This window comes from Mirounga leonina, unplaced genomic scaffold (assembly GCF_011800145.1).
Source record: "Mirounga leonina isolate KUSES-001 unplaced genomic scaffold, KU_Mleo_1.0 Mir_168, whole genome shotgun sequence".
Lineage (NCBI taxonomy): Eukaryota > Metazoa > Chordata > Mammalia > Carnivora > Phocidae > Mirounga > Mirounga leonina.
The window spans coordinates 42,642,840-42,714,928 of record NW_023270426.1 but is presented as its reverse complement, the minus strand read 5'-3'; the positions used below and the strand labels follow the sequence as shown (position 1 = coordinate 42,714,928).

The window sequence follows — 72,089 nt, the reverse complement described above, 5'->3', positions numbered from 1 at the left end:
AAGTCATGCTCTCAGGAATCATAGGTCTGTACTCCCTGTTATCTAATACCTGAAAAGAGGCATTCTGTGTATTTTGTCTAATTCTGGAATTTATTGGTTATGGGGGAAGGGGTGCAAACACCATATAGTTACTATTCCTTCATGGATGGAAGCAAAATTCTTCCCCTTTTGGTTTTAAAGGTAAAGTAAATGGAAAAAAATTATTAAAAGGAAGAGAAAACTCCAGATAGTAAAAATAGTAACAGTTAATACTACTAGAGTGTATGGAAGCAGGCCACATTAAAAAACTATTGGTTGGTGTTTGAATCTGAACAATCTCTCAGAATGGCATTTTGGCAAAATGAAAAAGAACTTAAACATTTTGTTTTTGAACTAGCAATTCTTCTTTTAGGGATTTATCTAGAGGAAATAATCAGACATATATAAAAGTATTCATTACAGAATTAATTATAATAAATAAAAATTTTAACCTATAATAAGGAAAAAATTTAACCTATATGCCCAGCAGGATAGAATTGGTGAAATAAATTTGTTGGTGCATCCACATAATGACTTGCTATTTAACTACAAAAAATAATTTTGTGTAAATATAACTTAATGATATGGGAAAGTATTTTAACAACTTCATTAAGATGAAAAAATCAGATTACAAAAAGTTTTCTCAGCTTAATCACAATGATATTAATATATAATAAGTATGATATAGAGAATATAAAAATATTATCAGTAGCCATCCATGGTGATGTGATTATAGAAATGTTTCCTGCTTTGTGTTTTTTTGGGTTTACCAAATTTTCTACAACAAGCACAGACTTATTTAAAACATTTAAAAAATCATTATTTTAAAACGCTTCATTAGATTCATCCACAGTTACATGATAATTGGAAGCAGGATAAAAATGGCCCTAAAGGATACAATATGGTGTAGTGTAAAAGGGGACAAGCCATGAAATCTGACTTTGAATTCCATTCCACAATTTTTTAGGTGAAATGCTCTTGAACAAGTTTTATAGCTTCTTGGAATGTATATTGCCTTATCTGCAAAATGGGGATATAGATACCTCTTAGGGTTCCTATAAGTATTAAATGATATAATCTGAATAAACCTTCAGCCTGGCGAGGTTCTATGGATGGCAGTTAATGCATTATATTATGACTATTATTTCTTTTTTTTTTTAAGATTTTTTTTATTTATTTGAGAGAGAGAATGAGAGAGAGAGAACACATGAGAGGGGGGAGGGTCAGAGGGAGAAGCAGACTCCCCGCCGAGCAGGGAGCCCGATGCGGGACTCGATCCCAGGACTCCAGGATCATGACCTGAGCCAAAGGCAGTCGCTTAACCAACTGAGCCACCCAGGCGCCCCATGACTATTATTTCTAATACAACTATACTACTAACTAGTACTACTACTATTACCAATACAATTAGTAGGCTAAATGACCTTATGAGGATATGGGACTATTATAGGATTAAGAGAATACTGAAAATGGAGAAAGGACAAGAACCAAAGAAGAACTTTATGAATTTCTCTCTAGTTTTTCTTATTTTATGGTTTTTCTTATGACCAGCACTGTTAAAAAAAAAAAAAACTCAAATGGGGAATTATTTTCAAGATAATTAAGACACTTAATCTTTTCAAGATCCTTAAGATGGATAGAAATCACATCCCTGCTTAGTTTACGAAGAGTATCGGGGTTTTTTGGGTTTTGTTTTTTTTTTGTTTTTTTTTTTTTTAAACAGAGAATAACACTTTATGTAAGAAAATGTATTATAGGACTTTCTTTCAGGTATAATACTGAGAAGATATTTGATTACTTCATGGCTCAGGTTTTTTGTTTGTTTTGTTTTTACCTATCAATGAGTTTAACATTTTTGGTAGGCTTTTAAATGAAATATAAAAATGGATACCTTAAAAACATGTGAAGATCTGAACACCTTTCTCCACCTCATTGCTATCACCATGGGCCAAGCCACCATTGATTCTGGTTTCCCTGCTTCTGCCTTTGCCCCACTGAAACCTATTCTCTATATAGTAGCAGAACTGATACTTTTAAAACATTAGTGAATTTGAATCAGTAGGAGGCAATTCTAGGCCAAGAGAGCCACATGTACAAATACAAGGAGGTACAGAACTATAAGGTATAGTTGGGAAGCTCTAAGTTTGGCATTGCTAGAGCTTCATGTAAAATTTGGGGACCAAGAAAGGGAGAGAAGAGGCAGAAGTCAAGAGGTATCATATCCTGAAATTTCATACATGGTCGAGCAAGATTTATGTTTTAGGTGATAAAAATCCTAAAATGTAAAATAGGTTGTACCAAGATCAATTTTTTCCAAGGGGAACTGAGCAGGGCAAAGGCAAAGAAAGTTCTTGGGGTGCTTTGAGCTATTTATACTCATTTCCATAATTATCATGTATTTTTTATCAGAAACACAGAGGACACTTTCTTTCTTTTTTTTTTTTAAAGATTTTATTTATTTATTTGAGAGAGAGAATGAGATAGAGGGAGCATGAGAGGGGGGAGGGTCAGAGGGAGAAGCAGACTCCCTGCTGAGCAGGGAGCCCCATGTGGGACTCGATCCCGGGACTCCAGGATCATGACCTGAGCCGAAGGCAGTCGCTTAACCAACTGAGCCACCCAGGCGCCCCAGAGGACACTTTCTAATGTGGAATTAACATTTGTGGTTCTGCCTAGGTAAAGTGACAAATGATTATGTTCTTCCAACAATTAGCATACTGCTCAGAACAGAGTTTTTCATTTACCTTAATAATGCTACTTTGTATTTGTAATGGCAATATTTTATGAGAGTCTGTCTTATTACCTTAGTTATTGTGGTCCAGTTCCATAATTCCCATCTCATTTTACAGATGGGAAAAGAGAAGCAGAAAGTTTAACTCATCTATGAAGATATGCACAGAATATAAGAAATTTAAGCTATTCATTTCTTACCCATGGCATTTCAGATGCTTTCTGCCTCTTGATTGCCCCTTGCTTTGCTTAGATGGAAAAGCTAAATTTGCTAAGGCATTCTGAGCTTATTTGCTATGGACAAAGTTCTGTCTTGAATTTCTTAATTTTTTTGCATCTTCCCTCCTTTTTTTTTTTTAAGATTTATTTTTTTTAGAGAGAGCACAAGTAGGAGGGGCAGAGGGGGAGAGAGAGAGAGACTCTCAATCAGGCTCCACACTCAGCGTGGGCTCAACTGGGCTCAATCCCAGGACCCTTAGATCATGACCTGAGCCGAAACCAAGAGTCAGACACTTAATGGACTGTGCCACCGGCGCCCCTCCTTCCCTCTTTATTTCCTTTCTTTGCTCCTTCCTTTGTTCTTTTGTTCCTTTCTTCTTTAATTTCTTCCTTTGCTCCTTCTACCACTTATAATCAGAAAGTGTTGAAATCAGTTTATGAAGATACATGAAACATACAAAAGAGCATATATAGAAAGCAGAGATGAAAGAAGAAAATAAAGCAAGGGAGGGGTCATTAAATAGAACACATCTGTTGTTTTGGAACAGTGAAATAAGGCATTGGGGGGTAAAGTTGACATTGAAGGTGTTCCAAGAAATAAAAGTAGGGGCATGATTTTATGTCCACGTGGATTGTTGATAACGTAGTAATTGTGAACACAACTGGCACCTGGGTATGTTCTTAGCACGAAAATCAGGACTGGAGGCCACAATCTCCTGATTGTTAAATACTAACATCCTGCCCTGGACCACATAGAGTTGACAAAACTGTCACATCCAAATCCCTTGCCTAAGGGAAAAGAAAAGCTTGCAAGCTTAAGTGGTACCACCCAATGAGGGAATAAAGGAGACAAGGGCGGGTGGGATGAGTGGGGATGGAATGTACCCAGGAAAGGTGGGGCTCCCCAAGTGTCAGGGAAGGCCAGGAGGAGCATGGAATATGTTGATTGCAAGAATTTCAAGTTGTTCTTGGCAGCCCTAAGTGTCAAGAGGTCCCATGACAAGCCTGGGTTAAAGAGGCAAGGAATCATCTAGAATGCAGTCCTCTTTGGGACAGAATGGAATTTTTAGGAGGCTATGCAGGCCTGGGGTGTGTGAAGATTAGGAGGTGTGGCTTAAAGTGAGGGGGGGGAAGAATCTAACACATTAGTCAAATAACATTCAGCTTGGGAGCAGAGGTCTTCTATCAAGAAGTATTTACTGTCAGCAAGCTGTTGCATCAGAAGGCAGAACAGCATGAGTTGCAGAATTCTGGGGTATGTGGAATGCATGTTGCCTGAGTGAATGGTATGTGACAAGTATGCATTTAGGGCTGTGGCATACCATGAAGTGCACTGTGTCCTTGCTAGTTTGTGGTATGCCACAGGGCCACGAGCAGGTGGATGAGAGCCATGATTGCCTGCGTCCCTTGTCTGAAGCTTGCTGCGTACCATATCCCCTCAACACTTTTGTATGGGCAGCAACTTTTTGGTTGTCCTCTTTCATCACAGAATTTGTAAACTGACCGAAGATGTTGGTTTATGTGGACAAGGCACTGTCACTTGATTCTTAAGACAAGAACCAAAGGTTGATTAATAGGCAGCACAGCTGATGCTGCGACATGCTTCCCACCCCATGTGGGCCTTCCTCCTTGGCATGCAAATGATTTGGGTCTGAATTACTAGGGAGGGAACACAGAACTTCTTAAGGTTTGTAGAACCTGGAGCTACAAAATTCTACTCCTTTGAAAAGGAATAATGTGGCAAAATGTATGGACTCTGAAGTTGTCTGCTTGGGTTTAAATCCCTTTGTGATTTCAAGCTTCATATCCCTCACTTGAAGAATGGAGAAAAGAATAGAACTTTCTTTTTCATGCGGCTGTATTTTGGGAGCTAATACATGGAAAGTGTATTTGAAAAGTCCCTGGCCCGCATCAAATACTCCATAAATGATAGTTGGCATTGTTATACTTATGATCAAGATGCTCACACCAAAGGAAGGCCTGGCCCAAATGGTGAACTCCTAGAGCTAAGGTGCGAACTCTCCTGTGGCAGACTCCTGTTCCAGCCTTGTTCACTTCAGGCCTGAACTCTCTGCCCTTGCAGAGTTCTGTGTTACTCCTGGGAAAATAGGAATGGACACAGAGTTGTCCCTTGGGCCTGGAAAGAGTGAGTGGCTAGTGCTGGCAAAGGTCCCTGGGGCCAGAGGCCCAGCTCGTCTGTCTGAGGTGCTGAGTCATGAGCTGTGGTTGCAGGCCTGGCTGCACCACTGCATTTGGCATGGCATCTGGGGAGGATTAGGAGATTATGATCAGAACAAGACACAAAGGAATTGCAGCTGATGTTGATAAGTGTTTTGGAAGGTACTCAGAGGAAGGAAAAACACGAAGGCAGTCTGCAGAATCAAAGTGAGCGTGGGCAGAGAGAGCTGAATAGCTGAGAGTCGGGGGGCGGGTGGCATAAACCATGCAACTCAAACAGGACAAGGGCTTCCCTTTCTGTTATTGCTTCTTTGGGTGCTTAAAGGAAACTGCCGGAAAGACTTTGATTTTGACATTAGTCAAATAAAAACATTTAAAATGTAGAGCAAGGAATCACTCATACATTGCTGGTGGGCACCAGAATCAAGTTTCTTTAGGAATGTCTTGAAAGAAATGGCTTAGTGTTTCACCCTTCTATGGTTGCATTTCACAGATTCCTTCAATGACTTAAAGAAAGGTGTTATGGTAGGGCTTTCAGAGACCATGAGATGTAAGTAGGTGTATAGATGTGTAGAAAACTTTTCCAGAGTTCTTCCAATCACATTCCCTCTGTCAAAATCAGTGCTTTTCCTGGCCAGGACTCAGGCTTTCTAGGAGATGAGAGGTCAGATTAGAGCAAAATCCACTGTCCCTTAAGCCTGAGTGGAGCTAAGAGATGGCAGTAAGCTCTACCCCTGGCCATGTTTTATCTGCAAACAACCCATGGGTGATTATTCTTGGCTCACACTGCTTGTGGCCTCCAGGAGCTGTGCTGTTGGTGGTGTTTCTGCTCATAATGAGGAGAGGGGCTAAAAACAGGTCAGGGTCATTATCCAGTTCACTGATTTGTCCTCTTAAGCTCACATTTACCAGAAATCCAGTCTTTCTTCATAATGGCTATCACTTAGCCATCTCTGTATTCAGGCTTTCCTATTTGGGGAGCAACTGAGTTTGGTCTTGCCCTATGAAAGGGAGAACAATTCTGCATAGCTCTCCCTTGCAAAGCAGGAGTGCTCAAGATAGATTAGATGTGAAACTGTGGTCAAAAGGCAGGCTGGAGGGGCACCTGGGTGCCTTTGGCTCAGGTCATGATCCCAGGGTCCTGGGATCAAGCCCCGCATCACGATCCCTGCTCAGTGGGGAGCTTGCTTCTCCCTCTCCCACTCCCCCTGCTTGTGTTCCCTCTCTCGCTGTCTCTCTCTCTGTCAAATAAATAAATAAAATCTTAAAAAAAAAAAAAAGGCAGGCTGGGACCAGCGTGTAGAGTGGGTCCAGGGTCCTAGTATTCAGAAAACGTTGCCTTATTTTTTATCATTGGTAGGAAGACTTCTCATATTTCTTATTGACTCAAGATGTATTTGATATGGTTGCTTGGCCCTGAAGCCTGTCTGCCCCGACAACTGCAGAAGATCCAGAGATACACAGCCATCCATCAAATCTGATGGGACTGCCTCCTATAGCAGCTGTATTGTTTATGAAATGAATCACTTTCATAGCAAATCCAAAAGCAAACTTGTGCCGGATTTGACAGACACATCCCCCTTCATTCTCATTCCCTCCCTTCACATGCTTGCCCAGCTCCTGAGTAGCAGCCTAATTTTGCTAAGGTGGAAATGAGAAACACAAAGCAGGGTTATTTTTCTCAAAGAAATCATTACATCTGACTTCTAGGTTCAGAGTAGTTCAGCAAGCATGTGTCTTCTCTTTGCTCAGGAGGAGTCTGTGGGGGAGGAAAAATGAGTGGGCAGGAGTGGTGGTTGCCACATGTGTACCTGAGAAATAGGATCCCATTATTCTATTCTATTTAGTGGCCACATTGAAAGGTGTCTAAAATTCTTTCTACAGCATCCATTTCTCAGTAGCGATCAAACTTCCCACCTGTAGGAACAGTAACAGCAAAATGGAAGCCACTAAAGATGGAGTATTTGTTGGCTGTTTGACTCTGAGAAGGAACCATTGGCAAAGATTAATTTAAGAAGTGGCCAAGGTGTTGGGTGACAAAGTCACTCAATCTGGTTCAGCCTCATACATAGAAAAAATAGGCTTACAGATAGAATTTGAGAGACTCCAAAGGGTTCAGTCCTTAGCTCCTTTTTGCTAATAAAACTATTTTTGGAGTGGAGTCACACTTGATCATCTTAATACCATGTGACCAGTGGGCTGATGAGGTTATCAGATGCTGAGCTCTGAATAATCTGAGAGAACTTAGTATGTGAGATACTAGAAGGATGAGGGGTACCCAAAGGACAGGAAAGGCCCAGGTGATGATATTCAAGAGGATAGTTATTGAACACCTCATTTATTGCCAGCCACTGTGTTAAGCTCCAGGCTACACCACTGAACAAGACATAGTCCCTACCTTTAGGGGAGGTTGGTCTGATGAGAGACATAGACATCTACTCAGACAATTACATAAAATATGATAAACTCAATGAATAGAAGTGCTGTTTGGTGCTATTAAGGGATATTGCAAAGCCACCCTGAGAAAATAAAACCTATCACTTAAGGAGCCCGTGCAGTTCCTCAGGGCTCCTAAAGAAGTCAGACATGAACAACTCCTGGTACAGGAGGCAAGGGGACAGAAGATGCCACTAGGGGATCAGCACAGCTCCTAAGAGGAAAACACTTGTGAACAGTAAAAGATAAACAGGAAAAGACTTATTACTTGACTACATAAGTATTTAAACATTTCGCAGGGAAGAAATCATAAATAAAGCTGAAACCTGGAAACTTGGGGGGTGGGAAAAAAACACATTAAGTCCTACCTTATTGATGTAGCTGCTGAGGATGGAGGTTCCTCAAAACATTAAAAATAGAAATACCATATGATCCAGTAATTCCACTACTGGGTATTTACCCAAAGGAAATGAAAACAGTAATTTGAAAAGATATATACATCCCTATTTTTACTGCAGCAGTATTTACAATAGGCAAGCTATGGAAGTAACCCAAGTGTCCATCAATAGATAAATGGACAAAGAAGACATAGTGTGCGCACACGCGCGCGCACACACACACACACACACTGGAATATTACTTACCCATCAAAAAGGGTGAGATCTTGCCATTTGTAACAACATGGAGGGGTTAGAGGGTATTTTTTTTTTTAAAGATTTTATTTATTTGAGAGAGAGAGAATGAGAAAGAGAGAACACATGAGAGGGGATAGGGTCAGAGGACGAAGCAGACTCCCTGCCGAGCAGGGAGCCCGATGTGGGACTCGATCCAGGGACTCCGGGATCATGACCTGAGCCGAAGGCAGTTGCTTAACCAACTGAGCCACCCAGGCGCCTGGGTTAGAGGGTATTATGCTCAATGAACCAAGTCAGACAGAGATAAACAATTATTGTACAATTTCACTTACATGTGGGATCTAAAAAATCAAATGAATAAACAACAGAAATAAACAAACAGCAGAATCAGAGCTATAAATATAGAGAACAAACTGATGGTTGCCAGATTGGGGAGATGGGCAAAATGGGTGAAGGGGAGAGGGAGATACAGGCTTCCAGTTATGGAATGAATAGGTCATAGGAATAAAAGATACAGCATAGGGAATATAGTGGAATGGTATTATAAGAACATTATATGGTGAGAGATGGTAGTTACCCTTGTGGAGATCATAGCATAATATATAAAGCTGTCAAATCACTGGTATACACCTGAAACTAATGTAACATTATGTGTTAACTACTCAACATACACACACACACACACACATTCATGTGTAAAGAGCACTAACAAAAGAAGAAATAGGAGTGCCTCATAAACATTTAGATAGATGCTCAATATCACTCACAATGCAAATGCGAATGGAAACCAATGGAAGCAGGAGGGAGGCTGCTTTAGAAGTCTGCTGGATTATGGCCTTGCTAGGAAGGGGACATAGAGAAGAAATGCTGAATCAGCAAAAAGAGGCCTATGTAGCTCTAAGGGACCTTAGCTGAATACTCACTAGTTTATGGCTCAAATTCTAATTTCAGAGTTATTCTGGGAATAATAGTGTGAGTTTAGAGCAAGGAATGGAAACCCCATGACTGTTTGGAAAACTCAGTTTCCCTTTGTTTCTTGTCATCGTCACAGGAATGATCATGAGGGGATAGGGGTACAGTTCTTTGACTGTGACAGGTGATCCAGGGCGTTCTTTAGCAGGGTGTTTCTACAACATCTGTGTTGTGATTGAACACTACAGTGGAGGGTCTTGAAGATTGGAATGCATGAATTTGGAGAAGATTATATCCCTAGAATATGCTACCCAGCCTGGCTTTCCAAGCCCTACAAAAAAGTGACCATATCCAGTCTGCAGAGAAAGTTGAGGTATTTTTATTTTATTGTGATTTTAGGCTGTTAAGAGGCCAGCTATAGTTGCAGTCACTTCCACTATCACTGTTATCCCCCAAAATCTGTATGTTGAAGTCCTAATCTCCAGTACCTCAAAATGTGGCCCTATTTGGAGATATGGTCTTTACAGACATAATCAAGTTAAAAATGAATTCATTAGGGTGGGCCCTAATCCAATGACTGGTGTCCTTATAAAAAGGGGAAATTTGGAGACAGACATACGGGGAGAATGCCATGTGAACATGAAGACAGGCATCTGCAAGCCCAAGAGGGAGGCCTGGAACATGTCCTTTCATAACCCACAGTAGGAACCAACTCTGCTGATACCTTGATTTTGGCCTTCTAGCCTCCAGAACTGTGAGACAATACATTTCTGTTGTTTAAGCTACCTAGTCTTTGTTATTTTGTTAGGTCAGCCCTAGGAGACTAATCCAATCCCCATATTCAGTCATATTCTTCCATATGCCTGCATCTAGAGTACAATAATTTTTAAATTTTAAATGAAAAAAAGTATATTCTATGAAACTGTTTTCAGGTATGAAGTGCAATGGAGAAATGGTGAGGAGGAAGAGGGACTTCTGGCGATTTAACAAGTGTTTGTTGTGTAAGCATCCCTCTATATGCCAGGCACCGTCTTGTATGTCAGAGATGATAGTGAATAAGACAACATGGCTCCTGCCTTCCTGGAGCCTGTAGTGTAGCAGGAACCACCCTGAACCTAGACAGTTCTGAGAGTGTGACAAATGTTTCCTATGACCATGGTATGCAGAACCTCCTGTGGGAACAGATGCTACTCTTAGGATCCAGAAACACTTCTCTGATTTGGAAGTGACTTCTGACCTGAAACCTGAATAATAGGTAGGAATTAGCTGGTGAAAGGGGTGGAAGATAAAGGAAAGACAGCAAGGGCAATGAGAGCAATGTTTCTAGGTGGAGGCAAAAGCCTCTGTGCTTCACATATAAAGAGGGGAGAAGACTTGTCTTCCATTTTGGTGCTGAGGAAATGGCCCCAGAGTCATGAGGAGAGAGGGTAGAGATGTGTGAGTGGGAAAAAAGTTCTCAGCTGCAGTCCCTGTGTGGGCAGCATGCAGGTGTGGAGGTGACCTCGATTTGGATAGGTCACCTAGAATGCTAAATGCGAGAGGAATAAATTGGCTGCCTTCAGCAGCCCCTCAGGCATGCTATGTAGTCTTCCTGACCCATTGGCCTAGTGTTCTCATGCAACACTTTCACAGCCTGATCTGGAAGCTTCTAAAAATGTTTTTTTTTTTTTTTTTTTTTTTTACAGAGCTTGACTTTGTGAGAGGACCAACCAACAAAGAAAGTCCCACTTAGCTGATGGGAGAATTGTTGAGGCTTGTCCTCTGATGGGAGAGGCCACTCCTTTCTCTTCCAATCCCTTCCAAGTTCTCTTCCAATCCCTTCCAAGAACCATAAAACTGAAAGAGCCTTTTATGTTTCTGATAAATGGTTTGGCAAACATTTTGAGTTTCGGAATTATATCCTACCTGACTCTCCTTCCACTAATCCCCCACCCCTACACCCCCATCAGAATAAGTTGTGTCTCCGGGCAACACAGCCTGAGGAATGAATGGTGTCTCAGGAAAGTTAATTGTTCTCGTGGTGCCTTCTGGATCTTCATCCTGGTTTTGCCATTTAGCAGTTCTGTGATTTAAAAAAGTCACCTCTAATCCCTGAATCTCAGTTTCTGAGATAATAAACCAGTTGGATGAGAAAGGCTGCTAATAGGATCCCTCCCAACCTGAACGTTAGGGTTCTATTATTCTTTCTATATCCAAAAGCAATTTAATTCATCCCCACTCAACCTAACTGTGGCCCAGTCATTGTCAGAGGTCAGGGGAAGCCGTCTTTGGCAGTGTTGGGCAGTCCTACAGCTCCCGTGTTGTCTTTAGTAAGTGTAGTGAAGAGTGGGTAAACATGAACCAGCAGAAACCCCATTTCCCACTCGGCTCTCTCATCTGCCATCATCAACGATGTCGACCTTCCCCCTCCACCTCCCTCCCACCCTCTTCCACCCACAAATTCCTCCAAAAACTTCTGCCTAGAGGGGAATTCAAGACTTATTTCTTTAATGGTCAGAATTGTGCTAGGTCAAGACTTTTAACTGTGTATTTAATTAGTCATCTGTATGCATGTAACTTAAAGGCGTTCAGCTGTGCCTTTTTTATAGGATTAATAAAGCGGGTTGTAAATCACCTATGCAGCCTATAAAAGTATTTATAGCAGCTTTTCTCTCCCTTTGCCATTACAGAAGCTCTGTTTGAACTAGCTGAGGTTTGCATGGGGAGAGTTCTACCCAGTTCTAGGAGGAAAGCGTTAACAGTCCCTTCCTGGCAAACCACAACTCCATCATTAGGCAATGCGAAATGTGCTGAAATGTTAAGCTCCAGCAAGGACGTTCCAAGGCGTTATTGCCAACAGCAAGCCTTCTGTGTTAATGAAAATCAAAATACAAAAAGCCAGTCAACTGCAAGCACAAAACTTAAGCCGAACTTGAGAAATAGGACCAGAGCTGGAATGCCATGGCTTCTTGACTTCTATAAACCTTAACAGGATTTGGCAAGCCCTTCTCCAAGCTCATACATTTGCACTGGCCAAACACCTTTTGGAACCACCTCGGCCAATTCCACAGTATCACTGAGTCTGTAAAGGAACAAACCACCTTTTGTCTGATAGACATGCAGAGCTTTTGTGGGTAAAATAAACAGTTACCAGAACTGCTTCTTTGTGTCAGGAAGAGTTTCATTTCTCACATCCTTCTCTCCAGCCTACCAAAACAAAGTTCCCAGGTCTTAAAAGAGAATTAGATCCATGTCATGTTCCCAGTATCATTGCTCTTCAAGTCCTGCCCCGCTGGAATTCTTCGTCTAGCTGAATGCGATAGGACTTAAGCATTGATTGGGACGCTGTCACAGAGGTTGACAATTAGTTAAACGTAGACATACCTTGGTTATCATTTCAGGGCTAACCCTGGAAAGAAGAGGCCATAGATTTTGCTTTTGCAGACACATGTTCTGAAACCTCACAAGACATATTTCTTCTTTAGAAGAATCCTGACTGTCTCATGATCAGCACCCTCTCCAAAGGAAAAAAAAAAAGAACCAAATTGTTAAAGAGGTCACAGCAGCCTACGAAGAATCATCTGGCTTAGGGTTTGGGCACTGAAGGCAAAGGACAGGCTGCCTTCTCAGGACTGGGGGCTTCCATAAATGGGTGGTAGTTTTCATATTTCCCTGGCCATCAGAGGGTAGGGTGCTTGATCACTTTGGTGGCTCCTAGGGCTAATCAACCTGGGGTGGGGGGTGGCAGCTGAACCTTTGCTTGCAATCCTATGGAGTAACTTGTGTATTTGTGTTCATTCAGGAAGAGAGTGTAAGGGAGCATGTGTACTAAGGGAGTAGAGTGGCAGTGGGTTCTTCTTCCTGAAAATTGGCCCTAAGAGTTGGAGCTATGGCAATTTGGTTCACCAACTCTGTGAAATTTGTCCAGCCTTGGAGTTTGGCTTGAGGTTCTTCAAATCTCAAAAGCTTTGTCTCTTCTAGTTTGTTAGCTTTTTTTTTTTTTCTCCTTCCCTTCCTTCTCTTTTCCCCACTTCCTTCCTTCCTTCTTTTCCTTCTGTTTGGAAAAGGTCTTTGGGGAAAATATGGGTGATTGCTCTAATATGTAACTTAAGAATAGGAGATTCGGGACTGATTCTTATTAAGGTGGGATATCTTCTACAAAGAAAAAGTATAGAAGATAACTAGCATTCTCTTTGACTATGGCTCAGATAGTTTGAACTTGCTTCTAGTTAAAGGATCACTGTATGCTTCCAGAAAAGACATCCTCCTCTTTATTTATTTATTTTTTAAAAAGCTGTTCTTTCTCTGAGTTGATAAGGATTAGAAAATATTTGAAGTTGAGATTGAGAGTTTTGCTTTACAATTTTCTTTCATTGTATTTACTTTGTTGTGAGTGACTTAACTTTACTGAGGTTTACATATCATGAAATTCACTCATTTTAAGTATATCATTCAGTGATATATTTTTGTAGCTTTACTAAATGGCATAACAGCACAATAATCATTTTTAAAACATCTTCATCACTACAATGAGATCTCTCGTATCCATTTACAATTAATCCTGTTTCTAACCCTAGCTACAAGCACCATTAATCTACTTTCTGTTTCTGTAGATTTGCCTTTTCTGCACATTTCATATACATAGAATTATTCAGTATGTAATCTTTTGTGTCTGTCTTCTTTCACTCAAAATAATGGTTTTGAGATTTATTAATGTTGTAGCATGTTTCAATGTTTCATTCCTTTTTATTGCTGAGACTATTCCATTGTTGTAAAACCACCTTTTGTTTACTCACCAATTTATGGACATTTGGGTTATGTTCACTTTTAGGTGATTATGAAAAATATTTACCATGAACGTTTGAGTACAAATCTTTGTGTGGACATATGTTGTCCTTTCTCTTGGTTCATACATAGGTCTGGAATTGCTGGGTCATACGGTAAATTTATGTTTAACTTTTAAGAAACTGTCAAACATTTTTCTGAAGCATCTATACCATTTTATATTCCCACCAGCACTGTGTGAGGGTTTCTATTTCTTCACAGCCTGGACAACATTTTCTATTATCTGTCTTTTTTGACAGCCATTCTAGTGGGTATAATATGATATCTCAGTGTGGTTTTGATTTGCATTTTTCTAGTGACTAATGATGTGGACCATCTTATTTTGTGCTTATTAGCCATTCAATATCTTTTCTGGTGAAATGTTTATTTATATCTCTGGTCCATTTTTAATTGAGTTCTTTGTGTTTTTATTATTGAATTTTAAGAGGGTTTTTTTTGTATATTCTGGATGCAAGTGCTTTACCAGTTATGTAATTTACAAAAATATTTTCTCCCATTCTGAGGCTTAGTTTCATTGTCTTGATGTCTTTTGAGGCACAGAAGTATTGAATTTTGATGAAATCTAATTTATCATTTTCTTTCTTTTTTTTATATTATGCTTTTAGTGTTGTATCTAAGAAGTCTTTGCTAATCCAGGTTCCTGAAGATTTTCTCCTGTTTTCTTCTAAATGTTTGATATTTCAGCTTTTACATTTAGGTCTCTGATCCATCTTAAGTTAACTTTTGTGTATAATGTGAGGTCTGAGTTCACCCTTTTATGTGGATATACAATTTTCCTAGCATTGTGTATTTTTTTTTAAAGATTTTATTTATTTGACAGAGAGAGACACAGCGAGAGAGGGAACACAAGCAGGGGGAGTGGGAGAGGGAGAAGCAGGCTTCCCGCTGAGCAGGGAGCCCGATGCGGGGCTCCATCCCAGGACCCTGGGATCATGACCTGAGCCGAAGGCAGATGCTTAACGACTGAGCCACCCAGGCGCCCCGTCCTAGCATCGTGTATTAAAAAGACGATTCTTTCCCACTGAATTTCCTTGACACCACTGTCAAAAATCAATTGACTATAAATATAAGGACTTATTTCTCTCAATTCATTTGTATCTTTATATGTATCCTTATGCCAGTGGTTAGTACTGATTTAGATTATTCTGAAATTCTGATTGTCTAAAGAGAATCACTGTAATTGGGCATAAGACATTGAACTGATTTTTTTTTTAAACAACTCCTCCCACAGACAGAAATGGGAGAAATGAGGTGCTCTAAGAAATGGTTTGTATGAAAGGAGAACCCAGAACCAGAGCTATCTGTGCGACTGAAATGATTCTCATGCAGAGAAGATCCACTGTATCAAATGAAAGCCGAAAGCAAATACAAGACTTGAATTAAGTAAGGAAGCTCTCCAGACAGGGGGACAGGGGGACAGGGGATGAGACAGCTGAGCCAGGTGGTCAGTTAGGGAAAATACTTCTCTCTCCCTTTTGCCCAAACTCTTCAAAGAATGGAGACATGGAGCAATTTAGTAAGAACCTCTGTTAATTTTTTAATGGAGATATCTCTACAAAACTATGATTTATGAAAAAAGAAAGATCTCCTCATTTTCCTAAGAAAAAGAAAATAGGCAAAAACAAAGCCACCTTGATAGAGAAGAGTTGAGGGGGGGAGACTCTAGCTTCTAGTTTTCCTTTCTTCTCACTGTTTCCATCCTTTTCCCAGCTTCTCATATGTCAGGGATCTGCTACTGTTCTAGGCACAGACAGAACCAGCTTCTGTGATCTTTCTTAAAATGGATATATCATCACAAATACTGTTGAAAGTGGCAACAATATAGCAAGTCTGGTTTATTATTATTATGCTTATAACTTAGAACAACATGCAAGGGACAAGGAAGGCATTTGTACATGATTGAAATCCATTGATAGATGTTTCTGAGAAGTCTCCTTTACTGAATCATGAGTTATTGAAATTGCTTCCTGAAAGGGCTCACTGTTTCCTAAGCTCCTCATAGACCAATGGGAGAAGTTCATTGAAGCAACAGAAGCTGACAATATATAATAAAAGGGCTTTTCCTAGAATCATGTTGAGAAGATGTGGCCATAGCTCTTCATGTGCGTTGTCTAGAGCAACCTGGGATCCTTGAGACTTAGACAGTAGGCCTGAGCTAGAATTAGTTTGGAGGCCTTCTGTATTTATAGGTGAAATGAGTTCCACATCACCTGATACTATGGGCCAAGTTTCTTCCTTGACCCACTAGGTTAGGTGAAAATAATAGGACCTCCACGATCAAGAACACTTTACAATGTATGTGGGCCAATACATTATAGGCACCTAGAGATATTCAATAATGTTGATTCTCTGTCATGCCAATCACTCTCCACCCTCCACTCCCTGAAGAAGGAGGCTTTCAGAGAGCTAGGTATTGGACAGGTAAGTTTTGATGAGTAACAAAGGAGACAGAAAGGCCTTAAGCAAGGCATAGGTGAGCACTTGCCACTGAAGCAAAAGCTTTGGATCTAAACGTGTGAAAATGAATTGATGCTTCAAAATGTTAAACCCATATGGATTTTATATTAAATTTCCTTCTAAATAATCAAGCTTATAATCACTATTACCTAAAATGCAGAACAAGAATTGGATGGAACTCAGCTGAATAGCGCTACCCTGAGCCCAACTCACAGGCAAATCAAACAATAAGCCCCTATTTTCCTGTGTATCACCCCACTAAGGCAAGCACTGAGGACAGGCAGAAACCCCAAACCCAGGGCTGGCCTAGGACACAAAGTCAGGAAAATGATGTCTCCAAACCTCTTTACCCTGCTTTAGGCACCGCCCCCCCCCTTTTGTTTTTCCCTCTTCCCTGTTGGCCTCAGAGCCCTGCAGTGGCCCCTCATCAGGCCTGGTCTCCTCCTAGATCTGTTCACTTAGGAAACGCCTTCACCATCCCACTCCTTCCTCAGAACACACCTGCCCACGTGCCCTCCACGAAGAAGGCAGCAAATCCATTCCCAGGGATTGCTATGGAGTGACTGTGTTAAGGCATCTAGAAATGATCTTACTTGACAGAAGCTAGTTGGAGAGAGACTTACTTAGAGGCTAACAGAAGCTTCCAAAATAGACTGCTTTGTAGCCGGGAACCCACTCTACCCTCCCTACCTACTGTTTGTGTCTTCTTCCTCTTTTCTCAGAAGTCCAGAGAAGCCAGGCCCGTCCAGGCCATGTGCATGGGGTGGGGGTCGGGGGACAGTGGCAATGCCTTCTGAGTTTTGTTCTGGATAATTAACCTCAATTATTGCAGGAAGACTCTTGTCTAATTGTGAACAAATCATCCCAGGCTGGCCTCAGATGCTCTGGTTAGTCCCTGCCGTTCCACAGGGGCTCTGTTGCCAGCCCTGGACACATAGACACTGACAGCAGTTGCCACAGGCTGCACTCAGTAGCTCGGACACTTTGTTCTGACCACGCTGGGCTCTCGGCTTGGCTTCCTTTCCACAGAAGCTGTGAAGTTCCCATTGTGTTGGGGCTGGCTGAGGCTCCAGAGAGTCATGCAGGGATGAGAGTCGGTTGGAGCATAGGCCGCCTACGGGTCTAGGGCAGAAGACAAGCTGCTGTCAAAGCCCCAGGCCTGATGTGGCTTCCCAGCCCTTTCTTTATTCTAGGAACCCAGGAAAGGGCTCACAGAAGGAGCTGTTGGTGTGCAAAGTGTACGGAGGAGCACTCTGGGGATGCAGGGCATGGGAGAAGGGGTAGATGGGCAGTGATGGGAGAGGAGAAGGAAACCCGAGTAGACCTGGCTTTGGCTGTGAGCCAAGCTCATTACCAGCAGTCTTGGGGAAAAAACATTTAGTAACTGTCATGAAAGGGCTCAAACCATTTTTTTTTTAAATAGTGGATTTTCTTTTCTTCCTTATAAAAATATCCATGCTCACTATAACAAACATGGATAAGACAAAAATCACCACTAGAAAAACAAAAATCATTCAAATAGGGATAACTGTTGTTAATGTGTTAACATTTTGGTATAAATTCATCTGGTTTTTTCTTATATGTAAAGAAATTGTATATTATGTATGTATACATATTTTTAACCAAAGGAGGAATCACATTCTATTATACCCTGTGTTTTTTTTTCACTCAGTGTTACATATTTTTTTTCACTCAGTGTTACATATTTTTCTGCAAAATGATTTCAATAGCTGAATATTATTCCATTTCTTTTCATGTACTGTAATTTACTCAATCAAACCCCTATAGTTAGACATTTAGGTTGTGTCTAAATTTTTTCTTTTTTTAAAAAAAAGATTTTATTTATCTATTGGGGGTGGAGGGGAGAGCACAGAGGGAGTGTGAGAGGGAGAAACAGACTCCCCGCCGAGCAGAGAGCTTGAGTGGGGCTCGATCCAAGGACCCTGAGACCAGGATCTGTCTGAGCCGATCCAGATCTGGACCCTGAGACCAGGATCTGGCTTAACCGACTGAGTCACCTAGGCACTCTAATTTTTTTTTTTTTAAGTAGGTTCCGTGCCCAGCACGGAGCCCAGTGTGGGTCTTGAGCTCATAACCCTGAGATCAAAACCTGAGCTGAGATCAAGAGTTGGATGCTTAACTGACTGAGCCACCTAGGCGCCCCTAGGTTGTCTCTAATTTTAACATAAGTCTTTGCTTACTTTCATAATTATATCTTTAAAATATATTTCTAGAAGTGGAATATGCATGTTAAATTTTTTATACATACTGCAATATTTCCCTCCAGTAAGATTGTTCTAAATTATATTTGCATCAGTAGTATATGAAATGTATTTTTTACAGTCTAACACTGGATAGACTGTATCTTTGTTAATCTTCATCAAATTGAAAAGCATGAAGTTCTATCTCATGACTTTAATTTGAATCTTTTTGCCTATTAGTGTGATCTGATAGGGGGAGGGAGGGGAGAGCACAGTATTTTTTTCATGTATTTAGTGATGAAATATATAGATACATTTCACCAATAAATGGGGTCTTCCTATTTTTTTTTTTAAGATTTTATTTATTTATTTGACAGAGAGAGACATAGCGAGAGAGGGAACACAAGCAGGGGGAGTAGGAGAGGGAGAAGCAGCCTTCCCCGTGATGCGGGGCTTGATCCCAGGGTCCTGGGATCAGGACCTGAGCCGAAGGCAGACGCTTAATGACTGAGCCACCCAGGCGCCCCGGGTCTTCCTATTTTTAATTGCTCTATTAGAGCTATTTATATATTGGGATATCTTCTGTTTATTTTAAATGATGCAAATACTTTGCTAATTGGTCATTTCTCTTTAATTTTAGTTTATAATAATTATTATTTTTTTAAGATTTTTATTTATTTATTTGAAAGAGAATGAGAGAGAGAGCACATGAGAGGGGGGAGGGTCAGAGGGAGAAGCAGACCCCCTGCTGAGCAGGGAGCCCGATGCGGGACTCGATCCCTGGACTCCAGGATCATGACCTGAGCCGAAGGCAGTCGCTTAACCAACTGAGCCACCCAGGCACCCAGTTTATAATTATTTAAATGTCATATAATCAAATGTATTAATCTTTTTCCTTTAGAGTGTCTTGATGCTATTATGTATACCTGATGCTACTTAGGAAGATTGTTTCCACTGTAGGATTTAATATTCATCTTTCCCCCCACTGGTATTGAGAAATAATTTTTTAATTTCACAAGTAACTCTTTAATCTATTTGTAATTTAAGGCTCCATGGCATAAGGTAGGAAATCTAATTTTCTTTCCCAAACTCTTTTCCCAACTCCATTTATTGAATAATAGAGTCATCCTTCATTTATACAAAATGCCATCTTGTTGGGATAGGAAATACTTATACGTGAACTCTGTTGCTGGGTACTTTATATTATTTCCCTGGTCTGTCTGCACAGTTCTGAAGCAATACCACTCTACTTTAGTGATCATAGATTTATGCAGCCCTTCTATTTATTTGTCAAGTTTTCTTTTTTCTTCCAATATCAGTTTATTAGTTTTTCCTGCTTCTTTAATGAGTCCTTTTCCTCTTTATTTCGGTATTTTGGCTTTCTTTATAATGTCTTCAATAAATTTTTAGTACACTTGTTTTTCTTTAAAAATGCATTTAATGTTACAAATATGCTTCTGATTACATTGATCTCGTACTTCAGATTGTAAAATATAATGTTCTCATTATTACTATTTTCTAAGTATTCTTTAATCATAGTTTTGGTTTTTCTCTGTCCCAAGAGTAATTTTTAAAAGCATGTTTGAATAATCAAGTAATGGCTTAAAGGTTTTATACTTTTTTTTTTAAAGAATTTATTTATTTATTTGCGGGGGAGGGCGGGGAGAGAGCACAAGCAGGGGGAGCGGCAGGCAGAGGGATAAGCAGGCTCCCCGCTGAGCAAGGAGCCCAATGTGGGGCTTGATCCCAGGACCCTGAGATCATGATCTGAGCCGAAGGCAGCTGCTTACTTAACCATCTGAGCCACCTAGGAGCCCCGGTTTTACACTTTTATTATTAAAATAAAGTATAAAATATCTTATTTAGGAAACTAGTGCTATTTTCTCTGTGATCCAAAGTATGTCAATTATGGGGAAAAATATGGGGAAAATATTATCAGTTTATATGGTCGAGAAGTCAATATATAGAAAATGAGACAGTCATACCAATTCTATTTCTCCAATTCTCTTTCTCCTTCTTTACTTTTTTTGCCCCTTGATGTATCAGAAACAAAGAGGATTTTGTTAAAGTCTTTCCCTATTATTGTGCTTCTGTAAATTCTTTCAGAAGTTCTAGGTTCACAAGTGTTACGTATTTTGATGTTGTGTTATTCTGTTAGTAAGATGTTAATGTTAATCAGACAAATTGATGAACCACCTGGTAAGATACAAGGAGAGCATCAATTCTGTGTTACTTCTGCCCAAAACATCTAATTTAATCTAATCATGAGGAAATAGCAGACAAACCCAAATTGAGGAATTTTCTATACATAATTGGCCTATAATATTTTCAAAGGGGTTAAAGTTACAAAAGTCAAGGAAAGACTGTAGAGTTGCTCTGAATTTTTGGGGACTAAAAGACATGACAACTAAATCTAAGTATGATTCTGGACTGGATGCTTTTGTCATAAAGAATATTTTGGGGACAGTTGGTAAAACTTGAATGGGGTCTGTGAATTAGATACTAGTAATGTATCAGTGTGAATGTCTGGATTTTGATTCTTATATTGTAGTTATGTAGGAAAATATCTTCTTTCATAAGAGTCACACACTAGAGTATTTGGGGGTTATGGTGCATCATGTCAGCCACTTACTCCCAAAAAGTTCAAGGAAAAAGTTTTTGAGAAGCTTTTCTTTAAGTTTGAAATTGTTTAAAAAGAAAAAGATTAACTCAAGTGTATTCTGAGACATCTGGACCTCCTCCTACTAAGTCTTGTTGTACAATTTGTCTTCATGGTCATTGATACCAATTAATATCACTACAACGTGATAGTTTTTAACTCTGAATGTGTTAGTAAACATATCTGAGTGCTCCGTGTCCAGAGGGGTCCCAGCTAGTGACCTGAGCAGGGAAGTGCAGAACTGGGGAGAAGGGGGAGAAAGTGAACAGCAAGGGCTCATGACAGAACTTGCTGGAGATGCTCAGAGCAAGGTGGTATTGAGTGCCATAAAAAGGTAGTTGGAGGCAAGAGTCTGATTCATGGTGGAATGAAATGAGCTCTGCTGAAAGTGGTGGCCCTTTTGCCTAAATTACTTTTTAGGAAGACTAAATGATGCCCTTGGTGATCTCCAGGCATCTCTGTCTCTGACAATCTTTGAGGAGGAGATGGTAAGGCAGATCATTATCAGGAGACTTGAATTCTTCTCTTGCCCTGCCACAAACTAGCTGTGACACAGGGACAGTCACTTAGGCTCACAGTGACTCAGTTTTCTATTTTGTAAATGGAGAGAGTTAGATTTTATGGTTCTTCCCAAGTTCAAAATTATAATTTTGCACATCAGTGAAAATGAACATTTTAATAATTCAAAGAAAAGTGAGATCCATTTGGGCTGGAGCAGATAGAAAAGCCTCATGAAGTGGCTTGGAGTGGTGTGGGGCCTTCATTGTGGGGCAGGATATAAATCTTTGGGCAAGAGGAGAGAGAGCACTGGAGAAAACCTGTGCCTTGGGAGCAGACTTTCAGAAAAGCAGAGAGGTGGGGAGAGAGGTAGAGTACATGGAGAAGAGCAAGGAGGCAGCAGGACTGGCTTCGGGCACGGTTACTCATCTTTCATCCACATGAACTCTGGCTGCGAAGATCCTGGCACAAGTTTCTGCTTTGAAGGTTGTTGTGTGGATGAAATGCATGAATGTTTTCAGTACCATTAGGAAATGATCAGCTGTTAAAAGTAGACCAAATCTACCTTCTTACACTGGAATAATTAATGTAGTGTTTTAAGGGGGGGTATTATCTTCTCCCCGACCCCTTAAACTAGTGGGCAGAATTAAGGAGAGCAAAGGCAACTGGAAAGAAAGACCTATAAAAATTAATTTAGTGTTTTCTTAGGAAATTGGGCCTTGTGGGTGGTTTATTACTTTTCCCCCCTCTCTCCAAGAAAGGGTCTGGGTCAGGTACATGCAGAAGAACAGAAGGCAAAAGAAATGCATCTTGCAAACTGTGGAATGACCCACGGGACCTCTGTAGACCACATACTTCTCACTTCAGTGACCCCAATACCAAAGAACCACAGTCAGCCACGCTCACACCCTCTCTGTAGAGACAACCATTTGTCAGTAGTAGATGGGAAACTGCCAAGGGGTAACCAGATCCGGCTGGGATGGCGAGGCCACAGGTTGGGACAATGGACCTAGCAGGTTCCTGACTCTCTCTCTCGGTGGTGGGGCGAGACCTCTCGGTTCTCTGCCCTTGAGTGACCACGCAGGAGGAACCTGTCCCGCGGGGCAAACGTTAGGCTTGGTTGGGCACCGTGGCTAGGAAATTCTTCATTTGTCCAAAGGAAATCACGGTGTGGGCAGACTATTTTGTGAAAAGCAGACACATGCAGCCCGAGGAGAGAAGAGCCTGTACCCAATGGCTAAGTGGAGTGTGGAGCCCTGGCAAGGAAGAGGAGAAAAGCAGGCCTGGGCTGAGGGCCATGGGCGGCCTGCCTGGTGGGAGCCCCATTATTCCACCCCCCTCCTGCTCTCTGTGGCTGGGAACACAAAGAGAAAGAGGGTGGGGTGGGAGGGCTTGGCCCTTTTCCTGCAGAGGTCGGTCCACTGGCCTCAAATGATTATTGCCTTTAATGAATTGCAGCTTGTAAAAGGCTTTGAAGCTAGAAGGCAGAGCCTGAGTGCTGAGGATTCTTTTTCTTAAATCATTTTATTCTATGGCTCAAAAAACAAAATCGCTCTTGAGCGGAGAGCAACAGTCAAGGCTGCCAACCTCCACTCGTGCTAACTTTTTTCTTTTTTTTCCCTTCAAACTGCAGTTAAAAGGTGAAGACTACAAAATGTGGAAAAACCAAAGCACAAGAAGACAACGGGTTTGACATTTAGGCAGGAGGTAGGGGACCATGTTAAAGGGGCCGCCACTGGAGCAATAACAGTTAGCCCCATTAGCTCGTGCATAACCCATAAATGTAAGGAGCACATAAACGGTGAGAGTGAATCACTGTGGTGCCCCTGGGAGAAGATCTCAGTGCTGGAACCATCTCGCAAAACGGACATAAAAAGATCATACGGTGTGTGTCTTTCAGTGGCAATTAACCTCAATTACTATCCTACAGTCCATAAAAACAGCTGCACCAGATAGGTTCCATGTGGGATCTGTGTCTGAGTCCGGGCTGTCCACACCAGTTATCCTATAGATGGTGATTGCGTTTGGGGCCTTTTCAGGCATGATATAAATCCTCTCCTGCGTTGTTGGCTCCTAACTATAAAAGAAAGAGTAGCAGGTGTGTCTTCCCAACCAACCCTTTATAGCCTGGGCATTGTGACAGCATCTTGCTGGCTTGCACCTCAGTAATGAGCTAGAGAAAAGCAAAGAAGGGAAGGCAACTGAATTCGCCAGGGTTCTTTCAGGCACCTTGAGGAAAAAAGTTCAGCCCAGCTTTTCAATTCATATAGTTCCTTTCTCTGAAGAATACTTTGCTGGTATTATCACTTTAAGCTGTCTGTGTAGCTTTATTTTGAAATTATTACAGGTATTTCGTATTGGTATTTTCCCTCATTAACAGCAAATCAGTATTTCTATAAACATCAGAATAATTGCATGCCTCTTCCTTGGAAACATTTTTAAAATTCTGTCTCTTCTCCCGTGTCTTGTTCCTCTGCTCGCTCGCCCCCCTTCCCGTGCCCTCCCCATGTCTTTGTTATGGTATATTCATATATTCATGGGCTAGCATTTGTTGCCCATTCCCCTTTTCTACTTGTTAGTCATACTCTAATCTTCCCTGAAACTTTGTTAGTATCTCTTAATACTTCTTTTTTTTAAAAGATTTTATTTATTTATTTGACAGAGAGAGAGCACACAAGCGGGGGAAACAGCAGAGGGAGAGAGAGAAGCAGGCTTCCCACTGAGCAGGGAGCCCGATGTGGGGCTGGATCTGAGGACACTGGGATCCTGACCTGAGCCGAAGGCAGACGCTTAACGACTGAGCCACCCAGGCGCCCCAGTGTCTCTTAATACTTCTCAAATCTGTCTTTATTTTAAAATTTTTCTTGTTAATGGTTTTTAAGTGTTGATATATAATGATTTATATAAGAAATACATGTTTGGGGCACCTGGGTGGCTCAGTCGTTAAGCGTTTGCCTTCGGCTCAGGTCATGATCCCAGAGTCCTGGAATCGAGCCCCGCATCGGGCTCCCTGCTCGGCGGGAGGCCTGCTTCTCCCTCTCCCACTCCCCCTGCTTGTGTTCCCTCTCTCGCTGTGTCTCTCTCTGTCAAAGAAAAAATCTTTTTTTTAATTTTTTTTTTTTTTTTTAAAGATTTTATTTATTTCTTAGAGAGAGGTAGAGGCACAGCGAGAGAGGGAACACAAGCAGGGGGAGTAGGAAAGAGAGAAGCAGGCTTCCCGCCGAGCAGGGAGCCCGATGTGGGGCTCGATCCCAGGACCCTGAGATCATGACCGGAGCTGAAGGCAGTCGCTTAACCAACTGAGCCACCCAGGCGCCCCAATAAATAAAATCTTTAAAAAAAAAAAAAAAGAAATACATGTTTGGTCTTCCTCCCCATTCCTGGCCCAGAGCTCCAAAATCCCTTGGAATTTTCTGAGAAGCTATCAATTGATCAAGGTGTCTTTTATTATGTTAATGAGAGAACCTTAGGAAAGCTCCAGGTAACCCAAGTGTCGGGGCCTGGTTGCCAGGGGAACCAACCCTTATTAGAGGGTTGGAAGTTCAGCCCCACCCTCTGACCTTGGGTGGAGGGACCGGAGACTGAATTCAGTTACCAATGGCCGGTGATTTAACCAGTCCTGCCGGGGTAATGAAGCCTCCACAAAACCCCGAAAAGAACGGGATTTCGGAGAGCTTCCGGGTTGATGAACCAGAATGCATCCCTGTGCCAGGCCCAAACTCCGTGAAGACAAATCTCCTGCCTTGGAACCTCGCCCTCTGTATCTTCATCTGGCTGTTGATTCATATCCTGTGATTTCCTTTGTAATAGACTGACAATCTAGTAAGTAAACTGATTTCCTGAGTTCTGTGAGCAGCTCTAGCAAATTAATTGAACCCAAGGAGGGGGTTGTGGGAACTTCTCATTTGTAGTCAGTCTGTCAGAAGCAGAGGTAACAACCTTGACTTTTATTTGGCATCTGAACTGGGGAGAAGTGGGGTGCAGTCTCATGGGTCTGGGCCCTTAACCTGTGGAATCTAATGCTAGCTCTAGGCAGATAATAACAGAGTTGAGTTAAATTTGTGGGACATCTGGTCAGCGTCCACAGAGAATTGAGTTAATTGCTTGGTGGTATGTCGAAAATAAAACACATTGGAAATGGTGTCAGAATTGGAAGTGTCCTGGTTCTGTGATCCATGTAAATGGCTTTGATATTTTTCCAATTTATGCTCTTTATTATTTTCCTTGCTAGATTGCTTATCTTTGTTCTTCACTTGGCTATCCTTTACGATATCCTTTTTCAAGAAAGCCGTATAATATAGAAGAAAGGCAAGTCTAAGTTCCAGCCTTGGCTCAGTTTGATCTTGGGCAAATTACACAACTTCTTAGCCTCAGCTTTCTTGACTATGAAATGGGAATAATAAAGCCAAGCTCCCAGAGCTATTATGAGGACTAAATTGAATAGCATGGGTGGAACCGCTATATTGTGTCCACAAATGTTGGTTCTCCTTGCCATTTCAGGCAAATGGTGTCCATTTTATAAACTCTTAGTAAGGAAATAACTTCTGATAAGTCTTTCAGTATAGACAGGGGAAACTTCAAGTGTTGTCTCCCATGATTGTGTGGCTTTTTGGTATAAAAACATAAAACCTTAGCCCATAGGTAAAGTAGGCTTTTGTCATATCAAGCTTCCTTTTTGAGGAGCACACCTGCTTCACAATAGCTCCATGAGCTATGGAGGTATGATAACCCCTGTTTTATAGAGGTTCAGGAGTGTTACAGAAGTCCCCTTCATCACTGGAGGGAATTATGTAATTGTTCATTCTGAAAGTCTTCATGTTCCCAAGTAAATGCGAGAGAGGAAAAGGGTGGCTGTTTCAGGTCCAGGGCACGGATATTGTTGGGGAAAGAGAAGTGTGGGAAGAGGGTCACGTTAGAGCCTTGCCCGGCGTGGCCAAAGTATTCGCTGTGATGTTACGTATTTCCTTTTATGGCACCACATCAAATTCGCTATTGAAGCAACCAGTGGTTAGCTAATACACGAGAAAACAGTGAGCCATGATAATGCAAGAAAGAACAATACTCGTGCAAGAAAAAGAATGTGAGACAGCAGGACATACCCTCAGACAGAAAAGCTGCAACTCACAGAGAACACGGTAGTGAGGTTGCAGCTGTTGTGGTGCCTCGGTAGCTCAGTTCACCGTGGGCTTCAGAATGGTAGGGCCTGGTTAGCTTAAGTCATAGAATACGCGGGGCGCCTGCGTGGCTCAGGTCATGGTCTCATGGGTGGTGGGATCGAGCCCTGCGTGGGTCTCCATGCTCAGCGGGGAGTCTGCTCTAGATTCTCCCCCTCCCCCCGACGCGCTTTTGCTCTCGGTCTCAAATAAATAAATCTTAAAAAAAAAAAAAAGACAAAGAAAATGGAAACTACTTGAAATCATGAGAACTTGAGAACTAACGCCAAGAGCTGGGATGGTAGAGAAGAGAGTGTCATTCCCATAGAATCAATTCCTGCGCATGTGAAAGAGGCATTCACTTCAAAGGGGATAGCGACAAGTCTTGAGGATGGGTGTCTTGGGCCACTCTAGAGAGTTTTATTTGAACTGAGAAATTGTTAGAAGAGAAGTAGGGGTCTCTGATTTCCTACTTTTTCCTATTTCTCTGCCTGGGCTTGGGTACACCAGCCATTGTTCTCAGATTCTCTCTTAGGAAGTAGAGAAGAGAACAGAAGTCCTAGAATGACATTCTGTAGTTGAGGTTCTTCCTTGAATAGAGCTTTTAGAATAAGACTGTTGATCATCAGAGTGAGATATTAGAGTAGTGGTTCTCAAAGTGTGAACCCCCCAGCCTACTGAAACAGAAATTCTGGGGTTAGGCTCAGCATTCTGGTTTGACAAACCCACTGGATGATTCTGATTTGTGCTGATGTTTGGGAACTGTTGGATGAGAGCACAGGCTTTAAGAATGCAGACTCTGTTACCTGGGTTCTAATCTCAATTCTACATTTTACTACTTGTGGGATGTCTAAGGGCTGTTACAAGGATTAGATAAGACAGTGTCTGTTGACACGGTTTTAACAGGATCAGAATCCTAGCTGGCGCTCAGTTGGTACCCGTAGCCTTGGGTGGGATGAGGAGGGGGTTGTGAGTTTGCTTGTTGAGAGGCTTGCCAAGGGAACTAATTATTTTTGCGTATTAAGCCTCTTTACCTCGTTCAGCGTAGTGGGTTCTGAATGACTTTGCCGTCCTTGTGTTCCACTATTATCTAAGAAGCGTGGAGAATGTTTTTTTTGAGTGCGTTGCTAGTGAGTCGAATGGCTGCACCAGTAGTGAAAACAGGCTGGCTGAGGCCAGAGCTGCATCTTAACTTTGTTTTTTGGAAGCTGGGTGGAGGGAGCAGGAGTTACCCAGTTTTTTTCCCCTTTGGCAACACTGTTCTTCCTGAACCCTGAGGAATAATGAAGAGAGAAAAATGAACATTTTTGTGGTTCAGCTGACATTAAAACAGGAAAAAGCACATCACTGGAATTAGAATGTCCTATTCATTCGTCACTTTTTCTTCAATTAAAATGTCTCTGCAAGCAGGAAAAAGAACAAGCCCCCGATGACCTCATAATTCATTATTTCTAAGGAATATACTTAATTCCCAGCGGAGATAAATCTGAAATCGATTTTCCATTTCTGTCGGCCATTGACTGGCGGCCTCTCAGGTCCTTGTGAAGGAGAGTATGTACTTTTTGTGGGGTTGGCAGGGGCTGCTGGGGAGAGGGGATTGGTAACCTTGAAGGCAGCTGCTGAAGATCCATTTTCCTTCGTGAGCCATTCTGAGCCTTTTAGAGACTGAAGAGGAGGAACTTGGGCAGGCATTTTCATTGCAAGGCTTTGCTAACTGTAGTCAGGGCCACTCTTAAAACTGAGATCCCCTTTCCAGACCATTAGAAAAGAATGTGAAAGGCACAAAGTGCTGATAAGGGGCAGGAGGGAGGGACAATAGAGCCTTCATTGATAGGACCACGGTTGTTAGAAAGAGGGTATGGTCTGATGCTTTCTATAACATCCTTTGCCTCCACATCCCCAAGACCTCTGAGCTTGAGGTTAACTAGAGCTGTAATTGAACTTTGAACTCTCTGAGCACCCCCCTCCCCTTCCCCAATGCCAGGAGTATACCTTTCCTTACACAAAGGGGATGGCTCAGCATTCATCTCTGTGGTTAGACCAGGAAACATTTCTGGGCATGGTTCACATATCTTGTGCTATGACAAGCTGGGCCAACATTGGACCCCCCCCATGTGGGTAACACCATTCCCTTTACCTCCCTGCAAAGTCAACAGACTAGAATATAGATCATCACAGAATTCAGCAGTGACAAATTCACCTCCAAGGTCAGTGAAATGTCGGCTAGTTTTTCAAACGGTGTTTTCATGTTGAATTTACACTTACCAGCTGTGCAAACACAAGATGATAGGAACAGAAGTCACAAATGAGCCACACCTCAGAAAATGTATACTAAATTTAACACTTTGTAACTTGATTCCACATAAATACACTCACATTCCTTTTTACAGCATTAATTAATTGAAATAATGCTCCAGGCAAAAACCAAATTAATTCTGGGATTGACATGATGGAAAGTAGCTGATAAGCAAATCTGTATTTCCTTAGCTATCATAACAACCTTAACAAATTGCATTTAAATAGCAAGTTTACATATAACACTGTAACTAGAGCCATTGTTTAGCAGCGGTTCTTCATTGGAATGATAGAATAATTTCTGGGGACCTGGCCAAGAGAGTGTTCCCCACAGATTCTAGGGTCAAGCTTATGTTCCTGTAGTAGGCTGAATAATAGTCCCCAAAGATATTAGGTCTTAATCCCTGGAACACATGAACATTAATTTATATGGCAAAATCTTTGCAGCTGTGATTTAGTTCAAGGCTCTTGAGATGGGGAGATTGACTGGATTAGCAGAGCGGGATCCCAGTGTAATCACATGTATCCTAATAAGAGTGATGCAGAGGAGAAGGCTGTGTGAAGCCAGAGCAGAGAGGTTTGAGGATGCTGACCTTGAAGAGTGAAGTCATGTGGCCACAGGCCAAGGGGTGCTGTAGCCCCAGAAGCAGGAAGAAGCAGGGAGCAGATTTTCTCTGAGAGCCTCCCTCATGCCAACGTGATTTCAGCCTAGCGATAGGGACTTTGGACTTGTGGCCTGCAGAGCTGTAAGAGAAAGTGTGTTCTCAGCCCCTGGTTTGTAGTAATTTGTTACAGCAGCCACAGGAAACTAGTACAGTCCCTACAGTCTCTTCCTGAGGGTAAATCTGAGCAGAGGACTGGGGTGCTAGGGCAGACTTCATTGCAACAGTTGAGGCTTTTCACAGTCTCACTACATTCATTCCCTCCTGTAGGACACCTGGGGTCCTTATGCAAACGAACCATGTCTCATCTCCTACTAACACCCAGATGCACAGCTCAGACCCTCATTCGGGATCCTGTTAAACACACAAGCTGCTGTATTTAGGACACAGAGGTAAGGATAAGAGAATGTAACCCATACCCTTCCCCACCCCCCATAAGCCACTCAGTGTGGTTCTTTCATTTATTCGTTGGGTCACTTAGCAATTATTCTTATGAGCCTGCTCTGTGCCATGAACTGTGCACTTTCAGAAATTCAGCAATAATTTATCTTTCAGCTCTTTACATCTAAGCCAAAACTCAGCTGAATCTCGTTTAGTGCAAAGTTTACACGGAAAGGAGAAGTGCTTTTCCTGCTTAAAGAAAGGCCATTCCTAAAATCTAATCTCATTTAAAAATTGTCTCTGGTCATGTGGATGAATAGTGATTTGTTTCTTCTCCCACTCACTACATCAGGTGAACCAATCAACACAAACCTAGGATGTTGCCTGTGATGACAATATACACAGGCTTATCGGGTTTGCTTTTGTCACTAACTGATTTCAGAGGATGTTACTATCTGTATTTGTACTTTGAAAATGTCCATTGCATTTTAGAATAGGGACTTTAGAGATCTAAGGTGACATCACATTATTTTATGTCGTATGCTAACAGTATCAAGTGTAGGAGCATGTGTATTACTAAATTATAACAGGAATACGGTGAATTCAACAGACTGATTCTACTGAGATTTATCTATTAAGGTATAATTCAGATAGATCTTAAATGTTAAAATCCGTTGAGTTACTTTTGCAATATGTGCTCATTTTTGTACCTCCATGGATCTCTGTACTTGCTGAAAAGTCTGAGTATCTCTGGATCTTGACACTTTTACAGAGGGTGTCTTAGTGCCTGAAATAGTAGTTAAGAAGCCAGATACTGGAGGCAAAATATGGGAGTTCAAATCTCACCTCTGACCACTTATAAGATATGTAACCTTGGGCCTGACCTCACTTGGTTTTAGTATCCTTATATGAAAATATAAGAATTACAATAGTTCTTATCTCACAGGGACTTCGCAAGATTTTTCCGAGATATGCATGTAAAGTATATAGCATAATGTCTCTCACTAAGACAAGAAACAAGGTAACAATATCCCCATTCATCACTGTTTTTGACAAACCAGATTATAGAGCGTATACCAATAAAAGTAGCAGTGGCTGAGAAAAATAAAGAAATGGAGAAAAATAAGAAAATGTAAAAAAATTTTTTGACCTTTTTGGCAATAGATGAGAATTGAGTATGCAATACTTGACTTGAGGGCTTTAGGCTTTTTTGTGGGGGAAGCAGTGTCTATGAAGTTACCTAGGAAATATAAAGAAGGAGCCATCCTATTTTTTTTTTCTCCTTCCCTTTTTTTTTTTCTTTTTTCTTTTTGTTAAAAGGACAGAAACCTCCATGATACGGGAAGCTGATGGCACATGTCAATCCCTGCTCTATCCTTTGCTCTTAGTGGAGTGTCTCTCTAGGATGAACCTACATCAATTAGGATTAGTATTGGCTGCCAGTAACAAAGACCCAAATTACAGTAGCTCAAATAAGATAGACATTTATTTCTCTCTTGTGAACATGTAGGAGGTGGGCAGTTCAGGACTGACTGGCACCTCTGCTTCACAAAGTCCTTAGGGACTTGGACTCTTCCAACTCACTTTTCTGCTGTCTCTAGAGTGAGATTTTTGTCCTCAGGGTCCAACATGGTGGTTAGAATTCAAACCATCATACCCAAGTTCCAAGAAAGGAAGAAGGGATGGAGAAGAAAGGGACAAAGGGTATCTTAAGCTTTCTTTGAGAAAATTTACAGAAATGGCAGGACAGTTCCATCTATTTCGCATTGGTCAGCAACTAGAGACATGGTTACATCAAGCTGTGAAGGAAACCAAGATGTGGTCGTAAGTCTAGTTAAAAATTGGGGTTCTGTTATTATGGAGAAAGGAAAGTGCCATGGTAATTTCTTAAATCCCAGTTCTCAGTAAGTCATTATTTTAACCAGTACATGTTGGTCTAGCCTTCTTTGTATCAACATAAAGCTACCATTATGCAACGTAGAAGATATGGCTACCCACAGTTTCAAGTTGGTAATAAGAGAATCTAGCTTCCTTCCTTGATTCTGATAAGTCTTGAACTGCTCTTCTGAATTAAAGCTGAAGAACTGCTCTAATATTTGAGTTCTCACTACAAGTGAGGATTAGGAATCAGATGTAACTGGATTCAAATCCTAGCTCTTCCACTTAGTACCTGTGTGACTTGGAGCAGATTACTTAAGCTCTCAGAATTTCAGTTTCGTTTTCCTGTTACAGTCATAGCACCCATACCTAACAATTTTGTTAGGGTTGGATATCAATAGAGATGTTAAATACCTGGCATATGGGTGTAGTTGGTAGAATAAATGAGAACTTTTGTTCCCTTCTCTTTGAAGACACTGCTGGAAGCTGCTCTTCTGCTCTCTGACCATTTCTAGACTCCCAGCCTCCCAAGACATCTTTTCTTCCTGGTTTGGATGTTTTCCAACCAGTTCACCTAAAAGGGTAGCCCCAGCATATTCAGGGTCCATTGTCAACTGCAGGAATTGCCATGCTGTCATTGAAAGGAGGAAATGGACTACAGCCAGGAGCACATTCCATGGCGTGATGCTCACCCAGAAACATGCAGAACATACACAGCTATACCAAAGACTTCCATAAATATAAATGTTAATGTGCACAGGGAGAAGCATTTTATCTTTTTATGAGCAGGAGGTCATCATGGCTGAATCAAATTCCCTGGAATAGCTGGAACAAATGTGGTCCCTAAAGTAGTAAGGGATTCTAGATTGACCAAGGACCAGTGCTCTAGACTGAATATTTGTGTTCCCCAACATTCATGTTAAATCCATATATATTTGGAGGTGAGCCTTTGAGAGGTGCTTAGGTCATGAGAGTGCTTAGGTGGAGCCCTCATAATTTATAAAAAAAAAAAAAAAAGACTTCAGAGCGCTTCCTTCCCTGCCCTGTCATCTGAGGTGTAGGGTCATCTATGAACAAGGAAATGGGTCCTCACCAGACCTTGAATCTACTGGTGCCTTGATCTTGAACTTCCCAGCCTCCAGAACTATGAGAATTAACTGTGTGTTATTTATAAGCTACCCAGCTGAGGGGATTCTGCTACAGCAGCCAAAGCTGATTAAGACAAGCAGCCTCCTACCCAGCCTGGCTCCTGTGTTCTCTCCTCATCCTTGTCTTTGCTAACAACATGCCATTTTGTCTCCTTAGTCATGAGGCTCATTCCAGGTAATTTATTTTAATACTTACTATATTTGTTTCCTAGGGCTGCCATAACAAGGTGCTATAAATTGGGTGGCTTAAACAATAGGCATTTATTTTCTCACAGTTCTGGAGTCGAGAAGTCTAAAATCAAGGTATCAGTTGGACCATGCTCCCTCTGACACTGGAAAGTCATTCCTCGTTGCTGCCTAGTTTCTGATGATAGCTGGTAGCTGCAACACTCCAGTCTCTACCTTTGTTGTTTCATGGTGCTCTCCCTGTGTGTCTCTGAACTTTTCCTCTTATGAGGATTAGGTGCTAGCCTAGAGATCTCAGTTGGTTACATCTGCAAAAACCCTGTTTTCAAATGTGGTCACATTCACAGGTACTTAGAGTTAGGACTTTAACATATCTTTTTGGGGGACACAATTCAATCTGGAACACTTAATGTAAAATTTTGAGAAATTAAAAATAAATTAGAACAGATTCAAGGTTAACCCTATGCAAATTTCACTGACCTCTAGTTGCTTTCTGGTAGTCTTGATTAGCAGAAAAGAATGGGCTAGAGTCACATGCTATTGGCAGTGGAGAAGTTGAGGACCCTGGGTGAGCTTTGGAAGTGAGTGTTAAATGTGAATATTGCTATTACCAGGTTGATCCCAAAAGGTGGAAGGTTTTCCTCCTGCTTATGGGTGGAGATGGGATGTTCAAGGAAGATATGGCCAAGTAGTTGCATTGGTGGTCAAAGTCAGGAGCTGGGTTGTGCTAAGCTTGTGTGTGCATGTGCATGCATGTGTATGTGCACATAACTTTGTGAGTGACCATGTGCATGTGAATGACCATGACTGTGAAAGTTCATGTATGTGAGTAAATGTGTACATATGGGGTGAATGATTGTGTGTGTGTGTATGTGAAATTTCTAGAAGGCAATAATGGGAACCCTGGGATGTTAACAGCAGTTACGTGGGTGGGAAGAAAGGACCATCACAGGGGCAGAGCATCTAACTATAGGAAGTTAGAATGTGACTTTCTAATGAAAGGGAACACAGAAGATTATGTAAAATTAGAAACCTGAAAGTCTGTGCCAGGTCTATATCCAGTTGCCTTATGTTTCTCTTCCTCCATTATTTAGGATGAATGGCTATAGGCCAGATCCAATTGTAGTTTTTGCCTCTGATTTTTTTTTTTTAATGAGAAACAAACACTAGTATTTTTTATCCTGTCATATTTAGAAAACTATATCCCTTCCTCCCTCTTTCTTGATTCTACTCTAATATAAGAACCACCAAACAGATTGAGATCAGTCTTGCCAAGAAAGTTTTATTATAAAGATGAAAATGCACAGAGAAAAGTTTTAGTCTGAAAATACAAGGTAGTTAGATAGCTTAAAAAAAAAAGGAAATCTAAATTTTAATGCATGGGCACATTTTGGTGTAATTATTTTATTTGCCATTAGCATTAAGTCTCAATAAAAAGCTGTAGAGCAACCAAAAACCTATTTGGGAACTTAGTACCAATGAATGAGCCATTATCTCTACCTATCCCACTTACTCTCACTTTATTTTCAGTCCCTTTGATGTCACATTTAAAGAGTTTGAGTGTAATGAAATAATGCAGAAGAACAAGACAGAATGGAAAGTGAAACTAGCTTTGAAACTATTTTTCCTGGAAAAAAAAAAATGAAAGAATTCCCAAGAACAAGATACACCAACGGGAGATGAATATTTTCTATAAAATAAATATGAATCAGAATATGGTGCCCTCCACATGGAAGACACTAAATAAGAACTTGTTTATGATGATGGTGGTGGGCGTGGTGATTTGAGATTTGAGATCTGGAATAACTTGAACCAAAATGCATATTCATGTGGCTGATTGGGTTTCTCACAGATGGCCATAATAGGATGGCCTCAGTTAGATGGCCATCGCTTCCCACAATATGTTCTTACAGTGTGACTCTGACATACCTATATTATGTCAGAGTATGACCTTGACGTACATTGGTGTTATGTTTCCTCTCTCTCATCCTGGGCAGATCTTTGTAACTACTGTGCCCAACAGAATGTGACAGCAGTGGTACTGGATGACTTCCAAAGCTAGGACACAATATGTAATAGGGCTTCTATTTGGTGTTCTCTCTCTCTCTCTGATTGTTCTTAAAGCCCAGCCACCATTTTCTGAGAAGTACAGCCTACATGGAAAAGCTGTGTGTGGGTGTTCCAGCTGACAGTGCTAACCAGGCCCCAACTGATAGCCAGCTTCACTGCTAGACCATGGTTGAAGGAGCCTTCAGATGATTCCAGCCTCCAGCCTACAAGCCTTCCAGCTGAGGCTCCAGAACCAGTGACCTGTCTGAATTTCTGACTCACAGGAAATGGGAAAGACAATAAATAATTATTGTTTTAAATCATTATTTCTGGGAGGTAATTTGTTAGGCAGCAGTCACATTCTTCCTAAGAGAATTCACAGATACTACCAGATCACCGACACAGGGAGCTGAGAGATTCTGCTTTTTGTGGCATTGTCTTGCTTGGGTACAAGGGCTTTCTCTCTGTCCTGGGTGTTACTTCTTGACCCAAGTTCCTGTCCTTGCTGGCCTCAGCCACGAGGCTCTCATAGGCTCTTCAAACTGATGCCTCAAAGTTATGGTTAGGGTTCCATAGTCCACTATTCAAATTTTTATTGTGTGGTCACATAATATACTTGTTTTGAATTTTGGCTGTATGGATTAATGCTTTCCAACCTTTAATGTGCATACAAATCACCTAGGGATCTTGTTAAAATGTAAGTTCTGATTCAGTAACTGTGGGGTGGGACCCAAGAGTCCGTTTTTCTAACAAGCTTCCAGGTACTTCTGCTGCTGCTGATCTGTGGACCACACTGTGAATCAAGAGTGTAGAAGGCTGTATGGACAAAACAGACTTTTGTATGATTGGTCCCCAAGGAAAGAACCAGGGATAATATTATCATTGATCATCTGTGTGATAAGACCCTACCTAGGTGTTCTGTATACATCAATTTTAGTCCTCATAACGCTCATGCAAGGTGTAAATATTATCTCCACATTGACTATGTAGAAACTAAGGTTCATAGAGGTTAGGTAAGCAAGCAGAGCCCGGACTCAACAAAAACTTTGTCTTTGCCATTGTGTGGTCCATCTTTCATGCTTCCTAAGCCTATGATTGGTTTGCTGGTTATCATTTTATTTTGAATAAAGATACTTTTGTAATGGGTCTGTGCAATAGAACTTTCTGTGATGACAAAAATGTTCTATATCTGTTCTGTCAAATATGGTAACCACATGTGGCTATTGAGAATTAAAATGTGGCTAGTGTAATTGAAAAACTAAAATTTTCATTAAATTTGATTTTAATTAAAAATGTAAATATATATAGCTGTTGGCCAAGAAAAGTGACTAATTGCTGTTGGCTACTGTATAGGGCAGCACAGCTTTATAGAAAGGGTCCTACGGTCGTTGAGTTTGAAAGGTGACTTGGATTTGCACTGTAATGTATGTGCCATGACCACCCCTGCTTGTGAGACATTTTAAGCACTTAATACAGTGCTCATAACTTTCATCCATAATCTTTACTTCTATCTTCTTCCCTTTCGTAAATCACATTGCATCAAACGACTTCTTCCTTTTGGACTCACATCATTTAAACAGAAGTTTTAAACACGGTACAAATACTGAAGGCTACAAAGAGGAGGAAATGCCTATTCAGGAAGGGGGAGGATTTGATGCTGGGAGTCCCTATGAGGCTGGAATAGCAAGTGGAAACCACGATTGCATTCTTTGAAGATTTGGGAAAAGAGTGGAAAAGATGTGTTCAGATTCTTTATTTTTCTCCTGGGCCTTATACCAATTAGAACGCTTTCAGGTACAAGGAAAAGAAACCTTGATTCAGATTGCTCTAAACAAAGAAGTGTATAATTTCACATAGTTGGAAGTCCAAGGCAGAGCAGACTTCAGAGTCTTTTGACACAGTTGCTCCCCAGTGTCTTAAAAGACCTGTGTTCTCACCGTCGCTCTTCCCTTTCACCTTTAATGCTGGCTTCCTCATCATGCAGGCAGCAAGGTGGCCACAACTGTTCTGGGCAGTATATCCAGGCATGGAAATTTGCAGAGGAAGGGGGAAACTTTCTCTTCCTGCTGCTTTCTTGGAAGATTGAAAAATTTCTCCAGAAGTGCTCAGATTTCCCCTCATGTTTCTTTGGCTGGAATTTGGTCACATAACCACTTATGACCTCTTCCTTATACCAGTCAGGTCCACTCCTGGGGCTGGGAGTGAGGTCAGCTTTTTCTAAATACATGGATCCCTAAACAAAATTGGGTTTCTATTAGAAGGAGAGAAGGGGGAGGCAACCCCATTGTCCACTATAAGACCAAGCCTCCAACGGAGGTTGGGATAGGGAGCTAGTGAAACATCTAGTTTGATAAAGAACCAGAGAATATCAGGCAGGGTTAGTGGCCTGTTTCTCTGATCATGACCATGGGTGGCTCCACATTTGTCTCAGTGCCACATCCACTGCTTTTTTGGACTGAAAGCATCTGTGGAGTCTAGGCCGATGGACCTGTTCTGGGGCTGCTGATTCCCCATGGCCTAGGCAGGGCACACAGGGACCCAGGGTTCCCATGTGCCCTGGTGAAGGCCAAAGAAGGGCCAGAGAGGTACTGAGAGATCCTGTGGCCCAGCAGAGGCCCGACGAATATCAGCAGCAAGTGTAATGTACCCTGCACAGAGTTCAAAAAGGGATGTCCTTTTCATACATAGGACTCTTCTTGTCTCTAAGTATATTTCCAAGTTTTGTGTCTCACCCTACCATCCTGGGGCTGATGTTTGCCAATCTCTAAGATAACTTCATGGTGTCAGGGGACTGCTTTTGCCTATGCCTGGGTTCTTGATTCTTGTTACATTTAGAGAACATCAATGTGGCTCAACTTGTGCCTTTAGGGATTCATTCCCAGACCTCTGTGTGAAGGCAGAGGCTTGGGAACAATGTGATTTGCTTATCCTTTTCTCCACTTAAAAACCTAAAAAATGTTTACTGAAATACTGGCAAATAACATCAGCATCATATGTTTTCCGCTTAAAGAGATCATTTCCTTGAGTCACATTCTCTGATTTTACTGTTCTTCAAATTCACTTGGATTATTCTAGAGCTCTCAGAGTAAGACATCCAAGATGGCTGACACCGGCCCTGTGCTGCTTCACTTCTTTATCTCCTAGGTGGGTGGCATTCACAACTTTACATATTGGAACAAGAAAGGAGCCTAGCCTTGAGCCGATCTCTGTGCATTCAGGCTGGAACCACTTACTGCTATGGCTATGAAATCGCTCCTGTCTTGGGCACTGGAAATCCCCAGAGCTGAACCTCTCTACAGCCTTTCCTGAATTGCTGCATGGTTTCCTTAGGCTTCCTTCCTTCCTTGCTCCTTAAAAATTCTGTTTGTGGAGTTACCTTTTTTTTTTTTTTAAGATTTTATTTATTCATTTGACAGAGAGAGAGAGACAGTGAGAGAGGGAACACAAGCAGGAGGAGTGGGAGAGGGAGAAGCAGGCTTCCCGCTGAGCAGGGAGCCTGATGTGGGGCTCGATCCCAGGACCCTGGGATCATGACCCGAGCCAAAGGCAGCCACTTAACCGACTGAGCCACCCAGGTGCCCCACCTTATTTATTTATTTTTTTAAATATTAATTCATGTCCTGTCCCGAATTCCTCCTTGGCTTCCTGAATTCAGCATTTGGTTTATGCTCTCACATTCCATGCCACTGTACCCACGTATCTCTGCCAAATATATCTCTCCACCTGACAGATCCTGTTGGCTGAGAACACTGCCACACCACTCCCTGCGTGTCCTTCCCTTTTCCTTGGTTCTACATCCCTTTGTAACACAATGGACCATCGGGTTTAGAAAAGTCTTAACTGGGGGCGCCTGGGTGGCTCAGTCGTTAAGCGTCTGCCTTCGGCTCAGGTCGTGATCCCGGGGTCCTGGGATCGAGCCCCGCATCGGGCTGCCTGCTCCGCGGGAGGCCTGCTTCTCCCTCTCCCCCTCCCCCTGCTTGTGTTCCCTCTCTCACTGTCTCTCTCTCTCTGTTGAAAAATAAATAAAATCTTAAAAAAAAAAAAAGTCTTAACTGAACCCTGATGGATGACCCAAGTCTTTTTCCAAAGGTGATTCCCTCACTAGAACCAGATGGCTGTATCAGGACTGCCTGTGGAGTTTTGGGAAAATGCATCTTTCTAGGTCCATGTCCTGACTACTGAATAAAACACCTGGGGTGGGAGTAGGGGAAGGGGACAGGAGAGTGAGTCTATTTTTGACATACACTTCCTAGGTGATACTGCCGACCTAGGCGTGGGAAGCACTAGTTTGGTGCCTCCTTAGTTCTCATGTGGCTCTCTGATTCCCATGTTGAAATCGCTCTTGCAATGGTCATAAGTTAGGAACTGAAGGGCCTACATGGTGCCTTGGGGATAATAGGGGTGAGAGAGAGGATTCACCTACAAGCCAGACCGTGAGTCCAGGCACTCTGAACAGCCACTCACAGGGGTCAGCAATAAGGCTGCAGACATTTTGTTTGTTTGTTTGAGGGATAGGTATTCAGGAATTTGGGTTAATGATAATGCCTAGGATTTTGTCATGGTTTGAACAGTTCTTAGGTAACGTTAACTCAATTATCCTTATTGTCAACAAACATCCTTTGAGTGTCAACCATGTACGGGACACTGGGGCTTGGTGCTGGACACTCAAAAAATAATTCAACACCTTCACCTAGAGTTGGGAAAGAGCACACAGGCTTTAGAAGATGTGCTGAAATTTATTTTCCAAGGAAAATTGGAATGTACTTGTTTCAGGTCTGTTTTCTTCTTAACTCACTCATTTAAGGATTCCTAGGGGTTGTGATATACCAGGAGCTGTGCTAAGCCAAGGGTGGTGTAGAGTGGTAAAGGATACAGAGATAGGAAGAGATGGTCCCAGTGTAACAGGGAGCAGTATAACTCCCACACAGTGTAGTTAGAGCTAAACAGAAATCATACTAATCTCTGCGGGGGCCCAGAGAAGCAGCTCTTTTACCGTGGTGTTTAGAACACTGGTTGCTTATATCTGCCTAAGAATGAACTATGTACCTGGGAGTGCTCCAGGCACTTGAAATGATCTCATTTAATATAATTTATCATTTTCTGGGATCCTTTTAGGTAAATATTCTTACCCCAATTTTATGATCATATGGATTCTCCCTGGATGGTAACTGAAGCTTCTTTGAAAGGAGATAAAATACTATCCCTGTAACATACCTGGTATTCATATGAATGTGCTGATTTGCATAAGAGGGTCCAAGGTTTAAGAAGGACTTGAACTCTTAGGTGGGAACAGTGGGAGAACCTTTGGGAGAGAAGTCCTAAAGGGGTGGAGGTGGCCCACTGGGTTTGTCCAATTAAAGGTTTGTTCAAGTTTTAAGGTTTGGAGATTTCTGGATACAAGTGTGCCCTGTATTTCCAATCCATCAGTATCTGGGGAAGAAGAGCTATCAAACTTTGGGATCCAATCAGTGTTGTTGCATCATTTTGCGAAATCCTTGACAGACCAAAACATGTATGATGAGAACTTCCTCTCTTGTTCTAAAAAGAACTGTTAAGACATGGTAGTGGTGGTGCCCAAAGGCTTGAGCAAGGAGGATCAAGATGGTGGCAGGGTGGTGGATTTTCCTCCTGACTGGCAGCGAATCTGCCCCAACTGGCAAGGAAAGTCAGTCACCTTTAGGTAACTGATATGACTGTGTCATTAACAATGAGGACAAAATTCCAGCCTCCACATGCACTCCGTGCATCAGCTGGGTCTGGATTTAGAATCCGTATTCAACAATCTTCCTTAGCAGTTCCCAAAAATACTTGGGGTGAGGGGATCTGTTAAAACAAAACAAAACAAGATGAAACAAAAAACAAAACAAAACCATGAAACCAGAACTGAATTTGCCTTTAAACTGGCTGGGGGAGGGACAGGGTGGTCAAGCCAGTGAGAGTCAGGGATTGGTAAGTGCCTAGATTTTTATTCCTAGTGTAGTGGAGCTTTTTGAGCTGCCTACAGATGAGAAAACTGAAGATTATTCATTTCTCGTGGTCATGGAACCAGGACACAGCAGAGCCAGGATTCAAACCCAGACTCTTTGAACTACAGATATATTCCTCTTGTGAGGTGACCTTTGAATAGAGGCTTTATAAGTGGGAAGGGAGCCTTTAGGTCATTCCAGAGACCGTTGCAGCCAAGTATGCAAAGACCTAAAGGTTGAAACAACCAGGGTGTTTGGGAGGCTAGGCCACATAATTTGTAATTCAGCGAGACTGACCATTGACTTCATAGAGGAAATGATAATAGGTGAGCCTGAAAAGACACGTTGGGGTGGATTGTGCAGACTCTGTGTGCCTTGCTAAGGTGCAACATCTAGACCTCTCTTAACCCATCCTCCTGATTTTTGATAAATACAAAAATCTAATTTCCTCCTTTATAGTTACTTCAAATATCAACTACAATAAATATGTTGACAAAAAATCACAGCAATGGAAATTTTTACAATGCAGATTTCTAAATGACTATGTTCTTGAGTTCATTTACTATTTTCTATCTCTGTTGCCTAGAGGTAGACCTTTAGAGTTAGGGAGATCAGGATGAGGCCATTACAACTCCACAAAAGCAGTGCAGAAGGAGAAAGAACAGATTCAAGAACCATTTCAGAGAAAGAATTGAGAAGAGCTCTCACAGGAGAGAACTACTGGATTTTTAAGCTGCCTTAATTACTGAGGACTTATGCTTTGAACGAGGAAGCCGCCATATTCCAACTCTGCATAGACATTGGAATTTGATTCTAAGTTCAGGAGTGACTCAAAGAAGTGAATTTTAGACTCCGCTTTTCACAACATCAATGTAAATGGGTGTTTTGTGTCAAAATGAAAGAATCTATGACTTCAGTGATTTCTCCCTCAGAGCAACCATTTACTTTGCCTCATGCATATCAATTATCATCCTCATTTTATAGAGAAGGGAATGGGGCCTCCAAAACGAGACCATACAGCTGGTTTAAGTGGTGGAGTTGGAATTGGAACTCAGGCCTATTTCATGTCATAGTTATTCTGAGTGTGTGTGGATTGGATGCAGGGCTCAGAGCTCAGGGGCTTACACAGTGAGCTGGAGCGTGGTCATATCCTCACTCACCCCCAGGCAGAGATAAGGGCAGTGCCGGGCAGCCAATGCCTCCTGGAGTCGGGTCGTATCATGCCTGTAAGGAGACCTTTATTCTGTGCCAGAGGAGGCCCCTGTAGTCCTTTGACTTGAAAAAGAGAAGGCAAAACATTCTCTGAAGCTTGTCCCCAGTGCTGCCCAACTCAGATCCAGATGGAATATAGAATGGGTCCAGGTGCACATAGGGCCAGGAATAGAGTCTCAGAGAAAAGGAGAGAGATTCATCTAATACCTCTGGCTCAGGGGTCCCAGCCTTTAAATGACCTTGACTCTTCCCTACCTGGGTTTATATTAAATCCCTTGTATTTAATTTGTTGCACTTTTATTTCTTAAAGTTATTATTTAAATCTGAAAAATATTTTTCATGTTTTTGCTTTAAGAATTCAGACATCATAAAAGCTGGGGCAGCTTTTAAATGTTTAACAACAGGCTGCAACTGTGAAAGAAACAAGTTGTAAATGGCATTTAAACACAAATTGAATTCATTTCTCCCAACCGCTAAGGACTTCTGCCTGCTAACCACAGGATACAGTTCACCTTATCATCTATGGAAGCCTTTTTACTTGTCATGGATTCTGGGGGAAGAAAATACAGGCTGTGTTCTTATCTAATGTAGTTGTTTTAAACTGAATAAATGGCCTTCTAAAAGCCACTTTTGGATTGTTTCTCATTGGCCTACAACTTAAATTACTAAGGTTTAAAAGTGCACGAAGATAGTACAAAGGCCCTTGGCTACTGTCAAACTCTATTCTCCATGTATTTGGCACCTAAGTCTAGGTCAGACAAGTCCCAGCTGTAATTTGATAATGGCCAACCTCGGCATTGTGATATATGGCCCTAGAAATGAGGAAGAGAAAAGCCATCTCAGAAAGAGTTGAAATTTGTAACCGCTTAACTGGCAAAAGCTGAATAGAGTAATGGTAGAACAATGAATCCACATTTCTTTGGAAGAGGAAACTAAGTAAGAATGGAACAATCTATAAATGTGGGAGGGGAGTAGGTAGTGAATCTCCCAAGGTTAACCGCAATGGCAGTACTTGTTTTCCCGAGTTGGAAAAAACCAAAGTTCTGCACCACCCAAAATGAAGTCAGACCAAGCCCATCATGTTTTAAATATGTGGTGATGCTTTCTTTAGAAAGGGCCCCTGAAGAAGACATAAGAAAGAACAGTTCTGCCCGCAGGCCCGGTCGAACGCTGGCTTTGACAGCTCCTGTGGGCTTTTATGTGGCTATTTACTCTGAATAAATAATGGAACCACATTCTCATACAAGGACTGCTAATTCTGCAGCCTCTTGAGATCCAGAAGTTACCAAAAAACCAAACCGTGTACTTACATGTGCAAGGGGGTCTGGAACTCCAACAAGAAGCTTGCGTCCCTCTCAGGCTAGCTAACATCACGAGTCTGTTCCATTTGCGTTTAGAGTGTTCTGTTGTTCATTGGCTGGTAGGTTGTGTCTTCCTCAGTTATATTTGAAGGTGGTGATGGGGGAATGGAGTATTTGGGTAGGTTTGTAGGAAAAAGGTTGATGGTGACCTCTGTCTTTCACATGAATCTAGTTGCACCGTTGAGTTTCCAAAGAGATGTCTTGTCAGTGATTTAGGGGGTAGAGGGAATTAGCAATTGACTTTTCCTTCTCACTGGATGATGCTATGGGAATAAGTGCTAAATAGCCAAGGGAAAGGGCCAACTACTCTCCTCTTCAAGTGGGACTGTAAAATTTCTCACCTTGTGGCTACCCAAGGCGTTGAGGTGGTTCACTGTCATGAGGGAGGGAAGTGAAATTAAATGCATATCCCTTTTTTTGCTGACCTCTTAAGACTGCATTTATCTCTCATTGCCAAACTCCCCAGGCCCACAGAGAGCCCTCTCTCACTACTAAGCCTTTTGGGAATTGAACTCCAGGCCAATGATAATTAATGGAAGAAAAGAATAGAAAGGAGGAAAAACAAGTGGGTCTTCACTTTAACAGTGGTCAGTCTTCCACTTGAAAATATATACTGTGGTTACTATATAGAATGCATAAAATTTCATTCATTAAATTGGGTGCACATTTTTATCTTGACCTATTTGTAGCCTTTCAAGTGGTTCTTTTTACTTAGATGCTATGGAACAGAAGATTTTTTAAAGTTTCTTTATTTGTGACTATTGTCTGCAGAACCACAAATACGCAAAAGGTGGACTAGTAGTTTCCTAAGTACCTGCCTGCTGATGACTCCTTACCCTCATCGTAGCTCCGTGAGGGAGGCCCTAGGTCTTTGTCACTGTTGTATACCCAGGGCTTTGTGCATGGGAGACACTCAACAGATAGCAAATGAGTGAATGAACGACAAAGACAATAAAGAGTTAGAAATTGAGCGCTATAGTAACAAATGCTCTAAATAAGCAAAATTACCATGTGCATCCATAATAGTGACATTAGGGTGAAAAATACTTTTTACTGTTTACATGAAGATTCAGTTTTAGGAATGTGATGGCAAGAAGAGGTAAGGGTCAAAGTATTTGGTGAAGCTACAACATCCAAGGACTGACACACAAAAGTAATAAGTAGTCAGTGGCAGGGTTAATTTTTAAAGCCTCTAATTAGTCATTTGCAAGGAGAGTTAAAAAAAAAAAAAAGAGCTGGGAAGCATCAGCTGGTTTTTTTGCACCATCTCTTTATAACTCATTTGCTTTAAGTAACTCAGTCCTTTAGTGTGACACTGACCTTTTAAAGCCACTAAATTGGCAATATATTTCCCCTCCCCAGACTAATCATTTATTCTTTGATTCATTACATATTTTTAAAATGCATATTCTAGATCACTGTGTTAGCACTGCAGAATAGAAAAAAGATTGTACACACAGTCCTTACTTTCGTTACTTACAACCTGTGTTAGTCTGTTCAGGCTACTATAGCAAAATACCATAGACTGGGTGGCTTGTTAACAATAGAAATTTATGTCTCACAGTTTTGGAGACTGGAAGTCCTAGATTAGGGTTCCAGCATAGTCAGGTGAGGGCCCTCTTCTGGGTTTCAGGTTGCTGACTTTTCATTGTGTCCTCACGTGGCAGAAGGGGCCAGGGTGTACCCTAGAGATACCTCGGTAAGGGCACTAATTCCTTTGGTGAGAACTTAGGCGTCGACCTTATCACCTTTCAAAGATCCTATCTCTTAATACCATCACCTTGGGGGTTAGGTTTTAACATATGAATTTTGGGGGTACACATTCATATCATCGTATAACCTAATTGGGGAGGAAGGATATAAGCCCGTGAAAAACTAAGGTGATCGACAATGGAAATGGCAATACATAAAAATATTTGGAAGTCAGTATGTGATCAGAAACCTGAAGGAAAGTTATCCTTCTTTTAGGAGCCATCACTTCCCCATCCTGATCCACAGGATTACTACAGAAGCCATGTTCCCATAGTGTGAACCCACTTGCCTGGCCAAAGTTGAATGGACCAAGGGTGGCACCTGACCATGCTGGACCAATCAGATCCTCTTCTAGGGATTTGGAATTGGGCATAAGATGCCAATTTAGTTTGGTTATCCGCCTTTGTAGAAGAGATGTAAACATTGGTAGTGGCTATTTTCCATCATGACAAAGCAAAGAAAGTCATTTGCACTATGGAACAAGAATGAAGTAAACATGAGGAGAGAAGCAAAGATAAGGGAAGATGAGAAGGGCCTCTGGTTCTGTCATGGGCTCTAGTCCTTATTTGGAGATTCACTTTTCTCCCTGTCTTGCCACCCATGAGACATTTTTGTATCCATTTAAGGGTGCACTTCTACTTGCTCCTGCAGAAAACAATTTCATCTTTAACAAGGTGACTGGTTGATCTGACGTCTGGCTGGCTTGTTTCATTGGAAATCCAGGAAGTTCCTGGTCCAAATTGAGGACACTTTCCTAATCCCCCTCTTCTTTCTGCCATGTGTGTCCACTAACACCTCTCATTTCATACCATCTCAGAGGTTGGGTTCTCCAACTACCCGTGGGTCTATTGCTACCCTTTCTTTCAGCCTCCAAAGTGGACAAGTGCTTCAAATATTTCATCTTATTTAATTCTTACAGTAACCCTTTTTGAGGTAAATACTGTTAACTCCATTTTGCAGATAACTCTGATGCACAAAGAAATTGACCAATTTACCTACCATCACAGAACTGATACGTGATAGAGCCATGATGTGAACAGAAGCAGCGGGACTTCTGTGCACCTGCTCCCAGCGCTAAGCTCCTCCCCTTTCTGCTGTTACAGCAGAGGGAGCATCACGTAGAATGATCTTTTCTTCAGCACTTTAAACTGTTAGGATGGTTCTATTCCCCCCATTCTATATATTAATGTCAGAAAACATAAACCTCATTGCAAACACGAGGTTGGTGCTTACTGGTCCTTCTCCTCTTGCCAGGCACGCTGGAAGTCTAAATTCCCTACTCTCGCTTGAGGTTAAGGTGGAGACAGTGCTGCATACTGGCCAATGGTATGGGGCAAAAGATGACATATGTTCCTTCCAAGCCTGGACATAAACTTCTCTAGACAGTTCTCTTTGCTCTTTTTCTCCTTTGATGTGTATAAGGAGTCCATATTCTATGGATGACTGTGGCACAAGCTACGAGGAGACTAGATCTTTGAGTCATTCCATGGAGGTGAACTATCTAGGAGAACCATCCAACCCTCACAGACTGACATGAGCAGTAAATAAATGGTTGTGGTGAACTACCACAGTTTAGGGTGGTTTGTTACCGAAGCTGCTGGCTTTCCCTTATTGATCCACCTCCTGAATTCCAACAGTTAGGTGAGCATGCTGGCAGCCAAGAAGGTAGGCACTTGGGTAGACATACCAAGATTGTTTTTATAGAAGCTTCATCCTTTAAGAAATCTGATTTATGGTGTTAATGAAAGAAAGTATTGGTAATATTCTCAAAAAGCACTCAGCCCAGTGCTTCTGTGGTTGTTAAGAGGACAGTGCCACGGGAGTCTTTGCCATAGTTGATGGAGTCAGTCTTGCTGTGGCTCCATCAGAACATTCCCTGGGCAGTGGGATCAGCTCTTTGCTTACGCAGGGACAGAGACTTCAGTCAGAATTGGGAAGTTATATTTCGGTATGGGATGCTCAGGGACTCAGGTCCAAGTTACATAGAGGCTGCATTTAGTTGCTTTTTAACAGCAGTGGAGCATGATAGAAGGTTTTTTTGTTTTGGGTTTTTTTTTTTCCGACTTACAGTGTGACCATTCAGTCTCCTTGAACCCATCCCTGTAAGGACTTTCTCCATTCCTTCCGATTAGAAAGGGGAGTCACTGTTGTCCACATGGAAAACTTCTGGGGCTTGGGTGAATAAAGGAAGGTGTGACCAAGTGGAGTTGACTAAGAATTAACCCTTGGTGTTTGCACGTCACCTATTGGAACTGTAGAATAAAAACTGTTGCCTTATGTTAGGAAGTCCACGTTGGAAGCTGACAGAGTCTTTTGGGGGAAGCAGTTGAAAATGTGTTAAGAGTTGCTAAGTTTAATTTTAATCTTATCATTAAGTCAAAGGTCAAGGTTTTATTTCAAATTAAATTTATCATGAAATTAGGAAAATGGGCTTGCCACATTTCTCAATGATCTCCACAATCCCTGTATGGTTTTATCATCTTGCCAATGAACCTTCCGACTTTGCCAGTGCACAAGGCTCTCTGCCTGACCACATAAAGGTAAAGAGGTAAAGACACAAGGGCTAAAATCTCTGCTTTTGTTCTATTCTTACAGTTTAAATTAAATGACCTAAGAATATCCACCATTTCTTCAAAATACACTGGGCTGCCAAGAGATGGCTGCATTAAGATTCAAGGACATGAGCTTTGGAGATGTCATGCTTAAAATAATCTGTGGCTATTGTTTTTCTAGGTTATTGTTTATTCAACTAATAATTCCCGAGTGCCTCAGTGTTCTGTGCACTAAGTGCAACAGAACTGCTACCTACCATCTGGTGGGGTAGGTATTTACAATCTGTTGCCACCTCTGCTAGAGCAAAGCCAATTTTAATACAGTAGGAGATGGAATTCAGAGGCTGGCACATAGTGGGTGCTCAGAATGCTTGTTGAATGGACACATGAGCCCATTATGGAATCTGAGAAATTCTAGGTGAGCAGCAACATAGCATCACCTCTGCTTTACTTCAATCTGTGTCCCTGTGAAAAGGATTGGCTTTCCCACTTCGAAAAGGAAAATCCTTGTTTCTATAATGTATTTGTGCAACGAACATTTATTGAGTGGCTATTTTGTGGTGGATGCAGCGCTGGTCTAGGAGACACCGAGGCTCTGACCTCTCCTTCCAGCAGCAGCATACTGGTTGACCCACCCTTTATTGACCTGGCAAGTTACGTAATTCTCAGTTAAGCGCTGCTGCCTTTGAAAATGGGCTCCTTTCTTTTCACCCTCAATTATGCCAGGAGAGGAGAGAGGGAGGCAGCTGATTGGTATGAATGTCAGGGCCATAATAAACCTTGATTTACTTAAGAGTACGTGGAATGAAATAAATAGAGTGTTAACCAACATTTTCTTTGAAATGAGGTTGGGAAGGATTAGCTTAGGGGAGGGCACCGTTAGAAAGAGAAGAGCCATTAATCACTGTCCCGAAATAATCCAAGTTGAATATCTTATTGTTTAATTATTTTTAATCTTTTGGAAATACAGAGCCGCCCTAGGGTGTTTTCTTTTCTCTGTCCCTCCTACAGAGCAGCCTGCTCTGGGAGCTGAAGTCCTCCTGTGTATTCCTTGAACTGGATCCAAATTCATTACAGATAGACTGTGTCTTGGATGGAGATGATGAAGCTAGTGAAGAGGAGGGGGCAAGAGGGCGAGCAAGCAAGCCACGGTAAGTAGCTAGGGCTAGTTGTAAAAGTTGAAAGGTGATCTTTGACCTTCTCATGACTCATAAAGCACTTTATGCCTCCCACCCCTTGGTCAAGAATTTTCCAGCTCAACAAAAGGGCTTTTAGCTCAAATGCCACTTTAACCTAGCTTCACAAGGATGACTTATTTTAGTTTCTGTGTTGACCAAGTAAAGTTCTTCACTTTGACTACCTAATAGCCCACCACCTTGGTTGATCCTGTCTGTTTGCCAGGTCGTGCACTTTGTCCAGGCATGGAACAAGGTGGGCGAGGTTTTATTTCTCAGTCGTGGGAAATGGATCATAAGATGTCTGATTTAGGTACATGGATAGATTAGAGACACCAATATGCAAAATAGAGGAGAATTTCCAGTCAAGAGTCATTCCAAGTTGTCAACCCTTACAAGTCAAGCTAAAGGAATCCCCAGAGGAGGATTTCTGGGCTCAGTACCCTAGGCCCATCCCCAAGGCTTTGTAATACTTTTGCAGCTTTCATCTCTGATGCTGCCCTACCCCTGATAAAGAGTACCAATTATTGCATTCACCACCATTGAAATGTCCAGTTTCCTTCTGGGAAAGAGAACTATTAGAGACTACAATGGGATTCAAATGTAGTTGAGTTAGGCCGTAAGCTATAGAGGGCCACAGGTGCTAGAAGATTTGGATTTTTCTGTTCAGTTTTATACATTTTCCCATCTCTTTTGAACTCTATTTCCCAAGCCTGAAAACATGATTAAAGAATTATAGCCAGTCTTCTTTTAACAGGCCTGGCAAGTGCCATTGTGGTAGATTAAAGATGGCTACAAATTCTTTAACATTCCTTCAGTGCCAGCTGGGGTCTTCAGCTTGAATCTGGACACCCTCTCTGATTGCTTGACCAGTAGAATTCTTTGGAGGGAACACTGTGTTTCTGTGGCACTTTGTTATGTGGCAATTGATGTTTAGAATATGTTGGTTGGGGTCAAGATAAGGCATCTGAATATGGTGATACATAGGGACCTCTTACAGTTGTGGGAAAAGAATATACTATTTTCTGGGACTTGCGCCAGCTTTGTGAAACAAGGATATTCATATACGGCTCCCATGTTTAAGAAGTTCACAATCTAATGGAGATGATAGATGTACATGAGCTAGCATGATTTGAACCAGTGATAGTACTGATGGGATGCAGGCTTAACAAGATGCACAGGTTACCCTGAAGGGGGTGACCGAGAACCCCATTTTAAACAGTACTAGCTGCAAGAATGTGGAATTTGGAGTGACTCCCAGGGACTGTGCAGGGTGTCCTCTGAAAAGCCTCCACTGAAAAGGTGAGAGTTAGCCAGGTTTTAAAAGAGTGGGAGTTGGTGCTCCTACATCCAGAGTTCTAGCAGCCCTACATGTTGTGAGAGGTATAGTATGACAAATGCTAAAATGCTTCCCTAACCAAAAATACCTTCCTCGCTAGCCCTGCCACAGTGTTTAAAACTTCTACAATATTCAATCTTTGAATAGGATTTGAAGGTCTGCGAAATTTTAAATATTATTTGGGAAAGGTAACTACAATAGGTCATTTTTTAGTCACACATTAACACACATTTCCTTATTTTTATGTTCAAAATTATTGTTTTTCATGGACTCTCTAGGCTAGTATATTACAGATGTTAAAAATAGTGGTTCTGATTAAATAAATATTTGTCTGGCGCTCAGACAGTATGGATGCTTAAAGGCATAGACTATTTTAGAGAGAGACACCTTGGTGAGTTGTAGGGAATCCCTCCTTTCAAGGCACGAGTTGTTTCCTGCATAAAGAGTGAGCGTATGCTCTTGAAAAAACAAATACCTGCTTATGTTTGGAGCGTATTTAGCACTGGGGGTGGTAGCGAGGGACACACAGCAGGATTTGGCATGGTGCGTTCAAGGGGGGTGCGGTCTACTTAATCAAAAGTAACAACTAACTGTGAAAGTTATGATGTATACATATTTCAGCATGAAGTAATGGGGCAGCCGTTTACAGTGGTGTAGGAAAGCAGCAAAAAAGTCAGCCAAAGGGGGCTTCCAGTGCCAAGGAAGGCTCTTTATGAGCTTCCTATGACACAAAAGCACCCGGCCCTTCTGTGTGATATATTCAGTGTTGTTCTAGATACAAAGAATGTCCATAGATTCTGTGGAAGGAAACATCGAACTTAGAGGAAGGTTATCTTTTGGAAAGGTAATTAAGCATAATGATTGTTTGGGTTATGCAGGGAGATGATTGTACTGACTCCTCAGCTGTTACCTGAACCAAGTTCTGTGGGGCTGTCATGGTCAGAAGAAATTCTTTTATTTATTTTGATTATCTAATCTCTTTGTTCTACTTGTTTCCAGAAAGGGGTTTGAAGCTCAGCAGTGTCATTAATCCCATTTCTGTGTAGCTGGCAGCCTTTCTAAACTATGGGTCTGATGATAACACTTCACTGCTGAAAGTCCATAAAAATATCCCACTGCCGGAGCGCCTGGGTGACTCAGTCGGTTAAGCATCTGACTCTTGATTTTGGCTAAAGTCATGATCTCAGGGTTGTGGGATCGAGCCCCACATAGGGCTCAGTGCTCAGCGTGGAGTCTCCTTGGGATTCTCTCTCTCCCTCTGTCCCACCCCCCACTCACACTTGCTCTTGTGAGTGCGCATGTGCATCTCTCTCTCTAGAAAAAAGAAAAAAAGTCCTCCTGCCTCCACCCAGCGTAGCATTCTATAACCTGGCCCCCTCACCCCTCGGGGCTCCCATCTTGCCCCAGGCTCTGGCCACACACCTTTGACACTCCTTTCCCCACAGTCCCTCTCAGCCCACAATGCCTTCCCCTTCCATCTAGATTGACTTCTACCTGTGCTAGAACCAGCTCAGGCATCAACTCCCTAATTACACATTAACTTTTAGCTCCCAGGAAAGAATGCTTTTATTGTGCTCTTCAGTGTGTACTCGTTGCACTTAAAACTAGGTGGTATTCTCGATATTGTTATGTGCCCCCCTCACCCCACCCACTCTCCACCCTTCTCCATTCTTCTCTGTGCCCCAGGAGGCTGACCCATATGCACCCCATGCCCCCTATCCTCCTGTTCCCCATTGGCCTTGGCTCATAGGGGACACCAGCTGGGGATCAGGAAGTAGGAGGAGAGGGAGGGAGTTGAGGTATTAATTCCCTGACTCCCTACTGCCTGGTTGCTGTGGTTTGTCTGTGTCTTTCTGCCAAAAGCTGCAGTCCCTTTCAGGCAATGCTGCCTCTCTAGCTGCCCTCTCCTGCTTCTGGTATCCTCTTCTCTTTCTTGTGTATTTGGGCTTCCAGTGATAGCAGCAGTTCTTAGTTGCTCCTAGCCATGCAGCACTGCCTTGTCCTGGTCTATTCCCTGAAACCTTGCCTATGCCTTTGAACAGTCTAATTCAGTATGAGTGAACCATCTGTATCCTGCAGGACGCTCACTGATATAGCTAGTTTGCAGGGTAAGATCTGGAGCTTTCTATAATGTTTATAATCTGATGTTTTGGTGTCTTTCTTCCAAGATGTCATCCAAACTACTTCTTTGAGCTGTAAAACAGGTAGACACACAGCCTGCCTGTAACACCAGAAAACCTTACTCCAAGCTCTCCATTCCTGTACTTCAAATGGGGAATTTGGATGTCATGTTTATTCACCGCATCCATAGTGCAAATCTAATGAATTCAGATCAGGAAAACTCTAATAGTAGGATTTATTATTAGCCATGTGTACCCCACCCTCAATTAGCAGAGGATAAAATATTTATATCGAGGCTGGAGGCAAATATAAAGAGGTAATCTTGCTCTTCCAATCCCTCCACAAGATCTGGAGGTGGCAATTCAATTCAATAATAGATGTTTGGATTAATTATGGCAGCTGAAATGACAAAGTAGATGCTCAGTAAAGGCTTGTAAAATAAAATTTAATTGGGTGATTGCTCACACAAGTAGTGTGCAGAGCTGAGTTGAAACCAGAATTGAATTCCCAGTTGAGCTGGCCAGTTTCTGAAGGCACCCATGTCCTTCCTTGGATGTTGGTGGCACAGCTGACCTTGTGGTCCGTCTGTGGAGTGCCCCGAGTGAGAAAGACCACCCATTAGTCTCTGAACTGCAAGCCAAGGAGAGTAACTTGCTGTAAAGTATTTATTTGCCAAATGACAATGTCAACTGCACATACACCACGGTGGCTGGAAAATTACATGTCTGAGGCGGGGACAGTTGTACACTTAAAGGCTAAGATGAGCAAGGAATCCCTCCGGCTTTCCTCCCCGACGAAGGTGCAGGTCTGCATAGACAGATGCAGCTGAGCCTCTAGGCTGGGGGGTCTACAGAGGCAGCCGCCACAGAGGGAGTTTTTCATGAGTGATGCTTGCGGATCAAAGTGAAACCCCTGACTCGTGTGCCCAGGGGCGAAGAGCTGAACCCCTGGCCTGAAAGAGGGCTCTGTTGAAAGAACAGTAGTCCTCCCTATGCTGAAGTTGGCCAGTGGGAGTTTTTCAATTTGCACCTGGTGTTGGGCAGGAGTTCACGAAAATCCACAGAAAGGAATGTTTCCGAGGTGAATGATGGAAGAGGAAAAAAAAAAAAGTTGAACGGGAGTCCTTTGGAATCATGAAAAGCACTGATTGAATTTGTGAAACAGAAACTTAAATCTTTGCAGAGGAGAACGCTTCTCGGAGGTCTGCCCTCCACGGACGCGAGCGGTGGTGTGTCTGCTGTCACCTCGTCGGCAAGTCTTTGGAAGGCGAGCTGAGTCACTCACAGCCACCCGGGGGAGCCAGAAGGGCTGTCCTTTTCTGACCAGGAGTCTTTTTCATCTTCTCTTTCCAGGGCAGAAGGCTTTTCCCAGCCCACTAAATATTTAAGATTCATACTCAGTGACAGCCCTTCCTTCACTCAGCAGAAGATTTTTGGGATTTTCTAAACCCACTTCTTCTTTCCAAAGGGGCCAGAGTCTTTTTGTAAAACACACATTTTATTTCATCTAGAAATGTATCGTTTAGTAGTACAAAAATAATAAATGCTTATTACACAAATTTCAAATGCCACTAAAGAGACTAATAAAGAGACTTAGAGTCACCTGGAATGTTACCCCAGCGTTGATCACAATCAGAGGATCAGAGGATCTTCTTCCAGCCTTCATTTTCTAAGCATTTAGCAATATACAAGAAATGCATTTTTTAAACTACAAAAGAAAACCCAAATGTATATTTTAGACCTTGAAACTACAATAACTGAGGTTACAATTACTGAACACCACAGTGTTGCTTAGCTGAAAGGACACCTCTGTATTCCTATTTTATATGACTTTCCAGAGCATGTGAAATTGCTGACCCAATGTCTCTTTGAGCTCTTACGTTTCTTGTCAATTTCCCCCTCATGCAGCCCTTTTACTGCTCAGTCTCTAAAACCCACTGCTCCTAAAGCTTTTCCCTTCTAGGACTTGAGGTCTCTATGCCCAAGATTCCCAAATTTGTGTTCTATGTGATCACAAGGCAGGCATCTTAAACATAATATGGAAATGTGAAAATGGTGTTACGCCGTGAATTCTGAACGCTTAAAGGAATAAACTTCCTCTCTGAGAAGTAGAAATAATCTAAATGGTTTCATTCTTGGCACATTGCTAGTTTTGAGAAGTTGAGGAAAATGTTTAAATGACTTGTCTGAAAAATATTAGGCAGGCCACATGTTAGGGCACTTTGGAGTAAAGTGATGGGAAGTAGGATGAGGTAGATAGGGAGTGATTCACAGTATGATCTGGATTCTAGGGCTGTGTCCACACTAACAAGGGGAAGGACGGCACTGTTGATCCAAGTAATGTGGAAAATCTTCGCCATGTTTCACTTAAATGCCCTGTAACTTTTTTACAGAAAGGGCTGTTCCGACACTGGGAGCTTCTGGTCTCCTCATCAGAGGAGCCTGCTGGCCCCATCACTCATGATTTCACTTTCCATTAAGATGCTCATTTGCTCCCAGGTGGACTTATCTCAGCTCTGTCTTATTTCTTTGTGATCCTGCTTATATGTGCTTGAATTTGTCAACGTGCTAGGTCCAGGCTGTAGTCAGGGTTAAGATAATTTGTTAAGCTGACAGAAGCAAAAACTTCAGAAAGGCTTGGACATTGGACTTTCCAATACCTTTATGAAAAATTGAGAATCTTGGGCATGGATAATGACGATAATGAAAATGTTTGACCTCTGTGTGCCATCCACGGCGCTGCATTTCTTATTCCCAGCCCACAGAGGTGTACACAAGGCTCAGAGAGGTTAAGTCACATGCTCAAGATCACCCAGCAGATAAGTTGCAGGCCCTCTGTTTAAACCTGGGCTATTCTACTCCAGAACCTTACCTGTTACCTGTTGCTGCCTCCCCTTGTCGTTCTGGAGAATTTCTCATCAGTGGAACCCAGTAATGGGGTTTCAGGCTGGCAGGGGCTCTCAACTCTGGATGCACATTGACTCGGGGTGGGGGGGATCTTTTGAAGAATACTCATCCCAAACCTAGCCCCCAGAGACTCTGATTTAATTGGAGTTGAGGCCAATATTGGTATCTTCAGTTAGGTAGAGGCCAGCATTTTGTTTGTTTGTTTGTTTGCTTGTTTGTTTTAAAGTGATTCCAAAGCTCAGGCAAGCTCTGGGTTAGAGATATATTTTCTTCTGGGAAATGGATACATCAGCTCCAGGAGTTTAATGCCTTCCCCTCAGTCTTTTCACCTCATTCTGAATGCCTAGCCTTCTCTCCCACGGATGCACCCATCTCAAGAATCATCTAATCACTCCCCGTTGCACTCCCTAAGTAATTCTGTATTTAGTTTGGCCCAGATATTGGTGTGGAGAGTGCCTTATAGTTAGATTTTGATCAATTTATGTGTGCTACATCTTCCCACCCAGTTAATTTGTATAGTCCTCAAGGGCAAAGCTGTGTCTTCTCCCACTTCCATTTGCCTGAAGATACCTTGTATGGTGGTGTGTGTGCAGGTGTATGCAAAATGCTGGCTTAGTTAGTGGCAGAACTACTATGGGATTTCAGACCTGTGAGAGAGTGTGCAAGGAGCGAAGAAGAAAAATAAACCAAGTATTAGTAGTCTTTTATAATAATTGTATCTCAATTTTTGTATTCAGTAAATAGTTATTGAGCATCTACTATGTGGCAATCATATTCTAGTGAGAGACAGAGAACTATCACATATATAAGCCCGTAAATGAGTCATTTCAGATAGTATTAGTATCCTGAAGGAAATAAAAGAAGTTAAGGTGGAAACGAGTGACTGGGTGGGAAGGGGGCCTTCAGGACAACTGGGGAAGGTCTTACTGAGGGAGGGACGATTGAACCTCAGTCTGAGGAGATATCCATGGAAATTCTGGGGAGTGCTTCAGACAGAAACCTTGGAAGCAGGCATAACTTTGTGTGCTTGGGGAACAGGAGCAAGGCCCATGTGGGGCAGACATACTGAACAGGAAGGCTAGTCAAAGATGCAGGCTGTGCCTGAGTCTGCAGGCCTTGAATGTCACAGTAAGAAGTATGGATTTCTTTGTGGGTGTAATAAGATTTTTGAAAATTGCAATTCACAGTCAAATGATGACGTGAATGTAACTATATGTGGGCTGTCCTAACTATTTCATCTATTTGGATTGGGGGCCTCAAGGAAATTCTACTAGTGACCTCTAGGGTGGGGAATGCTTCGGAGTATTGGGTTCTCTTTGTTCCAACAAAACATTTCCCTGACACAGTATTCAGATGCCTGAGGGACACATTAGCATTCACTCTGGGTTTTTTTCCTAACTGTGCTGAGAGGTGAGGAAAGGCCTGTCCCCGACGAAATGTTTCTCTCATTTTACTCTGGTGTTAACTTGGCAGTAGCAGACTTGTGGCTCGTTGTGCCACTTAAAACATCAGTTGACTACAGAGCTCAGCTTGGTTTTTCATTGTTTTAATATGAAAGCTCTGAGAAGTAGAAATGGCTGATAGACACTTGGTGTGTTAGTGATCTATTGCTGAACAACAAATTACTACCAACTTAGCACATTTATGACCTCACAGATTCCATGAGTCAGGAGTCTGGCCACAATGTAGCAGGGTACCCTGCTCAGGGTCTCAGAAGGCTGTCATCCGGGTATCCGCTGGGCTACATTCTCATTTGGAGGCTTAATTGGGCAAGAATCTGTTTCTAAGCTCCCTCACATTTTGGGGAGAATTCATTTCCTTGCAGTTGTAAGACTGGGGCCTCTGGCTTATTGGCATCTGTCAGCCGGAAGCTGCCCTAGAGGCTGCCTTTAGCCCCTTGCCATGTGGGCCAATCTGCCAGCAAGATAGAGTCTTACATAACACAACATAATAATTGAAGTGATAGCCTATCACTTTTTCTGTATTCTGTTGGGTTAGGAGCAAGTTCTAGGTCTTACCCATACACGAGAAGAAGAGATTACACAAGGGTATGCACACCAAGAATATAGAACTAAGAATCACAGGGCCATCTTAGAGTCTGTCCACCATCCTTGGTTTTATTAAAAAAAATACTTGTCTTTGGAAGTTATAACTAATGTAATAACATTCAGTGGTTGTTGAAAAGCAGATATCTTAAACATTTTCCTTTTACAAATGTAAACTTTGTTCTCCATGGGTCTATTCTGGGGTTGGAAGGGGAGGTACATCTTTGAAACATTACTTTAAAACTGGTTTGTAAACTGACAAATGTCTGCACAGTTACTGATTTCTGGGACAGTCTAAGGCTATCTCCCATCTTTTTGAGGTAAGACCACTTCATCCTGTTCTATATCGTAAGCAGCTAAAATAAATCTGCTGAATTTTTTAACCTGCCTTTCTAGGAGACAAGCCTTCCCTGGAATATTTGCAGAGTGAACATCCTCCGTGCATACTCACATGATGCTCTGTCATCTTTGGGAGGAGAGCCAATATTATAAAAAGTTGCCAGGGAAAAAATGGATCACAGCAAAATAACCTGGGCATTTAACCAGGCTGAATTTGGCATGCTTGATGTCCATACACTTTTAGTAAAGATTTGCCTTTTATTGTCACTCTTGCTTAGCCAGTATTTTAGTGGTTCCTTCTGCTTCTGGAGATTGGAGCCCCCAAGATACTAGATCCCAAGTGTGGTGTTATCAGGTCAGACACAGTCCCAAAGAGCGGCTTGGAGAGGATACCAAGAATCTCCATTACTGCCATGTTCACTCCCCCTGCCCCCACCCAATCCTCCCTTCCTTGTTACCACTGCCTTTTCCTTGATATGGATGGTGAGTGTTTTCTCAGTCTTACGTAAAGTGCCATGCCAACCAAGCTCTGGGACTAGACTCCTGCATCTATCCTCTTCCAACCAGATTGCTTACCCCAGACCTCTCTCACTGAGAGTGTCTGGGACTTCTTCCATTTCATGTTGATATCAAAAGAGAGATTTGGGAACATTTATATCTTTTTCTTGACCCTTCCTTTAGAATTCAGAGGGGAAAAAGTCACTTTAAATATTGTCTGAAAATGGGGCATGTGGGTGGCTCAGTCGGTTAAGCAGTCTGCCTTCAGCTCAGGTTATCCCAGGGTCCCGGGATCAGGCCCCGCATTGGGCTCCTTGCTCAGCGGAGAGCCTGCTTCTCCCTCTCCCCCTCTCCCATCCCTGCTCCTGTGCTTTCTCTCTCTCTCTTTTTCTCTCAAATGGATAAGTAAAATCTAAATAAATAAACAAACAAATATTGTCTGAAAGACAGATGTGAGCTAGCTGTATCCCAGGCCCAGACAACTGGTTTTCTTTCTTCTCTAGGAGGTGGTTGTTGCCAGCCCTTGTAGGTTTCCCGGGTCAAAGAAACAGAATTTAGAACCTGTATGTGTTGATCAAGACCGATGCCACAACTTTGATCAGTTAAGTATGAATAAATCTGAGATTTATGTTTAAATTCCCTTTGAAATACATACACACTTGGAGGTTAAGGGGAAAAAGTGTTTGGCAGAATACATCTGAGAAGTTGCCAGCCATATAATGCTTGAAAAATAGCCAGACAGAGTTTGCCAAACCTAAAAGCAGCCAGGTTTGCTCATCTCCACATTAAAGGAACATTAAGGTCTTTATCTATTGACCTGAATGTATGAAAGAAGGGGATTTCTAGAGCTGAGACTAATGTTTTTTTGGAAAAATCACCTTCTGCTGACTAATTATTGTTGAGATCTCTGTGCAGTGTTGCATATCTAGTGCATGGTATTCAATAATACACAAGTGTGGAGTTGGCAAATAAGTAAAGGATGTTGTTACAAAGAGGGCAGAGACCAATTAGCCTCATTAGGTCGAGCAAGCATAAGAACGAGTGATGGCCCATGACTGCAGAGAGGAAAAAGTAGATGAAGCGTTAGGAAAGATGGCATTATGTAATAAGGCCACAGCTGCATCAGGATGTAAAATCACTTTCTAAAGAACCCAAGATAGAAAGCATAGAATAGACACACTCTTGAAGTTCTAAGAAAAAGAAGTATTCAAATAATAGTGATAATTACTGTTTGTTATGATTATTATTGCTACAATTTATTAGATACCTAGCATGTGCTTACCTAGCATGTTGTGTGCTAAGCCCTTTGCATATACTGTTGAGAAACCTAACAGCCCTGCAGTACAAGTATTTAAACAGTTGGTGTGATTTCTCTTGTAAAATTCCTTATTGAGATCTTGAAGTCATGTTATTGGTCATCTGAATCTTAGGTTTTATGGAAAGGTATCTCTGAGCAGCCAGAATGCCTGAGACTTAGAGGTTCTTGCGGATGTCCAACCGTTTGACTATCCTGTCTTGCCCAGTCTGTCCCAAGGTGATTATTTGCAGCATATCATAGAGCCGGTTTAACAGCTATGAGGGATCGGTGGCCCAGTCCATGTTCAAATTTGGGACTTCTTCCATTTCATGTTGATATCAAAAGAGAGATTTGGGAAATTTGCTGAGAAGGTGCAAATAGTATTTCTTAGAGTTAATGGACCAAGTGGTGTTTTGGGATATACCCAACTGGCCAATTCCATATTGACTATGATATGTGAGGTAATATTTACTGAGAGCTTAGCATGCATCAGATACTGTTGTGATAGTTTCTATAGATAGTAATTAATTTAATCTTTAATAATGACTTTATGCTGTTGTTTTTAGTCATGGGTGACTAATACTTTGAGGTAGTATTAGAATTGACTAATTGCTATAACAAACACCCTCAAATCTTAGTGGCTTCATACAATAAAAGATTGATTTCTTCCTTACCTCACTGTCAAGTACATGATTGGCAAGCAGAGTTTTACACCATGGTTTGGAAGCAGCAACAGCTTTAGGGGGTCTCAGAATCTTTTCCTGGATCTTCTGCAACTGGCAAGCAGAACGTGAGAGGAGAGAAGGAGCCCAGAGGATCTCATGGGAGATTTTAGGGGCCAGCCCAGGAGTGTCATTCCCACTTCTGCCCACATTCTAATAGTCAGAACTGGTCACCGGGCCCCACATAGTTTAAGAAACAGAATGGGAAATGTGGTTTTCCTGTGTTCTCAGGAGGGAGAAGAAACAGCATGGAAGATGCATAGGGATACATCTGCACAGAGAGGTGCTGCTATTATCCCTGCTTTATAGCTGAGGGAATTAAGGCATTGGAAGGTTTGATACCCAAGATCATGTAGTTCAATACCCAATGTCAGAGTCAGTGAGTAGACTGAGGATTCAAAACCAAGTAGTCTTATTTCTGAGCCCATGTCTGTAACTACAACTCTCTACTGACTCTCAATTATTGCCAGGTCAGAAATGTTATTCTCAAGTTATCACTATTTGGTTTGATGATTTTACCCCAAATCTAGGCCCAGACTATTATTTAAACATTTTTGTGATTGGGTAGGTGTGCCGTTTACAGAGTCCCAGTCACGGATGATAATGAAAGGTGGTTAGACAAATAGTACAGAATTCTAAACTCTGTAGGAACATTTTACATCAACTTTTCACCCCTACCTCCATGTTCTTTCCCTATCTCAGACCCACCCACCCACCCACTTATTAACCACCAGTACTGCCACTACCCAGAAAAAAGGAGAAAGAAGTTAAAAAAAAAAAAAAAGAAAGAAAGGAAGGAAGAAAAGTCCTGATAAAGCTTTCACAGTATTGAGAAGGTCAAAGGGAGTTGAGTGAGTTAATATCTGCCGGCACCTGAAATTAACCAGACATTTGGCTCTTTTCCCAAAATGGATGGTTAAAAATATCAGACCCTGAGTTCTGAATGAGTTTAGCCCAACCTTCAGCCTTGTGCTCAATAGCAGGCTGCTCCATGATTTTGCTTACCCTCCACTGCTATTTCTCATGTGTCCAGAACCATCTGAAACCATCTCACTGAGCCTCCGCCGTGGTGCCTTGCCCTGAAGTCTTAGAGACAACCTCAGATTGGCCTGGTCAGACCCTTGGAAAGTTTCAGAATGCTGCCTGTCACATGTGTACATGTCAACACGCCACCTGTTCTGGCAGGAAACCAATTTTCTTTTCTATTTCTTCCTCCTTCGGGAAATGTGACTGTTTCTGGCATCTGTCCCTATGTATCTTGCTCATATACTGAGACAAAGAAGTCATTTCATTTCTCAAGCCGTCTTTCCACTTAAAAAAAAAAAAAGTTCTTGCGTTCTCTCTTAACAACCCTATTGACTCCTTCATCTTCCTCTACTTTATGTATTTAAAACTGTTCTTGCTTCCTTGTATAATATTCTTGCTCCATTTTCGCTTAAAGTTCACTTCTTTGTTTTTGTTTGGAATCTTCATCTTTTTAAAATCACCTTTGATTATATAAAAGAACCCCTCTTAAGTATTCTAAGGTGTTTTCATATGCATCAACCACTGATCGTAATGGTTTTCACTGCTGTTCTGGAACATTTTGTCATTTATCTTTAGACAAGTTTGACTATTTGCTTTTCTTTCTTCCTAATAGTGCATACTAAGTTATAGAGAGTATGAGTGAGAAAGCATGACAGTATTGAAATATGGGCTTATGCTATTAATCTATACTTTAGGGAACACTATTTTTTAAAAGAACGTTGGACTTACTCTTTTTTTTTCCCCCCAAATTCCTGCCACCTCTGTTGTTTAAAAAACATGATTTCTTTGGGGGGTGAAAAGAAACGAGTTCCAGGGAGGTTGCTTCACTGCCGTGTAGGCAGGTCAGATGGATTCTCTTCTTCCTACAGAATCATCCTGTGATCTTGGTAAAGTGAAGCTGCAGGACAAAAGTGTATTTAAAGAAAGATATTATGGGACCGGAAGCTTAGAGAATTTAACTTTACTTCTGTGACTCAGATGCCTCCCATTTTAAGAAAGTCCTCCGAACGCTGTGTACTTTGGTTTTGCCTTTTCATAAAAAGGAACCAATAAAAATATAACATCTACAATGCAGGCCCCTAACAAATTCCAATAAATGGCTCGTTAAAATCCTTTTCAAAAATGGTGTGGGTGAAAAATTAATGAACTTACCAGGAAAATGAGATTTTTTTTTCCCCAGGAATTGGTATTTTGTGAACATTCTATGCCCTCTTCCTTCTGTCTTCTGCCACATTTTTGCCAGTTCTTCTCTTCCACTGAGCAATACTTAGATTTTCCAGATGAGTTTCAAAGGGCATGAGAATTGTAGTGAAAAATACGAGAAAGCAAGGTGTAATGAGATATCTGGTGTGTGCTCTTGGACATGGTACAGATTTACTTGTCATCATCTGTCTGTCCTCTCTGAGACACAGTGTCACCATCACTAATTCTGCAAATTGTCAAGGCAGAGCCCATGGGCTCAAATCCTGGCTCCATTCCTGATGAGCTCTGTGATTTTCAGCAAGATTGATAACCTCTCTAAATGTTAGTGTTGATTGGTAGGTAAGAGAGGTTAACCTAAGACCTTAGTGTCTTCATTAGTAAAGTCCTCTTTGGGAGCTGTAAAGATCACATGAAGAAAAACAAGAGAAACACTTACCACAGTGCCCGGCATATTGTTGATATGCAACAAGTGGCTCTCCCATAAGCTCAATGGAGAATATTCTTAAAATATTAAGCTAGTCTCTCTTCCTCCTCCCTTCAAATACTAATCCCTAGCAAATCACGTTTCCTTAAATTTCTTTGGCCTTTACAATTGATTGCCACAGGGAAAGAGAGGGTAGGCAGATACTTAAACTCAGAGGTTATCATTTTCCTCTGAGTTGAAAAGCTAGTGTTTTGGGTTCATAAGTATGACAATGGCCTTGAAAGCCAAGCTTTTGGTGGGGGGAAAAAAAAAAGACTTCTACTTTGTAAAGCTTCCCTTTACTTATCTAGAGTGAAGTCTGGTAAATTTGGACTCCAGAGCTTTATTTATAAGACCTAGAAAAAGGAAGAAGGAAGATATGATGTAAGAATAAATTTCATCTGACTGAAAGGGAAAGGAACAAAGCCCTTCAGGTTCCAGAGAGAAGAATCCAGGAAGGGAGAAGAAAGAGAGGTAAGATATCAGAACTGAGGAACATGACGTCACCATCAAGATCAAAATTCCCCGTGGAAGAAGGTTTGAGAAACTCTCCCAGCAGGTTGACACATCCCAAACATCTCAAGATAAATGTTAGTTAACCCCCCTTTGGGGGGGCTCCCTATTCTCAGCCTAGCACGGCAGCAGCCTGGCACCACACACACGGGAGTTCAGAAAGGCAGGAGGGACCCTTGGTCCACAGGGAGCTCCAGAACCCTCATGTGTCCAAGGAGAAGAATCAGGAAGTGCTATAGGCCCCTGAACCACAGAGGGACGGAGAATGAGGAGGTTATTTTATGGTGCTGGGTCTTCATGTCAGGAGGCTATGGCAGAAATCACAACTTCTACATCAATTGCGAGGTGCAAATGAGGTAAGCTGCCTCACACTAGAGACAAGAATGGGCAACAGAGATAAGATCCAAACAGTCACATCATGTCAGGCCTGGAACATCCAAGGAACAACAAAGACACAGTAACCCTGGAGTAGCAACATTAACTTTTCTCTCCTACCTGTGGAAATAAAGCACCCTCCAATAAGATAAGATCTGAGAGAGAAAATAAAGAATCTATGTTTACTTTTGCACATCTGAATATAATTCATAAATTTCTGACCCTTCTATGAAAGTAATTGAGACCTGGCCTCATATTGAAGCTGACTTTCAGTTTCTGTGTGTGTGTGTGGGTGTGTATGTGTGTCGGGAGTGGGTGCGGGGCAAGGTGGTTAGCATAGGACCTCTAACTACCTCACAGAGATGTGAACAGAGAAAGCTATCTTTTGGAAAATAAATTTTGAAGCTCCATGGAATAAAAAGGTAGTCTGTCACAGTAACATTTTTTCTTATGAGAGTGGGTCACCTAAGGGCATCCACCAAAACACACAGGCCTGTAGCCATTCCATGCCATGCCAGCCACTTGGCTATAGGAGTAGTCCTAAACAAAGTTTATAAGTCCTAATCAGATATATCTCACTGCTTACTGCCTGAAGCACTCCCTGTTTGGGGCTGAAGTAATTCGACTAAAAATATACCTACCAATCAACACCTCCCTGTTGTTTCTAGCTACATGGACGCTCAGGGCAGAAAAAGTCTCCAAATAGACTTCAAAGAGCCCACAGCTCTTCAGGACACTAATTCACACCAGTGTTGTGGAAAGCAGAATAGATGTGTAGCACAGTTACCAATAATGTCAACAAACTCAAGGTGTTAGCGTGTGAAATGAGGTTGTTATTTTGATGACACTGATTATATCAACTGTGTTCCTCCTTACAATCATAGGGTACTTTTAGATCATGGACACTAAAATTACCAACCAGTAACTTGGAGATCAAATTTACAGCAACCCCTTCAAAATAAATTGGTTCATTTTGGCTCCGTGGCATTAGGCAACAGGAGGAATGTGAAGTTCTCAAACTGGTTTGTACCACATCTTTGTAGCTCAAGCTTGATGAAGTTCTGGACAAATGGTTCTTTCAGGCATTGCTCAACTAGGAGATCATTTCTGCTGTTGTCAGAATGGAAATCCCAAAAACACATATTTGAGAGTCCATAGACTGTCTTCATAGTATATTTAAGTAACTTCAAAAGCTTAGTTGGAAAATTATTTTGTAACCCAGGTCATCCTGCTTCATGAGGAAACACTACGTTCCTGAATATCCATCAATCTTATTCGAAGTCACCATATTGGATACAAGAAGTACTGTCCCCCCCTCACGTATTTCTAAGCATCCCTGGATGGCTTACATTCCTGGTGGTTGCTTATTGTATCAGTTAAGAATTAGGCCCAGTTGCATGTAACCAAAATCTAACTGCTGTGGTTTAACCAAGCAGGAAGAGGGGTGTTGTTCTCACACATTGGAAGTCTGGAGGGGAGCAATCCCAAGGGCTCTGGAAGGTCTTTAGTGTTCTAGGCCCCTTCAGTATTTCTTTCCTCTCTCTGTAATGGAGGGCTTTTGCCTCATGCTTGTTTTCTGGTGGTCACAAGATGGCTGCCCCTTTTCCACACTCAGTGTCTTTGCTCTTGGCAAAAAGAAGGAAGGACTGAGGGGCTCAAAGGACTAAAAAAAGAGGACTAGGGGACAACACCTGAGGCAGCAAAACAAAACTTGCCCCAAAATCCCCAGCGGACTTATTATATCTCACTGGCCTGAAACATAATGTCTACACCTTTGCTGTAGTCTGGGAAAGCAAGGATTTTAGAGAGATATATTCCTACCTGAAACAAAATATGAATAGGGTTGGTAAGGAAAAGGGGGAGCATAAGCTCCCTGAGCACACAGCAGTGCCTGACACTCTCTGCACCCCTCTTTCTGAGCCAGTGCTCCTGGCTTCTCCACACTGGCCATGTTTGGCCATTTCCTAACTACTGGGCAGAACTGGAACGCTGTATACCAGATCTACATGCCTTGGTAGTGGCCTTGCATCTTTCTGGGAGAGTAGCCTCCTGAGCATTTCTTTGTGATCATCCAGCTTGACACCGTCTTATTCGTTCATTTAACAGATACTTTGGTGGTACTTCTATGTGTCAGGTACTGTTGTAGACATAGAGAATATGGAAGGAACCAAAATCTCACAGCCCCTACCCTCATGGAACTCACATCATGGGGAAAACTGATTTTCAGCCCTTAGTCGTCCCCATCTCTGTGCACATTTGTGCAGGGTACAACCTGCACCACAGTTTGTGACAACCCTGATAATTACCCAGGGATCCAGGCTTCTATCTAACCATCTCTATCAGAAGTCAGAAATAAAGACAGCCTGACAAGGTCTTTTCCTCTTTCCCTGTTGACTCAGAATTCTATAGGTGAAGAGAATATACAGTGCCAGGGTCCTATGTAAGGTATTCAAAGTAGAATGGGATCCTTGAGGAATTTGAAGAGTCTGTATGTAGGTGATCAAGGTTAATGTGGCTGAGTTTATGAGTTTATAAACTTCCCAACATAAAGTCCTTTCCAGACTGTCTCTTCTCCAGCTACCGTGCTCTGTTTTGTGTTCTGTGTTCCAATTAAGCATAGGATTTTCCTTGTCTCACCTTCACCCTTTCCCTAAAGAGCTTCTCCCTGCTCTCTCTCCAGCCATATCCTTTAAACCACATTATTTCAAACCATTCTTCTTAAACTCACATACTACACTGCCTTACCGGTCCTCACTCTGTTCTGCCTGACTCTCCCTCAACACTTGCATTTAGCTATGTCCAACTACCCATCACCACACCATCTATACGTGGGGCCACTGCAGGTTTAAGATGCAAAATTTCTCTTCAGCATGCTCAATTTTCTAGGCAATTTATATTTGAGATTGCAGGTAAGTGGGTGTATCACTGGTTCTAGCCTTCTCTGGGTGGTGACAGAATCATGGGGAGGCAATCTGTGTTTCCTCCACCTCCTGAGACTTCTTTGTGCCGAAGCAGGTACAGTGCACCAACTCAGGCTTTGTTTTTACAATCAGCCTTTGACTGAATCACTCCTCTTTGGGAGTCCACTGATTCCGGGTCCTCAGAGGAGTAGGTATAAAGAGAGGTACAATTCCATGCACATGCTAATGGAGAGTGCAGAACCGAGCTCCCGTTTTCTTCCCAATAAAACGAGCGATTAGATATTTATCATAATTTGATGTAAGGATTATATGAGAAAATGTATAATAAAATCCTTTGTACATTGCAGGTGCTCAACATATATTAATTCACTGCTCCATCCCTGTTACATTCTCATGTTGAGATATCCACTGTTCAGTTACATGAAGTCTCATTCCCTCCCAGACTATTATTGTGAACCCCTCCAAGAGAAAAGTCATATCCTATTTATTTTTACCTAAGGAAGAATCAGGTGATAGAAAGAACATGAGGAATCATGAAACCATGATCTTGTTCATGGACCTGCCATTCATTATCTATGTGACTTTGGGCTAGTTTGCTTGTCAGTAAAATAAGGGGTTTGATTTGGAGGATTGCTAACATGTATGTGTCTAACCTAAACCCCCAAAGAACTTAGTGATGGGTACCCGATAAGTATAATACTCAAGACTTTTTTTAAAAAAAACTTTTATTTAAATTCCATTTAGTTAACATACTCGTATTAGTTTCAGGTGTACAATATAGTGATTCAACCCTTCTATACATCACCTGGTGCTCATCACAACAAGCACAGTCCTTAATCCCCATCACCTATTTCACCCATTCCCCCACCCTCCTTCCTCTCTGGTAACCATCAGTTTGTTCTCTATAGTTAAGAGTCTGTTTCTTGGTTTGTCTCTCTCTCTTTTTTTCCCCTTTGCTTGCTTATTTTGTTTCTTAAATTCCACATACTCAGAAGTTTGTAATAGGCAAATGGGCGAGTGTCCAATGTCTTGATGGCATTGTGATCATACCAGGTCTTCCTTCCCAATGGGCTCATTCAAGTCTGACAGACTAGAGAACTTAATCATGCTGTAGCTCCTCAGGCCCACAGATGAAACATGTCCCTGCAATCAAGCCCAATCCCCGGCCAGATTCTATGAACCAGCCATCCAAGTCACAAAATGCACACCCTCCCGTAAACATCATCCATCCATCCCAGCCAATGAGGATGATGTGGGGATGCTGGTGGGAATGATAGACTGAGAGATAGGAATTTAAATTCAGGTTCTGCAACTTCCCTTTTGTTTTACTCCCACACTAGCTGATGACGGAAGCTAAGGTACACAACTGGTGAGCAACTGTTTGGCATCTTCTCCACCCACAGACAGTGTCATGAAGTTCAGTATTGATGTTGAACATGGCTTTGAGATTATCAGGTAAAAAAAAATGCTATATTGGTCAGATTATAAAATTTCCAGTTCTCCTATCACATTTCTATATACTAAGAAAGGTTTTTCCTTGCCTGAGGTCTTTTATTTAGAGTTCTACAAAACCCAATGACTTGCATTACAACTCATCAGTTTAAGCGGTATCTTTGAGCCTATTTTAAACAAAGCTGGGATGAAGGTCCTGGTTCTTGATGTGTTCATGGTACCATTACAAGAATATGTACCATATTGATTTCTAATGAGCTAGCTTGGATTTTTCTTTAAGAATGTTAAGCCAAGGGGCACCTGGGTGGCTCAGTTGGTTAGGCATCTGATTTCGGCTCAGGTCATGATCCCGGGTTCCTGGGATCGAGCCCCACGGGGGCTCCCTACTCAGCGGGGAGCCTGTTTCCCCCTCTCCCTCTTCATGCTGCTCCCCCTGCTCGTGCTCTCTCTCTCTTTCTGTCAAGTAAATAAAAATTAAGAAAAAAAAAAAAAGAATGCTAAGACAAGATCATTCTGATACAATTTTATTTCTGCCTCTGAAGGCCAGGAACCTCACACTGAATACAAGTTTTCATAATTTAAATTGGCCAAAGGTCAAACTGCAGAGAGGAAGGGATTGGAAATTAGCCACCAAAGGAGAATGAATTGTCCAGCTCAAAAGGTAAGTTTGCCTCCATTTTAGCACATTCCTCATTTGGAAATCTAGACGAGAAGGCAGTAAGGTAAAGAGATACAACTCTTCCTAAGATGTGAGCTAGCTCCTGGCTGTTTTCAATTTTCGCACATTCTTTAGTTTAAGGATTTGCCGGAGGACTTAGAGCAGATGTTGTGAAGGCTGTCAACTCAAATGTACCTAGGCATAACTAATATATCCTGCTTCATCGGTTTGGAATATGAAATAGCCTCACCTTTCTTTGAATGTTCAATTTATAATAATTCCAACTCCCTGTTTTCACTGAGAAGTCTCTACTTTTCTGGCCCTTGCCCATGAGAAGTCTAAGAACCCAAGTCCACACAGGCCAACACAGTCACTCATGGAAGAAGATGCTAGCTCTTTCTGTGTCACTACTGAAAACACTGGTCCCAGTCTAGTGCAGGCAGAAGGGTTGCTGCCATCAACCGTCTAGGGACCAGGGGAAGTTGGCAGGGCAGAGTGCTTCTCCCTGGAATGCCATGTTCCACTCAGGCATGGGGCTCCGTGCCTTAGCAAGCTGGGTTCCAGCTTGGACCTGGTCTTTGTGACCAGTTTTCTTTTCTCACATACTTAGCCATTTGCCACTGAGCATGGTCACGGTGTGATGATGACTCAGTCTGGAAGGGACAATATCAGTCCCAGATCAGCTCTCCTCTTGGACAACCTTGACCCTGTTCTTAAGCTTAGGGCACTCAAATGAGCCTGATGGTGAAGTTCCCCTTGGGCCCCACGCCAGTGACTTTTCCTGCTAAATTAGTTCAATTAAAAAGATTTCAGTATTTCAGAGATGTTCTAATAACTTGGCATATCTAAAGTAAGGACTCTGATTCCTGTCTCTTTTCGGCTCTCAAAGAATCACATTGTAAACCTGGGACTGGTACATGAAGGAGTGACACTGTCTAATGCCATTGCCAAGAGCAGCCAAGCATCAAGACTTTGTCAAGTCAGAGAATACCCTGTTACAAGCCCTCTGTGAGAACAGTGGGTGAGCGGTAGCCTTACATCTGCTGAGCCTCTCATGTGGCTCAGCCCAGAACAAAAGTGTCTACATCAAAGTGATTTGATAACTAGAATCAGAAACAGCAACTTCTAAATGGCCTTTTCCCAAGAGTAATAATAAAGATGATATTTTTAAGTTCGACATCGTTGGGCCACCAGTAGTAGTTTGTGTGAACAGTAATGGTTTGTGAGAATTGATCGAGGACTTTCTATATATACGTTAATACTCAGTGGAAAGGGAAGGGTGAAAGAGGAAGAGCCCTGAGCCCCCACGTGTGCAGGTTTGTGCTCGTCCTGGCGGACTTGTCTCCCTACAGAGCTAAGGCGCAGCGAGGTTAAGGAACCTGCCCATTGTCCCAGAACCAGTGCATGGCAGAGCTGGGATTCAGAATCCTGTCCTCCTGACTGTAGTAGCATCCATGCTTGACACCACTGTACCCTAGGTCCTCTCTGGGTGAGCAGTAAGGATGTTAATCAATCAAATGGGCAGAAATGTAGAAAACACAAGGTCTGGGGTCCCTCTGAAACTCTGTCTCGTCCTCTCCTCACACCTCTGCTCCATGCCAGGTGTGCCTTGGTGATTAATGCTTCTGACGCGCTGGGTGTGTCCAGATGATATGCTATCTACAGCACGCGAATGGGAAATTTCAAGATGGTGTTCTTTAACAGGCTTGCCACCAAATGCTGTCAGAAAACTAAAATTGTCCAGGCTATTTTGAGACCAAACTCAAAGTTTTATCCAGCTTCTCCCCCAAGTAAATTGATGTTCATGAATCTCAGAGCTGTTCTCTGCCTCACATTTTAGTCAGAGTCAGGTAGCTAAAATTTGTGCTCATTCAGATTCGTGTCCCTATGTGGACCCCAAGCCTTCTGAAAAGCCCGGTGGAATTATATGGTCTCAGATGGAATCAGGGGCCTGCATTCATTAGCTTCCAAGTAAAGAGAGAGAAGGCAAGAGTTGACTCAGAACATGAACACAGTACCAAGAAGAAAATTAGAATTACCCATTTAATGTTTACACATCTCCTAGGCGGGGCTGAGTGTAGCTTATTTACTTTTGAGTGTAAATTACCGAGTTTTCCCACTTTGAGATAGAAACCCAACCTGTGAGACAAAATTTTCTTTTCTTCCCTCCTTTTCTAACAAGTAGGGATGGCTTGGTGAAATGTGCATCAGTTTTCATTCCAGGTGAGAAAATAGAAGGAAGGCTGCAGTTCCTAAGTAATGCATCTAAGATGCATCTGAGACTAGAGACAGGACACTTATATAAATAGTAGCAAGGACTGGAAATTTCAAGTCCTCCCACTCCCCCACCCCAATTATTGGCACTTGACACTTGGCCTTGGGTCCTGGAGTCCACATGGTCACTGTGCAGCCCGGGAAGTGATGCAGGGTGACACACACAGAGAATCTTTTCCTGGAAGTGGGTTTGGAGGAGAGCTTCTTATAAACAATAAGCCCTTGTGTATGGGATTGAAAATAAACTCAGTGCATACGGTTACGGTTATGTGTTGAAAGGCTAAAATCCACCATCTGTCACCTATCTCCATGCCCTGCCTGAAGTATTTGCTTCTGCCTGGAGCCCCGTTCCAGGAACTTTGACTAAGTGGTCATGCACTTCTTTATAGAGGCAGTGATT

General features: G+C 42.0%; 1 long non-coding RNA gene across 1 annotated transcript; it reads left to right on the top strand.

Moving 5' to 3' along the window:
• Window positions 1-30,182: 30,182 nt before the first annotated feature.
• LOC118016864 lies at window positions 30,183-63,956 on the top strand. Its single transcript, XR_004680950.1, has 3 exons — window positions 30,183-30,269; window positions 49,374-49,513; window positions 63,808-63,956. It is a non-coding gene; the product is annotated as an uncharacterized LOC118016864 (long non-coding RNA).
• The last annotated feature ends 8,133 nt before the right edge of the window (window positions 63,957-72,089 follow it).